The 69,965-nt window shown below is 43.6% G+C and overlaps 5 protein-coding genes across 6 annotated transcripts in view; 3 read left to right on the top strand and 2 right to left on the bottom strand.

The window, feature by feature from the left end:
- BPIFC (BPI fold containing family C) overlaps positions 1–985 on the top strand; it is a 16,365-nt gene extending 15,380 nt beyond the window's left edge. For both annotated transcript variants that reach the window (XM_063395766.1, XM_063395767.1), the window contains one exon: positions 1–985. This exon is cut by the window's left edge and continues 326 nt beyond it. The gene's annotated coding sequence lies outside the window, so the exon portion shown is untranslated.
- Positions 986–1,116: 131 nt separating this feature from the next.
- On the top strand, positions 1,117–11,635 carry RTCB (RNA 2',3'-cyclic phosphate and 5'-OH ligase). Its single transcript, XM_063395765.1, has 12 exons — positions 1,117–1,274; positions 1,384–1,462; positions 2,424–2,491; positions 3,634–3,733; positions 4,799–4,955; positions 5,556–5,712; positions 6,817–6,976; positions 7,301–7,476; positions 7,964–8,152; positions 8,630–8,740; positions 9,414–9,533; positions 10,564–11,635. Exons 1-12 carry the CDS (start codon positions 1,182–1,184, stop codon positions 10,669–10,671), a joined length of 1,518 nt encoding a protein of 505 aa, XP_063251835.1. The 5' UTR covers positions 1,117–1,181; the 3' UTR covers positions 10,672–11,635.
- A 4,238-nt stretch (positions 11,636–15,873) lies between these two features.
- ASCL4 (achaete-scute family bHLH transcription factor 4) lies at positions 15,874–26,526 on the bottom strand. Its single transcript, XM_063394884.1, has 3 exons — positions 24,926–26,526; positions 21,582–21,712; positions 15,874–16,066 (listed from the first exon to the last, which is right to left on the bottom strand). Exon 1 carries the CDS (start codon positions 25,949–25,951, stop codon positions 25,385–25,387), a length of 567 nt encoding a protein of 188 aa, XP_063250954.1. The 5' UTR covers positions 25,952–26,526; the 3' UTR covers positions 15,874–16,066; positions 21,582–21,712; positions 24,926–25,384.
- Positions 26,527–32,020: 5,494 nt separating this feature from the next.
- On the top strand, positions 32,021–48,273 carry PRDM4 (PR/SET domain 4). The gene is made up of 11 exons (XM_063395763.1): positions 32,021–32,209; positions 33,741–33,874; positions 34,515–34,700; positions 36,700–37,494; positions 40,605–40,754; positions 41,907–42,025; positions 42,752–42,837; positions 43,792–43,919; positions 44,379–44,693; positions 45,847–46,015; positions 47,096–48,273. The coding sequence occupies exons 1-11, from the start codon at positions 32,199–32,201 to the stop codon at positions 47,403–47,405; spliced, it is 2,403 nt and encodes an 800-aa protein (XP_063251833.1). The 5' UTR covers positions 32,021–32,198; the 3' UTR covers positions 47,406–48,273.
- A 521-nt stretch (positions 48,274–48,794) lies between these two features.
- Positions 48,795–66,170, bottom strand: PWP1 (PWP1 homolog, endonuclein). The gene is made up of 15 exons (XM_063395764.1): positions 66,019–66,170; positions 65,879–65,937; positions 63,833–63,990; positions 63,311–63,396; positions 61,734–61,830; positions 60,110–60,220; positions 59,218–59,348; positions 58,575–58,648; positions 56,352–56,448; positions 55,426–55,487; positions 53,596–53,707; positions 52,210–52,300; positions 51,719–51,840; positions 51,171–51,276; positions 48,795–50,467 (listed from the first exon to the last, which is right to left on the bottom strand). Exons 1-15 carry the CDS (start codon positions 66,082–66,084, stop codon positions 50,352–50,354), a joined length of 1,488 nt encoding a protein of 495 aa, XP_063251834.1. The 5' UTR covers positions 66,085–66,170; the 3' UTR covers positions 48,795–50,351.
- Positions 66,171–69,965: the final 3,795 nt, after the last annotated feature.

The following is a 69,965-nucleotide window of genomic DNA, read 5'->3' as shown; positions in this document are numbered from 1 at the left end:
CTCTTTCGAAATACAGTTTCAAAATACAATACATCCAGAAGAATGCTGCAATCTCTTAAAATTAGGAGAAGCACATTGTCAAAATGCTGCTAGGGCAGATACACCTGCTAATATGTTTCTACTTTAACAACCTTAAACACTTCCCTTCTGCACACCATGCATGAAGTAGGGAGCGAGCTCTCTCCAGAAATGTGGAACTGTCAGATTGGGAACTGTCCCAGTTACAATGGGAACTAAAATCTTTGCAGTGTCTCAACATAAATCTGAAGATGCAGAAGCAGGACATGAATCAGTGGCACTACTACTCTCCATCTCTCCCTGCGATTGTTCAAATCCTTGTGCCTGTCATGTGCCCTGTTTAATGATGTTTAGCCAGGTTAAATACATTTAACTCCATCAGTGTTTCTGGGTAAGTCCTCAAAAATCTAATTCTCTGACATCTTTGTCTGAATTGAAGGTTAGATAGTTTTCTTATTTTGTTTGGGTAGTTACCTCACCCTCTTTCTTCCTCCTCTTTTTTCCCAGTGCTTTATTAGTGTGCAAAGTGAACACAGTTCTGCAGAGGGCCGTACCTGCCCTGCAATGCATGGGTGGTTGCGCTTTGGCCAAACCCGGACGGGGAGCGGGCTCTGGCCTCCCCAACACCTGTTTGTTTCCCTCGTGCTGAGAAACACCAGCAGTGATGCGCTGCAGGCAGCTTTTGCCTGTCCGGAGCTGAGCGAGCTCATCCCACCAGCTACAGGGCGGTACCTAAATACCCCACGGGCCAAAGCTGCTCTGCCCCGGGGGTCAACACGTACACACATTTTTAAAAAATTCTCGGGTTTTTTCCACATAAAGTAGCCCAGAAGCCGTACGTGGTGCGAGGGAGGGGGCAGTCAGGTACAACCCAGCCCCCTGCGCTCCCTCTCACACCCCGGCCCGCGGGTACCGAGGGCCTGCCGCGGGCTGCCCGGCATCGTGGGAGGTTGGTCTGGCATGGGCTTCGCTGGGAGGGGGGCCAGCCCTCGGCACGGGTGGGGGACGGACGGACGGACGGACGGAGGCGGCAGGAGGCAGGGCTGAGGGAGGAGGTTTGAGCCTCCGCTGCTCCTGTCCGCTGCTCCTGCCGTGGGCGCGCGTCAGTTCCTGCCGCCGGCCGGCGCTGCCATCGGGATCCGCCGAGCGGGAGCGCCGCCGCCATGAGCCGCAGCTACAACGATGAGCTGCAGTACCTGGACAAGATTGATAAGAACTGCTGGCGGATCAAGAAGGGCTTCGTGCCGAACATGCGTGTGCGTGGGAGGGGGCCTGGGTGCCCGGGGCGGGGGTCGGGGGAAGGGGCCCGAATTCGGGGTCGGGTCAGCCCGGGCGGAGCCGGGCGGCTGACGGCTCTTCCCGCAGGTGGAGGGCGTTTTCTACGTGAACGATCCGCTGGAGAAGCTGATGTTCGAGGAGCTGCGCAATGCCTGCCGCGGCGGAGGTGGGTCCGGCGGGGAGCGGGGTGCGGACCCCCTGACCCGAGGGGTGACACAGAATCAGTCGGTTTGGAGGAGCCCTCTGCGATCATCGAGTCCAGCCTGGGACCGAACACCACCATGCCAGCCAGACCACGGCACTGGGTGCCGCGTCCATCCTTTCCCTGAACGCTTTCAGGGACGGGGACTCCAACACCTCCCTTAGGCAGCCCATTCCAATGTGTAATCATCCTTTCCGTGAGGAAATTCCTCCTAATGTCCAACCTAAACCTCTCCTGGTACAGCTTAAGACTGTCCCCTTGTCCTGTCCCCTCTTGCCTGGGGGAAGAGGCCGTGTGATGTGCCCCAGGGCTGTCCCCGCACGTCCCTCCCGACCCCGGGGTGCAGCAGGCAGCGGGGCAGGCCCGGCGCGTCCCGGCGGGTGCCTCTGGAGCGGCGGCACACGGGAGCGAGTTATCCCGGGAGCAGCACGGGCGGGCACCGGCAGTGTGGGATGCCCTGTGCCCAGCTCTGGCGGGCGGCACCGGCAGTGTGGGATGCCCTGTGCCCAGCTCTGGCGGGCGGGCCCGCACTGCCGGCCGCGCTGTGCGCTCAGGAGTGTTCCCGGAATGCCGCTCTCAGAGTTCACTGTGCGGGTACCGCCTGGGCCTGTTCTCTCTGGAGCTGGGGTGCAGGGCTGCATCCGAGCTGCCAGCTGGGCCAGAAGGAGCACGCTGCTGTTGTTAGCACAGACCCCACACTATTGATACAAACACACCAGAAGTTGGTCTTCAGTGAAATAAACAGCGCATTTAATGAAACTGCAGATTGTGCACAGTGCCAGGCTCTTTATAACAGATTAGAACCTCTCGTCGGTGGCTGACTTTTTTTTTGCCAGAGTTCTAAACAGCGTATTTAGAAAGTGTTTCATTGTGTTTATCATGGTAAATTATTAGATTACTTTTTTTTTTTTTTAATCTTCTTCAGGTGCAGGTGGCTTCTTGCCTGCTATGAAACAGATTGGAAATGTGGCTGCATTGCCTGGAATTGTTCATGTGAGTATCCGCTGTGAAAATCTGCTCTTTTTCTGTTCCCATTTGCCTGAGAGGATTGCATTCCAAATGGGAACTCTCTCATGAGAAGAGGTATGGACCAAAGTTCTCAAGGCAGTTTGTGTGTTAGGAACCTGTGTCTGAGTAAGGAGTGCTTGCAAGGGCATGCTGCAAAACTAAGTTGTCGGAAAGGGAAGTAACCACTTGCTTCATTGCTTGTCTTTTGAGATGCAGCTTTTCATGCTGTTTCAGCTTCTTGAGCCACCTTTCCCTGCTGTTCATACTAACTGCTTATTGGTTTTGAATTGCCTCTGCTCTGGAACACATACAGAAGTGTGGAGAGAGCAGGAGGTAGTACTGTTGTCTGTGTTATTGTTACTGGCCTCATGTGAGTGGGGAGCCTTCACATGCACTCAACACTGCTTTCCCTCATCCTGTGCCTTTTTGGAAGCAAAGCATCAGATATAATGATACAGGAAAAAAATACTTACCTCTTTTCAAGAAGTGCAAAGTATGATGTGGAAATGATCCTCTTCAATATTGCGTATATTAATAAGTAACAAATAACAGATTTTTTAAAATTGTCTGTTTTGGCAGAAGTTTTGAATTCATGGGTGCAGTAAAAGGCAGACCATCATGCTGTTAAATGCCTTAGGGGTCATGCCGAAATGGAGTGGGGTAGAATAGTAACAACCCACTAAAATGGGAATTTTGGCTGGTAGTTTGTAGAAGTGATGCTACAATCATGTGCATATTCGAATCTTCACTTTTTATTTACAAATCAATGATTTCTTGGTGATGGCAAGGATAGGTAGAAAAAGCAAATAATTCCATTCAAAAGTACTGTTCACTTCAGTATGTGGTAGCACTTTAATAGATATTGAAAAATTCCAATTTCTGACAGCTTTCTGGGTGTCACGGGGTGTTTGCTTCAGAAATCTGATCTCTGCTTTTTTTGACTGTCTTGTAAGTACAGGAGATTAGATCCTCACCTGAGCTGATGTGTTCACTCCACCCACATCTGAACATCCATTTTCTGTTTGGTATATTTTTTTGCAAGTGTCACAAGCACTGCCACAAGGCAAAGTATAACCAAGGCAACTCTGCAGCACTGAGTTTCCTAAAGCTTTAAAATTGCCTTTCAGAGATCAATAGGCCTTCCAGATGTCCATTCTGGCTATGGATTTGCTATTGGCAATATGGCTGCCTTTGATATGAGTGATCCTGAAGCAGTGGTTTCACCAGGTAAGGATGACTGACTCAACCTGCTCTGAGAAATATCTGGGATGGCATAAAAATACTTTTCAGAAATGGCAGGACTTTACAGTACTTTACATTCAGAAACAAAGCCAAAAATATGAGAATTATAAAGAGTTAAGGGGTACTTAATTCTTGCACTTAGAATCTTTATTCTTTATGGAGCAGATAGTTACACTGAGAACAGCTAAACAGTACAGGTAGAATTGTCCTTGTGTTTGCAGCTTGGACTGCAACCCTCAGTTTTGAAGTTTTTGACCTTGGGGTTTCACCAGATCGATGAAGAACTGACTAGTTTCTTCGAGTAGTTTGAAAACATCTTTTCAGAATATTTCTAAAATGTGAGCTAACAGTATGTCTGTCTTTTTAGTAAAGACTTAGTTACTGATAGATTGAAGCTTGTGTGGTTGTCATGATACATGATACTCATGTTTCAGTTTTGCTTTGATCAGTTGAACTGTTCCTGGTTGACTCAGACCCAAGGTCTCTTAGTCTCTAACACTGGTAATACCAGAACCTTCATACTAAAGGTGGCATGATTATCTTTCACATTTGGCATTGCCTTATAGAATTTATTATTATAAATAGTAAGAGTTAAGCAAAGCACCAAGAGCTGGAGTTTAATATTCCATGTAAGTATTAATTACTTCTTATAACTATTTATTATTTATTCCAGTGAAGATTCAAAAACAAACTTATTTTTGGTGATTGCTTTCAAGAACATTTTACATTAGGGAGCCATTCTGAGATCTGTCACTTTTCTTCTGACCTTAGGCAGCAGAACAGGAACTCTTTCTGCTTCCTATGAGCAGTGTGTTTTATAATTGTGTCCACTTCTCCTTGTCAACTTGCTGGAGTAACTTTGTAAACAGAGAGCTCTGTAGGCAATCCTACAGCTATGTCTTAAAGTCTGAGGCTTCATGTACATCTGTTAAAACGAAGCTTAATGCAGTTTTGCTTTTTTTTTCCCCGCCAGCATTGTGTCACAAGAAAAGGAGTGAGATTACAGCCTTCAGTACATGCTCCCTGACAAGGCTTTTTCTCCACTTGTAGGTGGTGTTGGTTTTGACATCAACTGTGGTGTTCGCCTGCTGCGGACAAATCTGGATGAAAGTGATGTGCAGCCTGTGAAAGAACAGCTTGCCCAGGCTATGTTTGACCATATTCCTGTTGGTGTCGGCTCCAAAGGCGTCATCCCCATGAATGCCAAGTAAGAGAATGACTCTGTGCACACATCACTAGAGGGGACATCTCTGTTGTTAGTTTTGATGCAAGATTCGTCAGCAGGAGACTTAAGAAAGGAAAAGTAATTCTAAAATGCTTTCCATTCTTTCTGCGTATGTGCTTTACCAGGACTGACATAATCATCAATGCAGTCAGCTGTGTCTTCCCCCATTTAAACCTCTTAAAGTTTCTTGCTGGGTTCTCATCTGACAGAAAACTTCCATGAACATAAAAGTCTCTTTTGAAAGGAATGAGAGATAGGATTATAGATAGAAAATAGGATATTTCCTACCCAGCAAAGAGGAAAAATTGATGATGTATAAAAAGCTAATATATTTGTAGGGCTTGATTTTCATGAAGTATTAAGATGCTGGACGTGTTTGGAGAGCTGGGGGCTGAGCATAACAGAATAATTTAGATAGGATGGGATCTTTTGAGGTAATCTCATCCAACTCCTTGCAGGAAGGATCTAAATCTAAAGACAAGTCTTAAAAAAAAATTGCATCAAGTTGCTCGAGGCCATATCCAGTGGAGTGTTGAGTATATCCAAGGGTAATCATCTTATGTAGGTGTTTGATAATTGTAGGGATTTGGAAGAGGCACTGGAGATGGGTGTGGACTGGTCTCTCCGAGAGGGCTATGCCTGGGCAGAGGACAAGGAGCACTGTGAGGAGTATGGAAGAATGCTACAGGCCGACCCCAACAAAGTCTCTTCAAGGGCAAAGAAAAGGGGCCTGCCTCAGGTAATGTTATGTTTCAGGAAGGCTGTGCATACTCCCAGGGTTCAGATGTAAAGGTTAGAGAGTAGTTCTCTAATTCAGTGTCTTTTCTTGAAACTGTCTAGCATTTCTGGGCAGGGGGTAAGGTGAAATGGTGAGGTCAGGTCTGAATAATTCTAGACAGAACTGCAGCAGAGGAGACTAATACTGGGTGTACCCAAGGTCCTTGGGGCCATTAGGTTTTCATCTGTTAACACTGGGTACTGGAAGTTATATTAGGTGGCATTTCCACATACAGATGCATTTTGTTTTGGAGAGACAGGCAAGTTAGAGTTCAACTTTCGTCAGTGTTTGCTCAGCAAGTTAATAGCAGGGCAAGAAAAGATACAATAATAAATGGAACTAGCTCATAACTGAATCACAGTTTCATTTCTATAGATGGTGTCTCACTGCTCTGCGTGGAATAATTTGAGATGCCTATACTAATGGTACATTTGTAAAGCTTTCTTGTATATTCTTGATATTAATTGATAGTATTATTTGTTATTTGGGGTGGGGCAAAATTACAGCATTTTAATCTCAAAGTAACATTATGTCCCCAGTCTTCACATTTGCGTTACAAATAAGAGATCACCTGTTACAGAGTTGAAAAAATTTGGGTTTGGAAATGGAATATCTTGTTTTAATCTAGTGAAAAGTTTTAAGTACCTAATTAACAAGATGTTGTAACTTCTTTGTGGGGTTATAACCAAGTATAAGACTGTCTGCTTTGTCTGTACAAACTGAAGGTGAAGTCTCAACACTCGATACTCTTCCCATCCAGGCCAAAGTAGGTTGGAAAAAAGTGGCAGCACAGTCTGTATGTAGATCCTGATCTCCTTTTGTTTAATCACAGTCTTGTTCCAACAGCACAGGTAGTTACAAATTTGAACAAAAAGGAAAGCGGTGATGATGCTGTGCTTGAGTTCCTTCCAGTTCACATGGGGATATTTTTTCCCCAGGAAAGCCTTTTCCAAACCCCAAACCTTGCTGTAGCAATGTGCCCTGTCACCTGTTGCCGTAGCTCTCCCCTGTGCTCCCAGAGGCTGCTTTCCCTGCCCTGTCTGATCGGTGTCTTGTGATTGGCAGCTGGGGACCCTGGGAGCTGGAAATCATTATGCCGAGATCCAGGTGGTGGATGAGATTTACAACGAGTATGCTGCCAAGAAAATGGGCATTGACCACAAAGGGCAGGTGTGCGTGATGATCCACAGTGGAAGCAGAGGGCTGGGCCACCAGGTTGCCACAGGTATGGTCTGACTGGTGTAGCTACCTGGAGTGAGGCAAACTCTTCAGCATGGTCTTGTCACTGCCAGCAAACTCCAGCACCAAAGAGCATTTCTTACAGTGCAGTTGATGAGAGCATCCTAAATTGCCTGGTTAGGTGTTATCCGTTTGCAAACAAGTGATAACGTTCTGCCACAGATTTGTTTTTGCATTTGAGAAATAGCCTTGGGCTTGACCATTGGGCAGATGGGTTCAGTTTTAGAATATAAATTACAGACACCCGTGTTAACCTCAAAGATTGCAGCAAAATTAAGAAGTCACTTTGACTCCTGTGTTTATTTCCCAGATGCACTGGTGGCTATGGAAAAAGCTATGAAACGGGACAAAATCATAGTGAATGATCGTCAGTTGGCCTGTGCCAGGATTGCCTCTGCAGAGGGACAGGATTACCTGAAGGGAATGGCAGCTGCTGGCAACTATGCCTGGGTTAACCGCTCTTCCATGACTTTCCTAACACGACAGGTAGGAGCAGAGTTGTCTCTGATGCAAATGTTTTTGCTGCTTCATCCCAGACATAGAGAGCAAAGAGTAGTTGCACTATTTAACTTAATTTCATTTTTATGTTTCTTGAACTGTTTTTTTCTGGAGAGACTTGCACAAAGCTGCAGTCATGACAATCTGTCTAAAACTTCTCAAAATCACTTGATTGTATGTGGCAGAAGTCACTTAAGTGGTGTTTTTGAAAATGCCTTGAGCTGGAAAAAGAGGATACAAGAAAACTGGGGGATTTGTTGCTAAAATTGGGGGGTTTTGTTGCTGAGACCAGATTTCAGAGTTGCACAAATTTGCCTAATTGATATCTGACTTAATTACAACAGGAAGCTGCCAGTGGGCAGAGAAGCAATCTATGCAGTCCAATGCTGTTATTCTCAGCATTGTTGTATTGGGTTTCACTGTGGCTGAATTATGCTGATCTTGTACCTCACATCCTGATTTGCTCCCTTTTTAGGCCTTCGCCAAAGTCTTCAACACAACCCCAGATGACCTTGACATGCACGTTATCTATGATGTGTCTCACAACATTGCCAAAGTGGAACAGCACGTTGTGGATGGAAAGGAGAGGACTCTGCTGGTGCACAGGAAGGGATCAACCAGGGCCTTCCCCCCTCACCATCCTCTTATTGCTGTTGATTATCAAGTAAGTTTAGCTTTGGGAGAAGGAAATAGAGAGTTCTGGATTAATCAGACAATTTTAGGGTCCCTAACAGATACCTAAATGCTGCGAGTTCATTTTGTAAGGTAACAGCACTGGAACCCTGGTGGGATGGCAATATTCAGCCTCTGTGTGTGTTAGATCCTTGGAACACTGAGCTCCTCCGTCTGCTCCACACCCGAAATGGTTGGAAGAACATGAAAGGAAAGAAGTCCTTTATGCCAAGGGCAGGATTCAGTGGTTTGCCTTGTCTGTCTGTTGGACACAAGGCCTTTGATCTACTGGTCTGCATCTTTCAGTGCACTTAGTTTTCTAGAATCCTTGAGGCACCTGAGACAACCAGAGATTCTCTCAAGGACTGTTAATCTGACCTCCTTTTCTGGAGATAGAATTCCTCTCAGACTTTTATTAAGAATGAGTTTTTTCAGCTTTTTCTTACAAATGAATGCTTTGCATCCACAGCTGACTGGACAGCCCGTTTTGATCGGTGGCACAATGGGCACCTGTAGCTATGTCCTCACTGGCACAGAGCAAGGCATGACTGAGACCTTTGGAACTACTTGCCACGGAGCTGTAAGTCCAGAAGTTATTTCTGGGTGGGTTTGGGATGAGACTGTCATCCAGAGAACAAAGTTGTTGGAGGGTCATCCAATGTTTGATTCATCTGTTGGTCATACAAGTAGAGAGGTAGCCTTGCTAGTGGTCCCTGCCCAGAAGAACTGCAAGGTAGAAGTCTTTGTCCCTTGCTGAGTAGTTGTGACTGCTTTTGCTGAAAATCTAGGGGATACTGCTTTCTATAAGGCAGATGTTAGGATGAAGATGTAGAGAATAAGCTCCTTTTACCAAATTCTGATATCTCTGAGCTAATGGGTGGGATTAACTGTGCTTAGGTGGTCTATATAAAACTCCTCAGTAGTTAAAATAAAGTATTTCCTCCCCTGTTATTCATAGTGTGAGAGTCAAGAAGGAAGAGAAGTATCTTCCAGTAAATTCCAACTCCTAAACACTGTTTGATTTGGGTAAAAAGACACTTGCAGACAAGTGTGTTATACAAATGAAACTTCCCTAGCCATCATATCAGAGGGGTGATTTTGCAGGAGCCTGTGACCTGAAGGCAGAATTAATTTCCTGTATTGAGGTTCACTGTGATCTGTGCTCATAATGCAATAATGGGCTTTTTTTATAAGAAAGTTTTGTTTTTCCAAACTGCTACAAAAAAATAGAACTAACAAAACTGTTTGCCTAGGGTCGTGCACTGTCTCGAGCCAAATCTCGACGTAACTTGGACTTCCAGGATGTACTGGACAAGCTGGCTGACATGGGCATTGCCATCCGTGTTGCTTCTCCCAAACTGGTCATGGAAGAAGTGAGTTTGGTACTTCGTTATCTTAGAAGGAAATGAGATCTTGCTTCCTGGCTGAATGACCCTCCCTGGCCTCATTTTTTTGCAGTGCTAAGCAATTGCCAGTACTCTAAGTACGCAGCCAGTGTAATTTTTGATAGAGCTGTCAAATGTTTTGGAAAATGATATGAGGTGTTCTCAACCCTAAAAGCATGCTGAAAGGGGAGATGCCTGATTGACAGGTTTTGGAGAGTATGTTTTTTCCTCTTCTGCCTGGTGGATAGGGATAATTGCTATCTTTGTGCAAGCATCTACAAAAGTAGCTATGTTTTATGGATTTTCTTCTTGAATGATGTTCTCCCTGCTTTAAATTTACCTTACACTGCAGCTTTCATGTAGACTAGTAGCAGCTTGAAAGATCCTCTTTTAAGATTAACTCCGTTATTTGCTCAAGAAGAGAACTCTGAATAGTCAGAAAACTTTGCATATTATGACTTCTAGTTCCTCTGCATTAACATGAGCCTGCCTTTTCTGTTCACAGCCTCACTCATAAAAGTGTTTATCCTTTGGCACTATACTTTTCTGGGTGTTGGTGTTATATGAACATGTTGATCACATTAAAGTCTATTTAAGAGCAGCTTCCTTGTCAGAATAGGGGATAGAGAGGGAAGCTCTAGAGTTAAACCTTGACTACTGTCACTAACGGGCAGTGAAGATAAAACTTAAAGGCTACGTGTAAAGAAGAAGTTGGAGTCACTTCCTACAAGATAATGAGGCTCGACATTCTCACATGCTGGGGCACTGATTATCTGAAAAACTGGATTAAAACAGCTAATGTTTTATCTGAAATATGATGAGAGCTTATTTGGAAAGCTAGGTATCTTACAGATTTCTTAGATACATAAGGTGTACAGATTCTCAATATGTTCACCTACTTCTATACCCTACATTCATTTATATGGTTATTTTTGTGAAGAGTGGATTTCAAAAGCCTACACCTGACTTCCTGTGACTATGGGTTGTTTACAGTTTTGTCTTTTTTTTTGCCCTCCAGGCACCGGAGTCTTACAAGAACGTGACTGATGTGGTTAACACCTGCCACGAAGCTGGCATCAGCAAGAAAGCCATTAAACTGAGACCTATTGCTGTTATAAAAGGCTAGGAGCCAACAACGCACCAATGTCTCCAGGCCTGACACAAAACTGACTAGAATGATCATCTTCCCACACCTCTTGGACTCTGTAGGATGCTCAAATATCACATTCCTGTTCTGGAAACACAACAGCTAAGGATACACCTATTTTTAACCACTCCTAGCCATAATTAATGCCTCTCCTCCTTGTTATATGGCATATGTTATATGTTTCTTGTGAGGACAGGGCAAAGAAGTAAGTCAGTCTTGGTTTTTATATGCAGTCCTTTCTCCATTTCCCTGCTCAGGCAGGACTTCAGACTTGCCCGAGTTGTCACTAAGTGCTGTGCTGCAAGACCACCTCCATCAGGGAAGGTGGTGTATGAACCAGACCTGCTGTCACCACACCTGAGTGCCTGGAGCTTTTTCTGCACATGGAAATACTCTCATAGACAGGGTATTGCACCTGTGGGCAGGGAGAGGCTGTCCTGTTTGCAGGTACCTTTATGCATAGTCTGTACTGTTGCATGTTCTGTGGCAATTGGCTAAGAAATCTGGAACTGGGAGCAGTCTCCTGCTCAGGTTGAGCGGGGCTAGCTGACCTTGGGACAGTCTCACCCCAGCCTCTCCCATTTAACACAGCACCCAGTGGACTTGGCTCAGGACAAGCAGGCATTCCACACTCTTTTGGATAGCTGAGTAGGACTGAGTGTATGTTGCCTTTAGAGGTTTTGTTTGCCTAGTAAAAGTTGCAACTTAACTTAAAGATGTGCTAATCCAACATTCTAAAAAGCTCTAAGCATGTGAAAGTTGGGTTGGGTGATGCTGCTCACTGTGTCCCACAGCTAGGATTTAAGGGAGTCCGATTTCAGGGTCAGGCCCAATGCAATGGGACTTAGAATGTTTCTTTTACATTCATTAACCAAGACTGCAGGGGAGGCTGACCATCCCCACTGGATCATTTTGGGGGATTACAATAAAATGGGAAGATGGACGTGGCAGTGTATCTGTGTCATGTTTATTCTGTGTACTTAAAAGCAGACAACAGACGTTTTAGCCATATACGAGCTTGAAACGCAGTGCTTTTTGTGACTTCAGATGATGGATCTTGCCAAGAATGTGCAGCTGGCAGGACTCCTGCAGGATACAAGGAAGGGCAGTGCAGTGCTGTTTTCCCAGCTCGGCTGTGACAGGAGTGTGATGGCTGTGACTTGTCCTTGCCGGCTGAGCCCACTTGGCCGGACGGGGACCGCGCCTGCCTGCAAGGCTGGGTGCCGGCACAAGAGGGCGGCTGCAGGGAAACAACACCCCGAGCACGAGTGGAGCCCTGCCAAGGGCTTGTGTAAGGGGAGCAGGTAGTGATTGATGGGCTGCAGTGCCCTTTGATGAAACATCCCTTTAAGTGCAGGATCTTAGAAGGCATAATGGTATTTCACTGTCGTAATCACTTTGTTCCTACACCCGGGGTTTCTTAGGTTCAAATGTTGTGTTTGTGCAGGTTCGGAAGCAGCACCTACATACTTACAGGCACTGCTGTGAGTTCCTGTGAGTCTGAACCTACAGCTTTTTGTTTTCCTCTCCTTTCTTCAGTGGAGCAGCTCCAGATTGCCATTTCAGAGGTCTGAGACACACTTGCTGAATTTAAAACAAAAATCCTTTCACCTAGAAATGTGAATTACCCTCCAGTGACTGAAAGAAAAATTGGTCTTAAATCTGCAGAAGTCTGTGTTCCTTGCAGAAGATTCTGTCTGTAAATACTTCAGCTTATTTGATGTGGAATGTAAGGGAACCTTTAAAAAATTCACATTTAAAAATAAGCATTTCACAAACACAGTTCTCCGTTCAACTTCTACTTACCCTTACCATTAAGGGACAAATTTAAGTTTTTTACAAGCAGAAATCATGATTACCGTGGAGGTGCTGTCATATGGATGGGATGTATGCCTTAAGTCCTCTGATCATCAGTGTTTATGCATTCACATTCAAGACTGCAAGAAGAGCTGTCAATTTTGATTTCCTGTTACAAAGCTACTATTAGTATGGGTTATATGTTGTGCTGATTGAAGTCAACTGCTGGTTTCCTAACCACCTAAAAAAGTAAGGAAAAATGTAGGATGTCTCCCAGTTTTTGATTTTTTTTTTCCAATCCATGTCTGTCTTTTTTCTGCAAATAGGGTTGTCCACCAACTTTTTTTATTCTGCATTTTAAAAACTATATTATAAGAAGTGTTAGGTAAAGAAGGCATGCTGAAATACAGGTGGATCTGCAGGAGCACTTTGGCGATGCCAAAGAACCAGTGTGATTATTGAACCATCTCTGCTTCCATGGAAGATTACTGAGAACCCTGAAATACTTGTTCATCATGAACTTTCCTCCCCAAAAGACTGAAAAAGCCTTGGGGAATGAGTGTTAGGGCCTTTTTTTCCTTGAGATACCACAGTCAGGAGAGGTGGTCTACATCTACCCTTGGGGCTGCTGCACACTTCTGTCCAGCCAGAAGCACTCACCTGTTCCCTGCCCAAGTTCAGTAGATTCACGGGTTTGCTGGCTTGCAGCAGGTTTGCTGGCTTGCAGCAGGTCTGTTGGCTTGCACAGGGTGTCTGCATTAAGTCTGCACCGCAGGCTCTGGTTGCCTTTTGGTGACTCTTTCAGAGTTGCACCTCGGACTGCACCCCTAGCTGGGCGTGCTGTTTGTGGGGGGCATTGCCAGGTGGAAGGGGCAGCACCCAGCCCCGGGGCTGTGTGAGACCCTGGGGAATGGGTTCCTCCCAGCAGTGCTGCAAATGGACCATCTGTGTTTCATTTGTTGTAACATGGCAAAGCTGGGGTGCAGTTGATGGCCTCCCTTGACTTGGTCACACTTTGTGTTCTCCAGGTGCCTAACTCCCCTAATTCAGTCTCTCCCAAGGGAAACCAGGCCTCAGCAAGGTAAGCTGCTGTGGTATATTTGCACCATACTGCACACCTCACAGGTTGGGAGTCTGGTGTCATGTTTGTCACCATCCTAAGTCTCTTGGGATTTCTGTTCCCTCTTTGCTGACTTTCCTCTCCCTGCTTTAAATACATCTCTGCACACACTGCTTCCTCCTACGCTGGTGGTCTGGCCCAGGAGGAACAAGTGATCTCTGACACATCTCTGGCACAGGCACCCCCACTCTGTCCTCCACTCTCCTTTGTTCCTCTCAAACATAAACACACTTAACTGGCCTCTTCTCCTCTCCCTCCACCGCCCCAGCCTTCAAAGTGATCAGATGGAGCAATATCCCTCCTGCAGCGTGTGCCAGCACGCTCCCTGCTTGCAGGAAAGCGTCAGGGAAGCAGCAGGCCCTGCCTCTACCTGGCATTTGCTTTGCTCTCTTGAGCCCTGTCCTAGCCCGAGGGGTTTTGATCACCAGCACTTGTGGTTTTCTGTCTGGAAAGGTGGCAGTGGTAGGTGTACAGTGGAAAAGCAGGAGCTCTGTAGCCTCCAGCCAGGGAGATACTGGGTACAGCTGCTTTGTCCCCCACACCATGGGATAAACTTTCTGACACTCACAAACAGCAATAATTATGTGGTTTCTGGTGGGGTTTTTGTTTGCAATGTGTAGCAGGAGGGTGGGGATCAAGCTGAGAGATGTGTGAAGTGGAAGAGCACAGGGTACAGAAATGCCTCTGGGTCTCCCATGGCAGCTTGGTCTCCTCAGGCAACCAACCATCCCCAGCCTGAGCTGCTGCTGCTGGGGTTCATAGTGCTGAGCACTATCTTGCTGCACCCTTGTTCCCAAACCCCGGGAGACTGCTTTGGGTCATGTTGAATATATAAAGAAACCAAAATAATCACTAGTCTGAATTGCAGAGATTATGACCAGGAAAGGGAAATGGAATCATCTGCCAGCACTTAATTTAACATTTACTAGCTTAGTAAAAGACACACAGGGGCTGGGCTGCCCTCACATGCTGAGGTGTTTGAGTCAGCCTTGTATTGGAGCCTATTCCAAGAAATCACCTGGTTACCTAGCTCTCAGCTCTTAAGAACTGTAACCTCTTTGTGCTCTTAATCTTTAAAAAAACCAAACCGAAATCTTGGTTGTTTTATTTTTGACTAACACTTGTTATTGTGGTGCTTTAAATTTGTCTAATTCACAGACAAGTTATCAACCTTTAAAACCATAGATAGGCTTCTGAGTTCCTCCACTGTTTTCCTGCCAAATGTTTAACCGCTTCTTGGATGAGGACTAAAAAGGAATCATCATAAATTATTCTTTCCCTCAAAGGTATTTAAGCTGTAGCTGTGGCTAAAGGGATTTTCTCCATCTTTCATAGGAGTGTTTTTGTCAGGCAGATACATAAAGGGCCCTAACAAGCACTTTCTCCTCCATTTTGAGTATTTTGAGTATCTGTATATTTTGAATCTAGCCCAGAAAGGACTTTGTCCATCTTCCTGACACAGGCTATGCATGTCTGCAGGGCTGGAGCCTTTTCATGGTGGAAGAACCAAGCCCTGCAGAGGAGGAGAAAACTCTCCATCCAGGGAGCCCCCTTTGGCCAGCCCACCCCACCGCCCGTGGGGCTGTGCTGGCGGGAGGGTGCCCATGGGTGCAGGCAGCACTGGGTGCTCTCCTACCCCAGCAGCCCCAGTGGGCACCTCCATGACACAGAATCCCTCCCCAGGGAAGGGATTTCAGGGGTATCATGGGGTAGCTGTCAGGCCTCAGAGCAGGGAGGGAGAACGCTGCTCACAGGCGTGGTGTGCCAGGAGCTATGCACTGCTCCTGTCCCCCACCTCAGTGCCAGGGCTGTGGGGTGACCTAGGCAAGGCCTTCACAAATCCCATTAGTTCAGGAGAGGTGCAGGCTGCTGGCTGCTCTGCCAGACCCCACGAGCTCTTCCATTAATGGGCAGTGCATGAGGCAGAAATTTTACCTTGATAGAGAAACACAAAGCCTTGCTTGTGCCAATAGTCCCTTTCTTGTCTCTCAGGCAGAAATTCCAACAATCTGATGATTATCAATAGCAGCAGAGAGCACCATTGCTGTCTCCTTTCCCCCTGCTTCTCTGGAGGAAAGTGAATCCTCTATCACAGACTGGTCCTGGAAAGAAAAGTTCAGCTTAAGGCTCAGAGATTTGAGTCAATCGTGGACTTTTCCAGCCTGTACCAAGTCACTTCATCTTCCTATGCCTTGGTGCCCTATTTGCAAATAATAATAGAATTAAAAAATAGGAATAAAAATCACTTTCTTTAATCTCACTTTTTATTGGTCTTTCCTATTTAAGCACAAATCTGTGATTCAGGGACCAGATCCTTCTGCTCCTCTGAGTGCTGCTGATTGTAGTGGTACCCCTCTGTGGAGCATGGCTGAAGATGTGCCATGCTCAGTGCATGCTCTCTTCTCCTGAGGCTTCAGTGCTGCTGGAGGGATGGGTTCATTCCTGTCACAGTCCAAACTGGAAGTAGGAGAGAGAATGTAAGATGTTCAGAGTTTTAACTAGTCACTGCAAAATTCAGAATTTTTCATAGACTTCTGGTTAGAACACAGAGCGTCTGAGCCAGACCTTCATCTTGACTTCAGTGTTAGTGAGTGCCTAAATTCCTCTGTGCCCATGTGAAATGCTGAACATGCCACCTTGCTTTTGCATCTTTGTGTGCCAGGGGACAGAAGCTGAGAGAGCATTGGGTTGCTCTCTCAGGGTGGACCAAGGAAAGGGATGGTGTTAGACTGATGCTTTCAGCCAGGAAACATTCAGCAGTGCATGTCAGTACAGGGGGTTTCATTCCATTTTATTTCACACTAAAGAACTTTGAAAATCTGAAGATCAAACCAAAATACTGCACGTCATGGAAGAAAACATTTAAGGGAGGCCTTTGGTTCCAATGGGAAAACAAAACCAAACAAAACCCGGATGGATCAACTGTAAATAATTTTGTTCTTCAGCTACTCATGTTTGCCATGGGAACAAACCCTTAGTGTTGTGACATAAGAAGTGAAGAGGCCCCAGCCCTGAGTCAGTGCCAGAGTCCATCTCCCAAGCACACAGGACCCCTCATGACAGTGTCCCCTCTGCTCTGCCTTTGCCACCTGCATCTGCCAGCCTCCATGGCACCACCAGGTATGAAAGGCTGGATTCACTTTGGTTTGTGTTCAACCCACCTTTCAGATCACCTGGTGGACCCATCTCCCCCCTCCCCATCTTTGGTGACTCAGCCAAAGAATTTTAATCTCCATGATTTCTCTGTAGTTGTAAAATATAATACCGATGGAGTTGGGCTTTTTTATCCTGAAGCCATGAAACTGTTGTCAGGAGAAACTGATACATGCTAGTGAGGGGAACAAAGTGCTGCTGGGGAGGATTTGACTCAAGACAGCACTTCAAATGGAAATTTCCCTGTTTGAAGTGGATACATCCCTCATTCCTACACCTTTCATTTCTGTTAGGCTGTGGGAGCGAGGGCTCAGAGGGTCTGTTCACAGGAGGGCCAGCTCCTGCTCTGGCTCTTGTCTGCAGAAGGTTCCCATCACCTGGCTGTGGGTGTCCTCCCTGCTCATGGCAGCCCTGGGGAAATGGGTTTTGGGATGAAGGGGCTCCTGCAGCCCAGCTCAGGAAGCGCCTCAGCCACTGCCCTGCTGCCCCAGGGCTGCAAGCTGGGAGCTCTCCACACCTGACCAGCGCAGGGCATGTAAACACTGAGCCTATCCCAGGCACTTCAGAGCAAATCACAGGGTCTTCCCCTTCCTTCAACACATCTGAAGCCCAAAGGAAATAGATCAAACACGTGAATTTCAACTGAGATTAATTATACATTTGCAACTAGAGGGGGAAGGGAAAAAAAAGCCATTAAGGTTTGTCTGCATTAACTACGCCTGTGGGGGTGTTTCTTTGTCTTTGCATGTGATGATACTCCACAAGATACCAGGTCTGGTTCCACCAGAGTCTGGAAAAGCCTTAGAGGCTTCAGGAGACTCTATGTGAAATGTGTTTCAGCAGGAGGCAGACAAGGAGAAGGGAAGTGTCGGCACTGCCTCCTCAGAGCACTGGAGGAGCCTTTGTTGAGTGGCTGGAGGCTACTTCTCAGCTCCCTGAGTTCAAACAAGTGTAATTATCAGTTGGATAGGGTTCAGGACACCAAGGGAGCTGCCAGATCTTTCATGAAGAGGTGAGTTTGTTCCACCAAATCTAGGATTTAAAAAAAATCAGGAAAGAGGGATATAATTTAACCATATAAGTGTTGTCTTACATCCATAATGTACCAGGTGGAATATACTCCTATCTGGTAGCCTGGTTTATACACCCTTTCCCTTTGGAGCATTTGTATTGTAATATTCTTATCTAAAACCTGGCTGATATGAAGAGGCATTGGAAATTCACTATAAAGCCTATTCTTCAAAGAGCTGCATCCCAATGAGTCTCATTAAAAATCAGCAAATTATCTTCTAGAAATCTCAACAACTCTTCAAACCTTTTGAACTTTTTTTACTCTGCCCTACAAACTGCCTTTTCTGAAACCTCTCCAAGTAAATTTTAAATAAGTCCAATGAGTTTCCATTCACACATTTCATAGTGTGGAAGCCTTAAACCTTCAGATATGTTAAGTCACTTTCCTAATTGTTGCAATGAAGTCACTGTCAATATTTGAGCATACACTTGTGACCTTTGTTCTCAGTATTAAAAGTTAGGGCTAGCTGAAAAAAGGGGATGTTTGCAGAAAATAAAAATAAAACAAAAACTGCCTCTATTTTGTGGTCATGGCTCAATACAAATATATTTTTTACATGATTTCCACTTATATTCTTCCAAGCTGAAAACTGCCTCATTTACAGATTGACAGAATAAAATTTTTCTTATCCATAAAACTTAACCTCAGGTATAAAATAAAACACATCATGCTGATGATTCCTGGACATGGTTTGCTGCTGCCACTGTCACACCTGGGTCACAGGTTATACCAAGGACACCTGCCCCACACTCCAAGCCTGCTCTCCAGACCCTGGTGCCTGCTGCTGCAGCTGCTCTGTGGCATTTGCCCCACACGTATCTGTGCCTACACCTGCATGCCAGGCTTCATTGCTGCACTCTTACTTCATCTCTTGCAATCAAGAACAATGTGGGAAACTCACCAGTGGCTTTCTCAGAGATGCTCTTCTTACCCCCTGCTTCAGCCACTGAAGGTCTGGCCAGAGACCCCACCAGACTTTGTTATTGGGGAAAAAAAATAATCCTGAGACTGTAAATGTGCCCGTTAAGCCAATGACCTCAGTGAAATTCCAGTAAAGTTTGCAGAAACTAACAAATGCTCAAATAGGTTTTGACAAAAGTAAATTTAATAATGTTTAAATGCAACATGTTTTTTAATCACAGAGCAAATTAATTTCATTCACCTCTGAAGGCACTGACCACTTGTACTGCAGAGCAATTCAGCTATTTCGTGGTGGAGGCATTGCTGCTGTTTTGTCTTTTCAAAGCAAGCTCCCCCAACACATGCAGCTTCAACTCAGCACCCTCATGAAACTTGCTTTTAGTAAAAATCAAACCAGCTGGTGACTGAATGGGCTTCTCAGACAGGATAATATAAACACCACTTAATAACCTTTTGCTTTATGGGCTTGTAAATGGAAATGGAAATTTTAAAGCTTTCATAGTGCTGCAAAATGCAAAGCTACGGAGCACGCTGCACATAAACAGAGGCAAATTCCTTGCATTTGTACTGCTTGTCATCCTGACAGCTTTGATCTGTCCTAACAGGGCCCTCGGGATCTGCACCACCACTTGCAACTGGGCATTGCCCCTGCAAACCAGGGCTGCGGCATCACCCGGGCATGGTGGGAGCAAACTGCTGGGGCTGGGGGGCTGAAGGAGGCAAGAGGGAACAGGGCAGAGCTTTCATGGCTTTTTGCCTGGCTTCAGCAGTGCGCTGCATTAGTCAGCAGTGGAATGCTCGTGGCAAGGAGGATGCTAGTGGCATCGTTGTCATGACAGCCTGGAAGAGAGATTTATTTGTCCCCACCACCCTCACTGTAACTGTAACTGTAACGGAACGGAACGGAACGGAACGGAACGGAACGGAACGGAACAGAACAGAATAGAATAGAATAGAATAGAATGGAATAGAATGGAATAGAATGGAATAGAATGGAATAGAATGGAATAGAATAGAATAGAATAGAATAGAATAGAATAGAATAGAATAGAATAGAATAGAATAGAATAGAATAGAATAGAATAGAATAGAATAGAATAGAATAGAATAGAATAGAATAGAATAGAATAGAATAGCTGCAGCTGCCAGCTCTGCAATACCAGAACTGAGTAACTTGCAAGGGGAGGTTTATCTACAAGCACAGGGGCCCTGACTGCTTACACACACACAGGGGACAAGAAACCCATGCAACCAGCTCCTGGTAAAGCATTACAGGGGCAGTCTGATGATGTTTTCCAGTGGGGCAGGATCTACTGGTGTTCCCAACACAGAGGCAAGAGGTGGGCCATGCTGTTGTTGAAACAGAGGCAAAGCCCAGGGCTGAGGTAATCTGGGTTTCTCACTTGGCTCCTGACAGCAGGTGGGCTGAGTACTGCAATCTTCCCCTCGCTCCCCAGATAGAGCACATCCTGCTCACAACAGCTCAGCACTTTGATAAAAAATACACTTAGAGGTATTTTGCAATGATGAACAGGAAAAGGTGATCAAGAAGTGATGATAGGTAAATAAATATGGTGTGTCTGAGGTGCAGGAGAATATATTAAGGTGAGGGCGTGGTTTGGTTTTATTTTCCCAGAATTAATCCTCCCCAAAGCTGTCATATCTGATTTGTTCCTGTTTCCCTTGTTTCAGCTGATATGGTATCAGTCAGTGTGCTGCACCTCAAAACCACTTTCTTGTCTCCCTCCCCTCTTCCATGCTTCTGCCTTTTCCCATGCACAAACACCACAACACACACTCCTGTGTTTGTACCTCTGGCTTATTTCATGTATACATGACACAGTTTATTATCAGTTTCATTGGTGAAGCCCCAGTGTGCTTTAACGCCTCTGGGTGTGGAGATGCACACATCACCTCTGCATGAGTGATCCCTTGGGATAATGTGTCTGCAGCTGAGCCTGGAACTTCTTCAGTGCTTTTTACATTTAAAAAGCTACATCAGAGAGCAGCCTTGCACAACAAAATGCTGCAGTAAAATGCATACATGAAAAGATGTGAAAATTCCATTTATTTGTAACTCCTTTTTCTCTGTGATCTCAATGCAGGTGGAAGACGCTGGTTAGGATTCAGGGCTGACTGACATCTTATAGCCCTGGAACACAAAAATCTGTTGTGTATGCCCAGAACCACACCACATCAAAACAAAATCATGGAGACAAACAAGCTGCTTTGTGAGCAGCACAGTAAATGCAGCTTGGCTCAGCTCCGTGCTGTATAACTCCACGGCTTCACTGCCCACTACCTTCCTCACACTTTCAACTTTTCAGCCTCCCACAGACCATTTGTGTAGCTTTCCCCTCCCCCCCAAAAAAAACCCCAAAAACCCACCTTAAAAATACTTATTTTTTCTAACTAGCCCCGGGTGAACAGGCAAGAGGTGACACAGAGCACATGTGCCTGCTCACAGCTGGCTGGTGCCCCTGGGCTGGCTGACCATCACGTGGGGCAGTGACAGCTTTTCCCTCTCTAAGGACTCTACATTGGTACATTTTTCCACTCTGGTGCCACCAGTACTCGTGGACCCTGTAGGAATTTTATGTCTTTGACACCTCAATCTCCAGTCATATCAAAAGTGAGCTGAGGGTGTCTCCAAAATTGTCAAGGGGGTCTTCACTCCTCTAACTTGTTCTCTCAGCAAGCAAAGGCAACTTGGAGAACTTTTCCACTGCTCTGTTAGTGGATCTAGTCACAATATGGTAGAAAGGAATTGTATAAAAATCATGTGTGAAGTATACAAGTGAGCCTTTATAGTGGATTTTTACTTACAAGCACACCCTCAGGGTGATGGGGAATGCTGTTCCTCTTGAGTTTTCAGAGCTTCCAGGTGTGTATCAGGACAGCCTCAGGGAAGATCTGGGTGCAGCCGCAGTCTTGCCATTCTGCTGCTCCCCATTTGCCTAGAATAAATTTATTTCTTCTCTGTAGCCATCTCTCTATATTCTGAGGGTTACTAGTGAGAAGCACATGCTGAAGTTGTATTTGTTTAGACTGTTTTGGAAAGGCTTAGTAAGGCCTTACTCAGCTATTGCACTTAGCTTACTTCAGCAGGGCTCTCCTGTTGGTACCTCTTCAGAGTCTCTCTTCAAAATGTTTTGGATCTTGTTTTGACTCCTGCCTAAGTATGCTGGAGACAAATGTTTTCAAAGATACTCTGTGTCTGTATGGGTGTGTGTGGCCATTCCCTACTCATTTATTCCAGTGACATAAATTGGCCCTGATTGCTTTACTGCCTGAACATGACTCTTCTACAGTGCCTTCTGGTTTTCTTTGGCCACATTATTGACACTGGGTAATATAACATGAAAGGATTGTGAATGGGCTTTTACAAAGATATCAGCTAAATAGTTATTAGAGGATTAAAAGCAATCCCACGGCCGGGATAACACATCTTTAAAATGTTGATAATATCAAGAAGCAAATGGATTTGTAATTTAATGGCAGCAGAGGGAAGACTTCAGATGTCAGTTTTTTCCAGATTTGAGAGAAAGATTAAAGTGTCTGCTTTTGGTGTGCAAGGGTTGGATACAGCTGTAGCATGGTTGCCTATAGATAGCAGCATTCACCTTTGTTGTAAATAGTAATTGTCCCATGTGGAGAGAATTCTTCAGGTCAACATTTTTATTAAAACTTTAATTTTCATGGTGACAAGTTGGATCATTGTCTGCTTTAAAACTCTGATAATGATACCCTTTAGAAGCTTTGCAAATCCCTTTGGCTAGACAGAAACAGCTTAATAAAGCTTTTAAAATGTGGCATTCACTTTAAACCTTTGCTGATGCCTGGACAAAAGCACCAATCCATATTTAGGAAATCTTGTTTTCTACTTGCTTGTGCTAAAATTGTGCAAGAGGTTTGCGTAACAACAGGAGCTGTGAGAAATAAAAATGTACAACATTCCTCAAGAGAGGGGTTCAATGTGTGATAGATTTTTCCCACAGAAAGAATTTCCTTCTCATCCAGATTTTTTTTTAAATAAAATTAAATTAAAATACATGTGGCATTCTGGTTTTTGCATCTTCAGCATTGAGGTTGGATTGTGAGGTATTTTAAGGACATCTCCAGAGCTGTTAAAGATGTATAGTCTAAAAAAACGTAGCTAGACAGCCTAAAGCAGTGATGGCCAAGCACAGGCCCAGGGTGGGGCCACTCCATTAGATGGGAACACTGAGGAACATTCCACATGAAAGATGAAAAGGGGCAGAGTCACAGCCCAGTCCCCTTCTCCAGCCAGCTGCTCACGGAGAAGGTGGCACAGTGCACCATCTCTCTGAGGTTTAGGAATCAAGGATTGAGCCTCATGGATATTTATCTGTCAGGGTCAGACTTCTTGATAGAAGTGGCCTGTGGCCTTATCTGGCATGTCCTGCCCAGGAAGTAATGGTCACTGGCAATTTTTTATTTTTAATGGTTTGGTTTGATACAGCTATTTATTGTCATTATATCATGAAGATGCTTTTCATCTTCCGAGTGCTGTCCACAGGAGTATGTCTCACAGAATTTGCCTCTGGTACTCTGAGGGAGTGTGTTTTTTATAGATAACAAAGATTTCATCTCTGTTTTGAGGGAGAAATGCAGTTCAGGCTTACTTGCAGAATTACCAGCAGCAATACCACATTTCCAGAAATCTCAAAACTCAGTCAAAGGGAAAGAAAGGTTGGATCTCTTGCCAGAGAAACATGAAGGAAACAAGAAAAGCCAAGAAACAATGGAACACAATCAGACATTTGGACCTCTACTTCTTTGTCCTCTCCTTTCTTGGGTAAGAAATACAAACACTGCACAGGCAGAAACGAGTGCATTGGCTCTGGATCTGAACTGTCCAGGCAACTAAAGCTCAATTTTTGAGTCTGGCAAACAGCCTCTGCAAAAGTAACAGCCCTCAGAGAAACAAAATAATCATTGGAAAATGGAGCTATCTCCCATGTAAACGGTAAAGAACAAGACCTGTGACTGCCATGGACACAAGAGCTAAAAATATACAAATGTTGAGAAGAGGCTTCTAGAAAGCAGCCGAGTATTTTTATACCAAGTAATTTTTATTAGATGCCCAAAACACAAAGCTGTTCTTTATCTAAATTTTAAAATCTAGATTAGAAAGTCAGTTTTATAGGTGGCAGTTCATATTTACTTCCTTTCCATTTTCTTTATTTTTTCCTGAAAAGTTACTACTCCTGCAATCAGAGAACTCCTGTTTGTTATCAATTAAGAGTGAAAAAAGACACAGGCAGGATTAATCACATTTTTTATTTGAAGGAAATTTATGGACACATTTTGAGGTATTTGATCAGTATTTGTTCTTATTTATACATGAGTATTTTTTCAGATGTTTAGTCATGACATAAAGGAAAGAAAAAAAGATACAAAACCATTTCATCAACACAAGGCCAAAGAAGCAAAAGTTTGAAAGGTGTGTGGAAAGTAGATGGGTAAGAAGTTTACCCCATATTCAGAATGGGATTTAAGCCTTGGAGAAAGGCAGATTTTAAAACAAATTGGAAAGAAATTATAATTTTAATATAATTTGGATTCAATCCAAATTAAAGGTATTCCATAGATTCTGAGGTATTAATTTGAAAAGCTGTGTCCTTTGAAAAAGTAATGCAATACTCTAAACAAAAGAAGAAATACCTACATTTTCATGCAGATGTAAACCACTATATTCAACATTTCCCCTTCTGTACACACCAGTGTCTAACCACTACAGTTATATTTCTAAGCATATAATTTCTGACCTGCCAAAGCCACAATCAAGACTATTTTATCCATGAACTCATATTTCAGAAAAGTAGGGAAAAGGCTTTCATTTTTCCAGTATCTTGACTGAAGCTTTGCTTTTGAAGGCACAGTTTTACAGAGTTCTGTTTCCCTCTTCCTAGCATTGATTGGAATGAGTGTCCAGCTTTATTTTCCTGAAAATTATCCTTAGAATAATCACAAAATAGCCAGTGTACAGTGTATGAGCTGATTCTTTCACTTTAGAAGATGCTTTAAAAGAAATTAATTTCCAAATGTAGCCTTGTTTTTATTCAAAAAATTGTTATTTCAGAAATAGAAATATTTCTGTGAGTTTTCTGAAATATTTAGGGAAAGATATTTTATCTAAATCTTACCTTCCCCACTCCAAGTGTTTGCAGTGCAGTGCATCTCAGGATAGCAGTTGAGAAAAACAGACAGTAATACTCACTGGACAAAGCAGGATAAAGGGGAGGGGAATTTCCTGAAATGGATTTATCTGGTTTTACTTTCTCCAGTGAAAGGCAAAAAAAATAGAACAGAACAAAAGCTGAATGCAAAGTAGAATGCAAATGTTGCTCCAGTTTAGCAGTCCAAAGGAAGCTTAGTAACACACAGCTGAAGCAGCCTGAAAGATATCTGTTTGTTTACAAATCACATTTAAGTTTTATACAGCAAACATTTAAAGTCCTTTGAAAGAGTGAAAATACCTTTTTTTTTGCCTTCCCTATCTGCTTTTCCTTTCCCCAATATTAATTTTCATCTGTAGAAAATTTCCCAGGGTTTGAAATAGTTTTTCAGCCAGACTCGAAGTTTTGTGTTTCCAGAGAGGAGACCTAGCTGCCCGTCTCCTCAAATTCACTGTAGGGGGATGATGCTGAAGACGTTTTGGACTCTCCATCGCTGTTGCACTCCCGCAGGGAAGCCGGACTGGGAGTTCCTGGGCACTCCTTGGCAGAGAGCGTTTCCTTGCTGGTAGAGCCCAAGGGATGGCAGTCCAGCAAGCTCTGCAGGTATTTGATGTAGCTTATTGCAGCTCTCAGGGTCTCCACTTTGCTGAGGCGCTTGTCAGCGAATTCTTTGGGCAGGTGCTCCCGCAGGCGCGTGTAGCCCTCGTTCACGCAGCGCACCCGCTGCCTCTCCCGCTCGTTCCTCTTCCGAACGAAGGCAGGCTCGAAGGAATAGTCATAGATGCCCATGTAGCCAGGAAATGGGATGTAGGAGATGCGACCTGTGTGCCCACTATAGGCTTGCTCCCAGTAAGATGGGTTCAGGTGGAAGGGAACCCCAAAGGGCTCTCTCAGGGGTACCCCATGGGGGTGCATGTGGCTGTTAGCCAGGGACACAGCTCCTGGAAATGCAATCCTCTTCAACAGTCTATCATCATCTTTAGTGCTGTCCATGCTTCTCTTTTTCTTCACCAGTGGAGTGTTAGTTCCTGAATTTGGCTTCCAATGTATTAATCCAACATTTGTATAGGTACCCTGCCCCACAGTCTGCAGTTTCCTCCTGTGGTGTATAAAAACTCAGATCTCAAAGCAAGGCTAACAATTCATGAGGTCCACACCGTGCCTGGAAAGCCTTGTTGTTTTCATAGTGTAGGATGCCAGTTAATGCACAGACAGGTTTTGAGGACCATCACTCCACAATTTAAGCCCTTCTTTTCCTGTGATCTTCATATTTCAAAAGAGAATAAGAGGGTTCCTGTGTATTCCTTTCCTCTCCACTTGAAATTATGACCATAAGAGTTAATGCCAAACATAAATAATCTTCCAGGCTCTAAACACTTCTCATGTATTGTAATCCATGATATCATTTGATATAATTGTCTCCAAAAGATGGGTAATTTGCAAAGTTTACAGGGATCTTCAAAGTTTTGGCAGAACTCCTCACTTCCAGAGAAGGATCTTCTGTCATCTAAAAACTACCCAAAGGCTTTTCACAATGAAATCCAAAAGACAACTTCAAGCTTTGTTGTTTCGGCTGCTCTGGTCTAACTGAACCAGCTCACAAGCAGTTTGCAAAACTTATATGGCATATCTGTAGCTTTCTGGGGAAGCTGAGACATCTTCAAAGGAAAGAGTGCTCTCTTGTGGTTGCAAGTCTTGTCAGATCAAGAATGTACTACGTGCAAGCATAAGAGAAAAACTGCCTTCTTTGCCCTAAGAGATGTTTTTTCAAGAAGTGTGAGTTTCACAAATGAAACATGAGCGTTTTGGCATTTTCAAACAGTTTGCAATGATTTGTGTATTTCTGTTCATTGTAGGAATGTTCTGGTCATCCTTTTGGAGAAATTGCCGCACATAAACAAACACAAAGGTGATGCCCTGATAGCCCCATGTGTAGCTATTATCAGATGTTTACATGGATATTGGCTTACCTGATGGACCCCACACATTGCTTTAATGGGAGAGTTGAAAGTCCCTCTTGACCATGCCCCACGTCTGTGCTGTCTCCTCCAGTTTGCCTGCAGCTTGCCAAAGCAAAGAGGTGGACAAAAGACAAGGACTTTTTGCAGTATAAAGTCCTAATGTCCTTGTCTGTGCCTTTCTTCTGAGACACCCTGCTGTGCTAGGATCTTCCTCTGCAGCAACTCGGCCATTTTTGACTTTTCCCATATTGTTGTTCAAGAGCTCCGTAGTGACAGTTTTTTGTTGAAAGCACATTTTCACAGTCAACTGAATCTCCTTTTTGGTCATCATCAGAATATTTGGTCTGGGAGAGCTGTGGGAAGGGACAGACATGAAAAGGTACAGGTATGTAGGCTCTATTAAAATTGTTCTTTTGTTCAAAGTAAAAGTTTCCGCCCTGTTCAGTGTTTCATGCAAAACTGCCTCAGAAGTATCAGTAACTGAAACATTCTCCACTCTGAGAAACACATCTATGCCTCTTCTGAGTTAGAAACTAGCAGCAATGATGTGAGTAGCATTTTCAAGTCCCTTTGTGTCTCTGCTGGCCTATTCTGCAGCTTCAAAAAAAGTGGTAATCTTCAAAGTACAATGAACATACAGGCAGACCATTCCAGACAGACATGAGTGAGAACAGCCCTGGACTCTGGTTTATGTCAGGGGTACAATCAGCACCAAAATGGCTCAAAAGCCTGAGGAAAATTACTGGGGAATACCCTATGGCATGTACAGCTCATTTCAGATCAAATAAATTAGAATCTTTCTGCCTTTTAAAAAAATAATTGGAAACAGTTGATCAGGGTGGACTTTTCAATATTACTCGCACTCTAAACTTCATTGTCCAGAAATGTTTTCAGAAATGAATGCTTAAAGGAAAAGAGCTCCTTTGCTATAGCACCAGGCTAGGCCGGGACTTCTAGTTTTCTTAAAACAAAGAGGATGTTGACCTCTAACCAGATACCTGAAGCAGGCAAAGGGCATTTGATCTGTGTTATTATTAGATTTAAAACACTGCTCTCTGGCAGTATTCCTGTAAGGAAATGGAAGCATGCCTCTTGAGGGGCTCAGCTGCCAGATCATTTCACAGCTCTCCATGACCCTGCCAGCAGCCTGGCCATGTTCAAAAGGCAGGGTTACCTTTCAGTTCTGTCATGCAAATGCACTGTGCGCTGCTACCAGACCTCTTTTCTGTGTTTACTGTAAATGCAGGCCACCAGCACTTCCCAGAGTTGTCAGAATTGCACCTGTGCTAAAGACCTCTTCTGACAGAAAAATCTACATTGCTAATCCTTTAGAGAAATACATGAAGAAAAATTACAGGTAAATGTTAATTGTTGACCTGAATTATTGAAGGTGATCTCATATCAAATAGACTCTGAAGTCTGAATTTGTTTGTGTGCAAAAGAAATAAGAAAATATGCCACAGGCTTTTGATGAATGTGGTATCTTGTTGACAATCTGATGTCACTTGCTCGGAAAGGGATTTGCCCCTGGGCAGAGAGCCAGAGCAAGGCCAACACATCTTACATCCCACTGCAGGTCCTTGTTGAGAGCGTGTGCAGGATTAAAGCAATTTACCCTTCCTGTACTGACTTCTGCACAAAGTCTCAACATGTCTGCACATGCAGACAGTGAAAGTAGCAGGACTGGACCACCAAAGGGAATGGCTAATACACATTCTTTTCAATTTTAAGAGTAGATTAAGACTACATGAATAATGCTCCTCTTTTAAGATAAGCCTTTGATCTTCTTTCTTACACTGTTTCTCCAAATAAGTCCTCTTCACACCTTTGTCTGGATGAAGCTTTGACTCCACAATGCAGTATCTGCCATGCTGATACAAAGATGGCCTGGTTTGCCTTTCAGACAGTAAAAATCAGGTGTTCACTGCTCTGCAATGGCAGAGCTCATGTTCTTTATATACATAGAGTATGTTTATCTTTTGCTTAGATTTTTGGTTTTGGCTTCATTGCTGTTTTGTTTTGTTTTGTTTGTAAATACAAAGTCTAAATGGGGATCCTGGGAGATTCCTTACACACGCCATCATCTGCAGTATTCAAACAGGTTCTTTTCCTTTTCTTATACTTTACTATAAGCCATTAATTACCCAGCCAAAACCAACAGAAAATACTCTTGACATATCTAAAAATAAAACATTTAGGCATCTTCCTTCCAGTTATAACTTAGTTGTGGTTTTAATTGCATATATCCTAACACAGTATCTATGTAATTTTTGTCCTAAAGAACCCTCAACATGTTCCTGCTCCCACAGGAACCATAACCATTAAGAATACTACTGACATTACACAGTGATTTGAATTACTTTGAATTATTCAAAGAAAAAGTTACTCCTTGACGCTGTCCCTCTGTGTGTGAAAAGAAAGTCATTGGTGGAAATATTGTAGTAGAAACACAAGAGTCAGCTGAACACATGCAAGTCCACTAACTTCCCAACAGAAGATGTCCTGGCTGTTTTATCTGTGAACACGTTACTGAGAAGGAATAAGAGAATACACAGGGAATTTAAGAAGAAACTATCACAACACTGTGCATTTCTTATATTGAAACTCTCATAATACTGTGCATTTCTTGTGTTTTACTGTGCTGTAATTATGTCAAATTCTACTATCTATTATACACCTAGGTATATAGGTTGTCTAGGCTGCTGCAATTTATTAACAGATACAAAAATATGTAATTAACAGATTCTCTTGTTAATCGCTCTCACAGAATTATAGTAATGACTTTGCTTGAGGGTGAGGCACAGGAATATAGGATTGAGTAGGTTTGTGTCTGTCTTGTCCTGTTTTATCCTTAAGCATGGGTCATCTCTTTCCAACCCTACCTCTAGAAGTGAAAGCTGCACATAGAGTACCTAGACTTCATACTGTGACTGTCACCAAAATACTGACCTGCAAAGTGCTGACAAGCCAATAAAAGGTGATGAGAAAATTGGATTTTGATGGTAAATGGCTTTTTGCCTAATCTTCATTCCAGTGTTATTCTGCTTGGTGTGAGAAAGAACCCAAGGGACGGTTTGCAATTGCAGAAGAGAACTAATAGTACTGAGACATGGGCATGGTCCAGAAGGGACTTTGGCTCACACTGCAGGGAAGGACAGAAGCATGTTTACTGCATCTCTTTCCCCTGTGGTTTCAGAGTCTCCCTCATCTTTCTGTATGTCTCCAGGGTTTGAAGACAACTTGAAAAATAACTCAGCAATTTGTTCCTCACACAGCAAGTACCGCTATAAATGTCAATAAACCAGACTTTCAGGAGACACAGTGCAGTGTCTTATCAAAACACTTCACATATAATGAAAGCATTTGGTATATTAAAAAAATATCTTTCCTTGCAGAAGAAACAGTTCCCAAATGTGTTTTATCACAATACCTTGGGCATGCAGCATACATCTCTGTAGACAGAGATTAATTTCTCATTCAGTGACACTTCATATTATCACTGGCTTCCTTTGATACTTCTGCTTTAAACTGGTAGTTAAGATATCACTAGTTCAAGGGAGTAAAGTGACTACAAAAAAAGCTGGAATCTCAGAGGACTCATGCTTGACAGTGGGAAAAAATACTCTTATCTACGTATGACTACATCCAATCTGGCTCATAGGCTCAAAGTATTACTTTCAGCTCAGACAGCTGAAATAGCGCAAAGATTTCTGTGCCAGGACACTTCTACTGTAGAATTGCAGTATCATAATTGGAATTAAGACAAGCTGAAGACTTGGGATGACCCAGCATTTCAGGACTGAGATGTACTGAGTATGACCATGACGTTTTAAGGATGATAACTGAAAATGGAAGGTCACCTGTCATCTCCTATTAGGGGATGCAAAGTGAAGAGAGAGACTTTTGGGCTTGTAGTCATTCACTGTAGGTTCTAAGAAAGATGTGACATATTAACACCAATATGAGGGACTACACACATGAGGTTGTGGGATATGTGGTAAAGTAAATATGGTCAGTTATTCTTTTGGTCATGAATGACAGAGACCTGGACTTACTTTGCCTTAATGTATTCCTTTAGATGTTAGATATTCACATTAGACGAATGTGAATTAGATGTCAGATGTACTCCTTTAGATGTTAGACTAAACCCATTATGCAGGTCCCAGTTTCAGGCCATAGACACAGAAAGGCAGCTCCAAAGGGAATTCCCACACATCTCCAACATGTACTTCAGGATGGGACAAAGCACTCTCTGCAGCAAACTATTTCTCTCCTTCAGCTACAGAGAGCTGAGTTGAAAAAGAAGTATATACAAGCTGTTTCACTTCCTGACAAAGCCAAGGGAGGAGAGTATGTTTCCACCCCCATAAGAATTGATAGGTTTGTGCTGAACAACCTCTACATTTAGGTTCTTAGGTCATGGAATGATCCTTACAGATCCTACATTTAGGTTCTTTAGATCAAGAGAGAGCAGACAGGAAAACACTTTGAATTTCCTCCTGTGCAGACATCCTATCGAGGGACTGTTCATTTAATGAGGCATCACCCAAGTGTCAGGCACAAGCAGATCACCAAACCCCAGTGCAGTGTTCCAGAACAGCTGCTCGCCGCGGCACTGGAAGAACGTGGCCATTGATTTGAGCAGCGTATATGACAACTATCCACGTGTCGCAGGCGAAAGCGACCTGCAAACCTGCTTCCACACATCAAGAGATTCCTGTGCTATGTCATCTCACCCAGAACTGCACATATGATCAACCATAACTGAATGACGATGTCCAGAAGGCACCCGGGCACGTACGTGCTGATGGTACCGCAGGACACAAACCGCAACCCTCTAATGACAGCAGATACGAGGGTGTAACGAGAAAGCAGTGAGATAGCTGGGAACATTGTGTGGGAATACTGTGTGGAAAACCGGAGTGGCCATCGCACCCTCCTGGAGGAGGCGGCACGGGAAGCCCCGGGCAGGGTTTCGCGCCAGGCGATGCGGGGCGGGCGGGGAGCAGCGAAGCCCGGGGCGGCGGCGCCGCTTCCTGGCTCCGGCCCTCGGCGGCGGAAGCGGCCGCGGCCCCCTCCCTCCGCCATCCCCGCCATCCCCTCCTCCCTCCGCCTCCCCGCCCGCGCCGGGCCCGCGCCGCCCGGGTCCCGCCCATGAGGCGGCGGCGGCGGCGGCGGCGGTGGGGGGTTGCGGCCGGGCCGGAGCCGGGGCCGGGGGCAGGCGGCGGGCCGGGGCGCAGGGCCCTGATGCGGCTGCGGGCGCTCCGCCGGCGGGCCCCATGCACCCCAGGTGAGCGCCGCGGGGCACCGGGCGAGGCGGGCGCGGCCGCGGGGGACACCCGGCCTCGGGGGCGAGCAGGGAACGGGGTCCCTCGAGCGTTCGGCGCCTCCCGCAGGCCCCAAGGCGAGGCGGGGCGAGGGTGGCGGTTCCCTCCCTCGGGCATCGCCATCCTCAGCAGCCGCCTGGGCCGGGGAGGCAATGCCCTGCCCCGCCGGGCAGGCTGAGCCCTCGGCCCGTCCCTGCGGAGCCGGCGGCAGGCGGGGCGGCAGGCAGCCGTGGGAGAGTGCGCGGTGCCCAAGGTGCGCAGAGCCGCGGTGGAGGTGCCGACTCCGTTTGCGGCTCAGCCCTCCGGGCGGCAGGTGGTCTGCGAGGAGCTGCGAGTGCGCTCCATGTTCCTTAAGGGCCCCTTTCCAAGCTGAGCTCTTGTGCTGTGCTGTTAACTTGCGTGAGTTTGGGGGATTCGGCCGCTTTTCCTGGGTGAGTGGTACCTTTCCTAAGCGGAGTGGCAGCCCAGGCTCCAGCTCTCCATCAGTACTGCAGAGGTCGGGCCTGCTGCTGGCAGAGGCCATGTGGGAGGCCTGGGTCAGCCTGGAGGGTGTTGCGTGTGTGGCTGCGGTGGGGACAGCAGGTCTGGCTGGCCCTAAGAGCTGCTGGTTAGACCTGGTGTGTGGGTGGGAGGGCCGGGGTGGGCACAGCGTAGGTCAGGCACGGCTTGCAAAATTGTGACAAGTGTGACTAGACCGTGTCTTCGTGGTGTCCCCAACCCTAGGACTGATTTGGGCTGCATGTGCAGCTTGAGACCCAAAGCATGTATGTGCTCCAGGTTGACATGGTTTCTACCAAGGCTGAGGGTTTGGGTTGTTGGATGGTTCCTGGAGCTACTGGTGTGGTGTGTGCCCGCTTGAGCGGTGCAGATGATCACTGAAATAACGTGGCATCCGTGGTGTCCATTTTTGATGTGATAGGAGCATGTAGAACCAGACTGAGGCAGTCTGTTAAACTGTGCTATGGCTGTTTTGTAGTGGTAGCTCTTGTCACTATTGGCCTGGTTCAGACTGATGGGGTACTAGAGGTTGCGTGTCTGTTACTAGTTTGAAGTGATCTTTCCCCCAGAGTCAGGGTTTTGAATGTGGATGTGGTGTCCAGAAGTCATGAAATATAAATCAGATGCTGTTGTCTGAGGATTTCTGACATTCAGCTTGTAAATGGATCAGTGTTCACAATAGTTTAATCACAGTGGCTTTTACTACTAGGAGTAAGACTTTGTTTTCTGAATGGCAAGGAAGAAGCTATGGTCTGATTTGTCTTTCTGAGCTGTTTTTTAATCCTGATTATTGCTATCTAATATGATCAATATGTGATGACCATGTGAGTGGCTGATGTGTTTTATGCATAGCTTTTTAAGGCAGAGTTTTTGTACATCAATATCAGATTTTGAGTTTGTTTGCTCAACCTTTCCTCACCACGGTACAGTCAGTAATCCGGAATGCTTTTGCATCTGTTTCTTTTTCCTGCTCCCCTCTCTGTTCCCTGTCTCCAGAATGAATGAAATGAACCTGAGTCCTGTAGGGATGGACCAGCTGACCTCTTCCTCTGTGAGCAATGCCCTGCCAGTCTCAGGAGGTCACTTGGGCTTGGCAGCATCACCCACTCACAGCGCCATACCAGCACCAGGTAACACAGGAGGGTTCCACACAGGCTATTGCAGCCTCTGCTCTGTGTTCTGCTGTCACAGCAGTGGTCATAACTGGGCAGGAGTGCCTGCTCTGAGAGCAAGTCATGCCGTCAGTAGTGAAATGATGCACAGTTGGGAAAGGGGAAGCCATAAATTGTTGCTTATGTGGGCAAAGAAAAAGGCACAAGTGCTTGTCAGGCTTAAACTTTAGTTGGAGCCTCGTTTTGTTTTAATGGGGTGATTTGCACTGTGAGTGAGTAGTATCAGAATCTTTTGAAATAAGAGCTGTAGACGAAAATCTGTCTTCATCTATGTCTAATTTCTCTCAGGTGAAAAATCACTTGTAAAGCAAAACTGTTTTCATAGCTCTTCTTCCCAGGGGGCAGCACAGGCAGAAGTCCATTACAGTTGTCGAATAGAAGCAAGCCCTACAAAACATACCAAAAAAGATTTAGTCATATTCAGGCATACCTCTCGGTGCTATGATAAGTAATCCTGATCCTTTTTTTGATGCCTGGCACCTTACTTGGACAGTCCTATGCTGTATTTCCTTAGGGCAAGAGCTCCTGGGGAATTAGTAACCTCTTTGTTAGGACATGTGGTGTTCTATTGAATTTTAACGGGCATTTTCTCTTGCAGGCTTGCCTGTTGCAATTCCAAACCTGGGCCCCTCCTTGAGTTCCTTGCCCTCTGCTCTATCTCTGATGCTCCCAATGGGTATTGGAGATCGAGGAGTGATGTGTGGTCTACCAGAGAGAAACTACACTCTACCTCCACCACCATACCCTCACCTGGAGAGCAGCTATTTCAGACACATTCTACCTGGTAAGTGCTTTGGTGCTGATGGATGGGAACAGAAAGAGAAACTGTTTCAAGAGCTGTCTGTTTCTGTCCTGAAGCAGGCATGACTGACAGTGTGGCAGAGCTGTTGTTTCCCTGAGTTTGTCTGGAGAGTGTTGTGTCATTTACACACCTTTCTTTTCAGGTATCTGTTTCTATATTTGTGTATGATAAGAATTGCAGGGCATTATCTATTTAAATCCAACCTTTGATTGCTCCTCCTGCTTTGACATTAGCATTAACAGAAGTCAAAGCATGCCTGGTTTCTGTCTCCAATGGCTCGTAGCTTGGAAGTTGCTTCTGTTTTTCTTCTCCTGTAGTCTGAAGAAATATTTAATATGTGCATAATGGGAGGTCACAGTAGTTCAAAGCTCGAAGAGGGCAAGACATCAGCTGTGGTGTTGGGCGCTTTCCCACCTATTTAACGCATGGCACATTTTTTCCTCATTTTTCTTCAAGGTTGACTTCCAAAGGCCCAACGGACTGACTTCTATCTTGATTCCTGTCTCACAAATGCTTTGGAGTATAAATGTAAAATTTTACATGTTAGTGTATGAAAACACAGAAATTGGAACTTTAAATGCAGTCCTGGTTTGTTTGGTAGCTAAGAATAAAAGGGTGGAAGGGGTAGTTAGACTTCTTCAAGGTGACTCACTGAGTGTTGTAGGTTCAGCATGGGTTAGGAATAAACTGTAGCAGCCCAGGTCTCGTGCAGCTACCTGTTGACTGATGGCTGAACTTTCCAGCTGCTTAGGAATAACCTTTCCTACTGCATTGCATGCCTGCCTGTTTAGTTGCCAAAGAGTAGACAAGGAGACTGTGCACTACGACAAAAGGCATTTGCCATTCTTCAGAGCTGGAATAATCTTCCTGTGATGTTTCATAGGGTTCTTATGTCAGTCATCTTGCTGCCATCAAGGATCCTCTGTGCTCAAGCCACAAGACAGCATTGCATGCAGAAATATTTGATGCAGCTGATTAAATTAAACTGTTTATTTCTTGGCTTGTTGTGCTGCAGAATGTCTGTGCTTGCATCCTTGTAGTAACAAACATATTTGAATGGAAAACTCTTACAGAACAAGAGGCTCCTAGGACTGAAGGCTAAAAAGAAACCTGCTGAATCAGATCTTGCAGAATCTGCAAAATCTGCCACTGTCTCTGCTGGAAATAATGTTTACTTGAATGTGCTGTTGTATTTCTTCCAAGAATTTTTTGTTTGTTTTTAGTATGTAAACACAGTTTAGTGTTTCTTCATATCTTAGTTTCAAGGTTGTTTGATGTTGAGAAGCTTCCCAGAACTACCAGAAAAGATGGTAGGGTTTCTGATTTAAATTCAACCTAACTATTGTTTTAGGAGAAACAACATGCTTTCATGCAAGGAAAGAGAGCAAATGATTCATGAAATCTGTGAGAGAATTTGTCTTTGTCCTTCAGAATTGCAGTTGATGACCTCTGTGATGGACAGTTATGTCACTTAGTCTTAGAGGAAGGAAGTAGTCATTGTTAAAATTTGAATACCTAATAAAAAACTAGGTGTCCTGGAGAATTGTTTCTGCTTCTAGCAAAGATGACCCAGGAATTACCAAATTATAGACTCCACTAGCAGTCCTTCATTCTTTGTGGGCTGTTTCTTGGGAATGAAATATTAAGCCTAAAATGTGATGAACCTCTTTCTCATTAGATCTTTGTACTGAGTAGCCTAGGTGGAATTCTGCTATTAGCTTGGCTGTTCAGAGCTTGAGAAATAACTAGAGACTTGCTCTGTTGGTGGAAACTTGGAATTAGTTGTTAAGTGGTACTTTGATAAGAGTGTTAGGCTTGCATATGTTTGTGAGCCACATTTTAGAATTAGTGGATTTTAATTGGAAATAATGTAGAGAACGTGATCTGTGTCTCAGTGTATTATGCTTCAAATGATTTTTATTCAAGATTTGAAAACTGACGTAATCTCACTCCCTTCTTTTTCTCCCTCTTTTCCTATCAGGTATCTTATCTTACTTGGCTGACAGACCACCACCTCAGTACATCCATCCCAACACTATAAATGTTGACAGCAATCCAGCATTGTCAGTGTCCAACAATCCCTCAGCCCTGGATCCCTACCAGCCCAGTGGGACCGTGGGGCTGGAACCGGGGATTGTCTCCATGGACTCCCGCACAGTGAACACACATGGTCCTCAAAATCTGCATCCTAGTGACAGCCACGAGGTAGCACTGGACACTGCAATCACCATGGAGAGCGTTTCGAGGGTAACCAGCCCCATCTCCACAGAAGGGATGGCAGAGGAGCTGACAATGGATGATGTAGCTGGGGATCACACGCAGATCCCGAACGGCTCCCGGAGCCACGAATCTTTAGCCGTAGACGCAGTGGGGAGTAACTTAACATCAGACACTGTGGGACACGGCGGTGTCATTCCCATTCACGGTAGCACTTTGGAACTCCCTGTTGTCATGGAGCCCGACCACATTGCTGGGCGGGTGACAGGGATATCGGACAGCACACTAAATGACCCCATTCATACTGTGGCCATGAGCACCAACTCTGTGAGTGTGGCGCTCCCTACCTCACACAACCTCGCTTCTCTGGACTCAGTAGCCTTGCATGAAGTGGGTCTCAGCCTGGAGCCCGTGGCAGTGTCTTCCATAAGTCAGGAAGTAGCCATGGGGCCAAGCCATGTCGATGTGTCTGCAGACAATCTTGCCTTTGTACCGTCATCTCTGCAAATGGAAGACTCCAATTCCAACAAGGAGAACATGGCAACCTTGTTTACCATATGTGAGTGGACATTTCCTGCTTTTGTGGGGTAGAGTTTGTCATGTAGCCATTGTCTGGTGTGGCAGGACTCTGGTTGCTAGTCTTACAGATTTATGATCAAAAAACCAGGTATTTAACAAGTCCAAAATTTGAAACACCTGCAGTGCCAGATTAGGTGTTCTGAAATAACAGTAGTTGGAGGTAGTAGAAGTCATTGTAGGATGTTTTAGCATAATTCTCTTTGTATCCATTTCCCATACTGCCATGAGGCTGGAAGCTGAGTCTTGATGAAGTTCTTGATTTTGTGGATATGCTTGATATCCTTTCCAATGAGACTTCTGTTTTTATAAAGTCACATCACCAGTGACTCTTCTCGCTCCATTAAAAATACACAACAAGCACCACCACAAGCCATACTTTTCATCAAATGGGTGTAATTGTTGAGTATGACATTGTGTGCTTTTGCAGAATTTATATTAAACCATGAACAATCATCATGAAAGTGCTCTAAACAGGAAAAAAGAGCAGAGAGGGAAGGAACTTTATAATATTTCTAATTATTCTCATCAAAGTACTTTAGTCCCGAGGTTAGTGGATCTCATAGGAAGAGAGGAACACTGGGTATTGTATTGCCAGTCCTGTTACCGTTCAAGGAGAGGTGTTAGGGGACTGAGAAGGTCTCATTTGCTGGGAGAGAGATTTGAACTTTCACCTGCAGATGTCTGGCTTCCTGCCACTGAAACATAAGGCCGCTTTTATATTAATTTTTATTATCTGTGGTAGCATTGCTGAGTGCTGCTCTTCATCCTGTCTGGCCCTACAACTGCCAGAACCTAATGGCTTGCTTTGCTTGTGGAACATATTGTAAGAAATTGAATGATACAGTGCCTTGGTTACGAGGGGAGAGGTGCAGTTTAGTGTAGTGTCTAGTCAGTCAGACATTTGGATTAATTTATTAAGATTTCATTCTGTGGGATAAAATACAACTTCAAATCAGGTGGGCATAGAACTATGATGAATTCACAGCTCCCAGAGGAAGAGTTTTATAGTCGATGCACTCAGAGGTTCCTACAAGCATGTGTTGCATGTTAGACAATGATCCAAACGTTTGTGGTGAAATCAGTTCTCTTTCTCTCTTTAAAAGTGAGATTTGATGTGCCAGCTTTTTGTTGTTATACTTAACATAGTTCTAAGCTGTTTTCCAGACAATTCTCCCCTTTGGTAGGACGTTAAAATGACTGCTGCATGCCTTGTGCTTGCATGTGATTAGCAAAACAGATTCTTGACGTGGGGAGGTTTAAATTTTAACTTTTTGTTGATGTTTTTAAACTTCACCTGAATAAACAGGAATTTATGTCCAGACAGGTGACAGCAAGGACAGGGAGATTTTTTAGAGCCCCTTAGTAGTTTTTCCTCACTGAGATGGCAGAAGTCAGGGCCTTTTTCAGAAAACTCTTTACTGGTCCCAAGCAGGAAATAAAAAGTGTGCCTTTGCTAGTCTTGAATGTTTGCAAAACTTTTAAGAAACGGGTTTTTTTTGTCATCTTTGTTGACAGTTCTAGGTATCCAAATCAGAGAAGTAATCACTGATTTTCTTTTTTTAATGATTTGGCAAGGACAATAATGGAAATTATATTTCATTTTCTGCAGAATGTGAGAATTTTTTTTCCCAACATCTTAAAAATGTATGAATGGTTGAACTTCTCCAAGTGGAAATGTGCCATGCCTAGAACTCCTCTTCCTCTGCCTCTCCTTGGAGCTGGTCTGCAGACCCATAGTGTGTGTCTGCCAGGCAATGCTTAAATGCAGCTGTTCCACCCAGTGGTTCTCATTACTCAGGTCTGCCTGATGTTGCTTTACTCCTACATGTCATCTGTGCACATGAAATAATGCTTACATAGGCTCTACCTGATAATTTTTGGAGTACTTTCCTATCTGTTAATGTGTAGTTGCTCAAACTGTATTTTATATGAGGTCAGATTCTGGTACCCTGGTATATCAAGGAAGTATCTGAAAAATATCTTTAAGCACATAAGGATGGAGCTGCTGTTCAGGCCTGCAGAAGGCTACTTCTGCGATAGCTCTTTTATACTGGACCTGGGTCATCAAGAGGCCAAAGAAGGTCTTTGTGGAGATCCTGATTAATTATTTGGACATCTTGCTTCTTCGGAAGAATAATTATTTATCGGGAGAGTGGTTGCTGAGTAGGTGTTGGTTGCTCCATCTGCAGAGAATTGAAATGACATCATTTCTCTAGATGAAATTGTAAGGCTTTAGAGAGCATTTTTAATGCTGTATTTTCCCTCAGATTTATTAGACTGACTGAAGACTTTCATTGGTTTCTTTTATAACAATATTTCTGATGAATGATGGATTGGGAAAAGTGATGCTACTGATTCTTCTTGGGTTTTTGTTTTTGTTGCATTCATTCAGTGGCATACTCACACTGCATGAGTTTACTGCAGTGAGACTTTCAAAAACAGCAGAGAGGTCAGGTTTTTGCTGCTGTGATTTACACATTGTCTGAATTTAAATGGAGGTAAGGGGATTTGTGGTTCATGTTTGAAAAATTTTAGAAGGATGACCTGACTGCTCCATTTGCATGGATAACCTTGAGGTTCTACATGTAAGAAGTGTTTCTGATTAATTCCAAAAATGTAACCAGTTAGAAGGTGTTTGGTTTTGTTTGTCTTAGATTTTTCTGCCAGTAGAGTTTATTTCACTTGTGATCAGAGTGAAATTGTGAAGCTCTTCCATCACCAGCATTACCACCAGCACCGGGGAGGCTGTCATCCATTTTGTGGTAGCTTTGATGCAGAGTGGGCTCTGTCCCATTGCTAGATGCCCCTGTAGGGATAGTCTGGAGTCTAGGTCATCAATTTACCACGAGGAAGGTAGATGGAGATCTGCTCATTTGACCTAAATTGATATAAACTGACATGTATGCCAGTGCCCACCTGACAGTCACAATATGATCCATATTCTTCTGAGTAAAAGCTGGTAAGTGGACGAGTTGATCATGATAGAAGCAGCCCTTGGCAGGAGCTGAGCTGAAGGGGTTGGTAGGGAGTGATTGCACTGTAGAGCTGCTGTATGTTTTCAATGCCTGCTGTCCCCTCCTGTCTCTGCAGGGTGCACGCTGTGTGACAAGGCGTATCCCTCAGACTGCCCGGACCACGGGCCCGTCACCTTTGTCCCCGATAGCCCCATCGAGAGCCGAGCCAGGCTGTCCCTGCCGAAGCAGCTGCTCCTGCGGCAGTCCATAATGGGAGCTGAGGCGGGTAAGATCGCATTACTGTGCACCTCCCTGCAGCACTGTGAAATACACTCACTGCCTGAAATCCAAAACCATAGGGAGATTAATGTGGGAAAGAAACACTGCAAGAGAGAGGCTTCCTTCTTCTGTAATCACCCTGACTTGTATTATCCAAGAGCTCCTTGTAGTCTGGTTACTGCATAGACTTCAGCTATACTGTAGGGCTGCTTCCACAGAGTGACACTTCTTAAGGTCAGGCAAGGTACGTGCTAAACAGCTCAGGCACAACTTTGATAAGAAAACAATGCGGCAATTGCAGTTTGGGGGAAGGTGACAATTAGGAGTAATAGAGGAGAATTATGTCTTCTTGTTCATTGCTACCTCTGGGTGCTCTCATTGGAGTATTGATCACAAGTGCCTCTGTTTTTTTCACATTTGGCGTGTAGACTGTGACCTTGTCACTGGATGTGGACCTTGTTACTATATTTCACGTCACTGTCACCTGGAAATCGTGGAGTGCAGTGCAGTACCCTAAGGATCTGAAGGCTAGAGAAGAATGTCATTATTGGCTTGCTTAGTGATGCTGCTTGTTCAGAGTAGATTACTTTTCAAGCTGCACTAGTTTCCAGTTTATTCCTAAGAGCTATTCAGTGTATTCATGTAGACCTATATATGTATATATATAAAAATGTTTAATAATAAATAATATACATGCAGGAATCCCTCTGCCCATGACAGAAATACAGCTGGCTCTGGGGAGAAATGCAGAAGCTGCTTAACAATGCCCAGCAACAATTCTGGAAATTCCTGGGGATTAGGTAGGCAAAATGTAGTTACTGAAACTAGTATTTTCTGCTTCTGCAGAAAGTGCCATGAGAACTTTAATTGGTACAAGTGGCTAGGATATTAGTTTTATAGCTTACTGAAAAGTAAATTACTTGCTTTTGACCAAATAAACATTTGTAATTACACCAAAGCGGCTCCCATTAGTGTCATGTGGTGGTGGTGGTTCTTGTCTCTGCCATAGGTGTGTTTCACATGTGAAGTAGAAGCTTTGATGATCTTATGCATAGATAGTACCTCTGGAGCATTACCTCATAAACCTCCCACTTGCTTATTATGCATGATTAGTTGTTTAAATAATTGACTTCTTCAGAGTTTGGTCCTCTAATGATAGGTGTGTGGACACGAGAAACCATTCCTGTGAGGACTTGTTTCGGACCTTTGATCGGGCAGCAGAGCCATTCTCTGGAGGTGGCCGACTGGACAGACAAAGCAGCCAGTCACATCTGGAAGGTCAGTGGTGTTACAGCTCACAGAGCCTGCCAGCATGCCTCCATCTGGTGAAAGCTACCACGACAGCAACTTTAACGTCATTCTTGCCAAAAGTCAAAAGTAATGCAGTTTGTTTAATTCTTAGTATCAGCACAGCAGAGCTGTACACCTTGCAGTATGCTGGTAGTCAGTCCTGAAATACAAAAAGCTTCTTTAATACCTTCTCTTTTAAAGGGCTATATGTGGTTTCAGTGTCTGTGTGAAGTTGTAGCAGATATTGTATATGAATTACTAGGCAGCAGTTGTTTGTTTTGTATCTCTGTTCATTGAAAGTTCCACCAGGTGAATAATTATTTGTTTTTGGAAAGCCAATTTAAAGCTTTCTTTTCCCCATCATTTTGTTTTCAGAAAGTAAATCTGACTTGTATAAATAAAACATGTACTGTTTGCCCAGATTTTGTTATTCACAAGACTTGGTTTTTAAGAAAAGCAGCCAAATGCATTTCTGCTGGGAGGTAAAGGGGAGAAAGATGCTGATAAACAGGTTTTCTGGCCTCCTGGGTAGCAGAGGTCAAGGTGTCTGTGTGAAGAGGAAAGTAAGGAATGAAAACAGGACTGTGGTGTTGGCAGTGGCAGTGGAAATATACTTGTTGTAGATAAACATATCCTCTCCTAAAGAAAGAGGCTGGCTTTCACTGCATTTATTGCTGTGTTTTGTCCTAAGGTTGCATTTGTTTTTCCTGGTAGATCTATCACAACGGTGTCCTGGAGTTCTGCATCATCACAGCTGATGAAAATGAATGTAACTGGATGATGTTTGTACACAAAGCCAGGTGAGAGCCACTTTGTACTGTGCTAAGTAGCTTTGAGTCTGAGCTGTGGGCGCATAGGAAGCTGTACTGGAGGATGAAGATTGACCTTCATTCAACTGAAGTTGACCTTGACTGTCCTTTTGATTTTAATACTTTATTATCAAAGTGTCCCTGAGTTCTTCTGGCCAAGTTCCAAGCCCCTACAGCTTGGGAGATGTATCCTTTTCAGTCTTTCTGGAATCTGTGATGAAAAATATCCAGGCTGGCCTAAGTATTGGTCCATCCATGGTCCACTGAGAGAGCTGAACCTTTCTTATTTCTCTGTGACACAAAGTAAGTGTCCCTGCAGTTCATTTCATTGTTCTCATATGCAGGAGTCAAGAAGTGTAATGCTTAATTGATCTCCCATTGCAGTGGTGCAGAACTTTTGCTGGTTTCAGATAGTGGAAACAAACATACTGCTTCAATAGATGAATGACCACGTCTTGAGGAAATGATCCTCAAGAGGACTTTTTAAAGATAATTTTGCTTTAAGACATTACTGATATTTTTTCCATCATGCATTCTCTATTTCTTAAGGGATATATCTATGTAAATGAATCTATGTATATGAAGAATCTATGTGTATGAAAAATACATAGATTTTTGTAGTTTTTTAGGAGATCATAAACTCACTTTTCTCAGCCCACTTGAATGTCTATTAATAATTTTCTCAGAAGTAGTGTAAGAAATGCATCATTGGGTAGAGGAGATTGGTTCTGAAGGTCTAGTTTTTCTTTCCTTTAATAAATAAGGACAGAAGTGACAGATGTGAAAGTTTTTATAATATGCTGTCAAGTACTGAGGTTCTTACTACCTTTTTATAGGAATTTTTCCTTTTTCCTTCTCCCTCTTCCCTTTTATTTTTTCCTTCTCCTCCCCCTCCAGTCATTACTTCTGAAGGGCTTTTATTCCTAACTGTTGTTATTGCTGCAGGAACCGGGAGGAGCAGAACCTGGTAGCTTATCCTCATGATGGAAAAATTTACTTCTGCACCTCTCGGGACATCCCCCCTGAACACGAGCTTCTCTTCTATTACAGTCGGGACTATGCACAACAGCTTGGTGAGTAAGAGGTCATTTTTGTTGGCTTTGCAGGGACTACCCAGCTTGAATTCCCTTTCAGTGCCATCTCTGCGCTCTGTGACTTGAGAGTGCATTCTGTTCTTCTCAGTTCCCATTGGTGAGTGTCATAATCTTTTACATTTCATGACTACAGAGTACCACCATTTAAAAGAAACATTTCCCTACTTAATTCTACTGATTAGTAGTAAAAGATCACAGTTTTGAAGAAAAATCGTTTTAGTGGAGCTGTGCTCAAAACTGTTCCAAAGTTCGGCCCCTCAAAATATTTCAAATGACCTACCTGAAACAGCTGGAAAGCAACACAGGAGCTGAAAAGAACAGAGGTGAAAATCTCTGCACCTGGCTTTGCTACCACAGACTAAATGTTAGTGTGGTCCTTGCTCAAGCTCTGTTAGGCCTTACTGTGCCTCATTACAAGTGATGCTTTTGTGCCCAAAGGTGTCCCTGAGCATCCAGACGTGCATGTCTGCCACTGCGGGAAGGAATGCGCTTCCTACGCGGACTTCAAGGCCCATTTGAGCAGCCATATTCACAACCACCTCCCCACTCAGGGGCACAGCAGCAACCACGGGCCAGGCCATGGCAAGGAAAGGAAGTGGAAGTGCTCCATGTGCCCCCAGGCTTTCATCTCCCCTTCCAAGCTGCACGTGCACTTCATGGGGCACATGGGCATGAAGCCGCACAAGTGCGATTTCTGTAGCAAAGCCTTCAGCGATCCAAGCAACTTACGGACACACCTCAAGATCCATACAGGTGAGGGCTGATGCCTGTGTGAGGACAGGGGAGAGGGTGAAGGTCAAGGTACAGGCCAGCAGTAGATAGGAGACAGTGTGGGTATTTTTGCCTGGGGGTTTTTTTCAGTATTCCTTATTGGGAAATCACAAAATTCACATTACAAAGCTGGAGTTCAGTGCTCTCAAGTCAAGCATAAGAAGTTGTAGGCTCAGCAGTCAGGAGTTCTAATGGACTGATCAAATACTAATGTGATGGTTAACATACACGACTACAGAATACTCAGTGGGGTGGGATTCAAGTGGTATTCAAACTTAGTCTGAACTCAGTAGCATGCTGGGGTTTTGAACTATTTCTGGCAAAGAACAACAGAAGTACTGATAAGTTGAAGAATGGGATAAAACACAGAAGTTATCAAAGGGCCAGTGAGGTTTGTACCTGTGTGTTTGTTAGATGAGAGAACTTGTTTTTGCAGACAAAGACAGTGCATTGCATCAAATGTGGTTGGGCTCCAGTAAGGCATCAGATAAAATTCCTGTGGGAAATCAGTGAGGATAGGGATGTAATAATGTACAGTAACTAGATGGTTACCATGGTAACTGTTACAAAAGAAGCTGCCATTGTTTTTACTGAAGAATTCATTTTGGATAAGTCTAGTCTTTTTAAGTGCTTGCCTGAATCTCTTGATGGAAAAATGTACAGAGCTGCTGGGGTTGTTTTGATGTCCAGAACAGGGAGGCACAGTTGGTGTGGACAAGAAGCATAAACCCTGCCTCACAAGAAAGGCTGGCTGACCATGAGCACTGGAGAAACAACAAGCAGCAGTGCTCAGAAGGACTAAGTGCAGACAGGTGCATCCCACTAGGCCACCAGTAGTTTGAAAGAGTATTGTGACATTGTTTTCTTTGCTTGAGGGCATGGAGTACAGGATGAAAAGCTTTGGGAATGATGAAGTCAGCTGCCTGGTTTTTTGCATAGCTAAATATAGACTGGAACTAAGTAGGCCTTTATGCTGAGTCTGAAGGAACTGAAGGAGAAAACAAGTGATGTTCACAAAGAATCTGCCTTTTCTTCATGGTAAAATTTAATTTTTCAGCAATGGTCAGGCTTGTTTGCTTACTGCATTTCGTGGGACACTGAGTGCCAATCTGTGGGTGTCCCTGTGTACTCCTAGGTCAGAAGAATTACCGCTGCACCCTCTGTGACAAATCGTTCACGCAGAAGGCTCACCTGGAGTCGCACATGGTGATCCACACCGGCGAGAAGAACCTCAAGTGTGATTACTGTGAGAAGCTCTTCATGCGGAGGCAGGACCTCAAGCAGCACGTCCTCACTCACACACAGTAAGTGACCTCACAGGAACTGTTGGAGTGGCCAGTGCAAGAAATAACAAAGATGAACAGCCTGTAACAATCTCCAGTTTGCAAATAGTTTGGCCTAGGGAGCATAGGTAGTTTCATCCTCTGAAATGACCAAGAAGTCACTCTAGACAAAGTCCTCGCTTTACTGGCTGCAGTTGTGGAGTTTTAGTGTTTGTAATATCTCAGTAACACTCTCATATCTTAGTGACAATATCTTAGTAAATTCCAAGCATGCTCCTTCTGTTGTGAAATAGCAGTCCAGAGTGTTCATCCTTTTCAAGAGGAAGGGGGTTGTTTGATTTACATTTCATTCTTTGCTAAGAACTGTTTCCACGTCCCAACATGACCACGAAAGACAAACTTTTCCGTGCTATTGTCACAAGTACCTTGTTAGTGAACTCTGCCTGTTTGCTGTAGGGGTGTGGTGCAGCCATTCCCAGCCCTTTTTCTCCCTGCAGGTCTCATTCAATTGCTTGCTCTCTTGCTCCTCCTGTAGAGCAGATTCCTACCCACAGCCCTCTGCCAGGTCAGGTCTTTTGCTCTGAGAATCTCTCCAACCTGTACATTTATTCCCAATGCAAGGTCCTCCTTAAAAGCTGCTTGCTCAAAGGTAGTCCTTTGCTTATTTCATTTTCAGCATCTGATTTTTATACTTAGTTGGAATCCACTGCTGCTTCTGTCATGCTGGCTAGGACCCAGTGTAGTGCAGCCAGCATGAGTGAGAGAGAGGCAGACAGAAGCACAGACTAGCTTTGCTGCTCGTTCCTACAGCCCAAGCCAGGAGCACTACTGCTGGGAGGTATTATGCAGTGTCATTATAGAATTTGTTGCACTCTGGTAAGCTCCTCTGCGTAGCATTTACAGACTGAGGGTTGTTAACATGCTTGTTTCCTTACTTGTTCTTCCCTGCCTCCTCCCCACCCCCCTTTATTCAGGGTGGGAAGGAAACTGACCTTTCCATCAAGGGCTGTATCTCTGTCCTTGCTAGAACATGCACCTTAATCAGCATTTTAATACCAGCTGCCTTGTGGCAGGAGTAAACTCATTTTTTGTGTCTTGCAGAGAACGGCAGATCAAGTGCCCCAAGTGTGACAAGCTGTTTCTGAGGACAAATCACTTGAAGAAGCATCTCAATTCACATGAAGGAAAGAGGGACTATGTCTGTGAAAAATGCTCCAAGGCTTATCTAACCAAATATCACCTCACTCGACACTTAAAAATATGTAAAGGACCCACATCCAGTCTGTCAGCCCCAGAGGAGGAAGAGGAAGAGGATTCAGAGGAGGAATTGATAGACTCTATGAGGACTGAAGACTGTAGGATTAACAGTGGAGTCTATTCAACAGGTGATGTTCTCTCTGGACACAAATAAAGAAGAGAGGGAAACTTTCTTGCATATTATAAGTAGGGAATGAAAAGACCCTCTTCCTTGTTTCCCCAGTCACCAGTGTACATCAGGTGAGGAGCTTTCCATCTGTTTTTGTCTCCACACTACCACCACTTACTATAATCTGTAGCCAGAACACTGAACAAGACTGGATCATGCACGTACAAGTGAAGAGTCGCTAAGAAGGAAATGTGAAGCAAGATTTCTTTCACAGACGCTGTGCATAATTCTTCTCCAAAACACTGAGATGAATCCATCCAGTGCCAGGACATGTGACACACCTCGCATAGCCCTTCGAGCAAAGAGCCACAGACCAGAAATGTAGCTGAGGGATTGCAGTGACCTGTAAGCCAACTGTCCTTAACTGCCCCAGGTGTGACATGAAGAGAAACAAGGAAAAATGGTGGTGGCTGTTGATGTATTTTAAAACATTTTAACTGAAGGATGTGGTTTGGCATAAAGCAAAGACTTCTCAATGCTCAGGTTTCCTTCTTGAAACAAAACCTTTTGGTTTGGAAAAAAAAAGGCCAGTAAAATCAGGACTTGCATACAAAGTAATTACCCCACTACAGAAAATCAAACATTGGTTTTTGGAGGACAGTTATCCCCTCTTCTCCCTCAAGTTCACAGCCCACAGAAGCAGGTGAAGAGATAAAGACTGTATGGACTCAGTAAGGAAGGGGCTTACAGATGATCAGGCAGTGTTTACAGTATATGTTACTCCTTGTGCTGTAAACCTTTTACCACCTAGAATGATGGGAGGGTTTGCTGCTAATATTATTTATGGAATGAAGATTATTACTTCTTTTGAAATCATTAAAAATGTGGCTCTTCTCTGTTATTTTTTAATATTTACATATGCTGAAAAAAAAAGTTCCTATTTCTGATAATAATGAGAGAAATAACACCACTTTTTAATCATCTGCCTCTCCCAAGCTTTCCTGGGACATGGTATGTGTAGGAGCACCTCCATGAACTGGGGCAGCTAAAGAACTCTAGAATTGCTGTGTCACTCCTCTGGCTGTGCAGCAAAAGAAGATTCAGCTGTGCTCTCTTCTCTGACAAGGTAATGGGAGGTTCCCTTGGGAAAGAGGCTCTGCTTCGGGCCCTAAATGGCCCAAGCTTAGCTGTACCTCTCCCTGTACACTGTAGCTCTTAAAGAGCGCCCAGGGCTCTTAAAACCTGAAAACACTTGCCTCAGATAAGTATCTGACCAAAAAGCTCCAGAGGACAGATGCTGGGATCTTGCTAAGTCTAGGGAAAGATGTGTTGCTTCCAGTAATGCAATTTCTTCCAAAAACAAAAGCAACGTTGAGAGCTACAGTGCCAATTACATTAGGCATAGAGGTAAGAGAAATCACTTACCCTCAAAGATCTTAACACAAAGCATTTATTTAAAATTAAAGCTTGGAAAAACTTGGAAGTTTTCAGTGGAGAGCAGTTGAACAGAGGTGGTTCTGGTACTTACACCTTCCTAAGTTTCACAAAAGCAGTTGTTTATTTGTGTTCCACACATCATTCACTGCTTGGCAGAGACAGGATGGAGGCAGGAATCCCAAAACATCTAGAGTATTCTTGGTGCCTGCTAAGCCATGCTGAACACCTTCACCAGACCAGAAACAGAAACAGGTGAAGTAGCTTTAGAAGCAGCCAGTTACCTCAGGGGATAGGAAGGAAAGTTACAGACCTGCCTTTTCCCCAGCTGCAGTTTGTAGGGACGCAATTTACCTGCTTCACTTCTTTACTTCAGAAAGAACTGCAGTGAGTTAGGGTGGAAAGCAGTGGGAAGAGCGTGGCAGCTCTCAGTATGATCCTACAGCTGCTTTGGCATCAGTGGATTTAATACTCATGTTGTTTTTGCAGCAGGAACACTCTAAGGCACCTTCAGTGTGTACAAAGAGCACATGCTCAATGGAGGGTAAGAGCATCAATGAAGTTCCTGAGGTAAAGCACGTGGGTGTTATGTTATAAATGAAAGGACATTCTTTGAGTCACATCCCTTGATTAGCTTCCTGGTTCTGTGAACAAGCAGCTTAAGCTGGTGGTTAAACTGATGCCTGAAACTTTCCTCTGTGCCTTCAGGTGTCAGGCAGAAATGCCTGGGCAGAGTTAAGAACACGGCTTTTCACCAGTAACAGTGACCAGCTAGGATCCCAACCCTCACTGTGTCCTAAAAGCCTCTCATCCTCCTTGAGTAGCAGCTCCTTATTTCAGTTCAAATTCTCTTGAAATACATCTGGAGTGTGAAGAAAAACCCAATACTATGTGCAACATTGCTAAACTTCAGGTGCTGTGGAACCTGGAAAAAGAAAACCCCAATTTTGGTGGGATAGAGCTGGGTTATTTCTGCTTCAATGTTGGTGATATCAGTGTTAGAAATACATTCCAGGATTCTGCTTGGAGACTCCAACATATTGCCTGAGAACTCCTAAAATTTAAAAAGTTACATGGAAGATCTTCTAAAATCTGTAAACCTAGCCTCAAATTAAGGATAAATTATCTATTTACACTTGTTATTTAATTTAATTAATCTTTTGTTTATTTATTACATAACTGTTGTGTGAAATATTTTTCCTTATGCCCTTAGAAGGCAAGATAAAAACTGTCTTTTCAATATTCAACAAACTTCTGTAGGCACAGAATACTTTTCTAGTGACTGTTACACTTCATCTGTATCAACTTTACCTAGGGTAGCCCCTGTTTCAGGGATCATTATCTCAGGCTAAAGTGAGTGATTTAATCTTTCAGAGCTGGTAAGAGAGGCAGGTGCTCAGAGTTTAACCACACCACCATCTTTGTGTGACATGAAGAAGCCTGCAGATTGCAAGACACCAGAGTCATTTCCATGAACTCTCACCAAACAGAGGCATTTGTAGAATACACACTCATAGTAGTCCCATTAATTATTCTGATTTTTTGATCTTTGGTCCATCATGATTCCATTGCTGTCTCCAAATCATTGCTGCTACTGCTGGGCGTGGAGCTGGAAGCCGCAGAGTTGGCACTAGCCAGGATGAGCCTCTCTCTGTTTCCAAAAACTTCATTCACTGCAACACAAACAGGGCATTGCTTATATGTTATTCTCCCAGAGGAAAGAGGAGTACAGCAGGGACAGCCTGGTGAGCACCATGGAATGGAAATCCCAACCTGCTGTGGTTTTAAAGCTCTTCCCCTTACCCCAAGTACAGAGTTGAAGCTAAAGGTCAGAACAATTGCCTGCATATGATACTTCAATTACAAGTCCTGTTATTTTTCCTCCAGAGCATCTAGGCGTTTCCTCTGCATAATTACTGTACCTAAGTACTGTAAAATTGATGAGGTTTGAAGAGCACATCATTAAGTTTAAATAATTTATTTCTGGTTTTAGTCTCTGGCTCCCAAAAGGCTCTTAAAAGCCTTCTCCAAAAAAATCATGCTGTTTAGTTACACACAGCTACAAGTGATCAGTCCTTACTTTTCTTCCTATAAGTACTCAAAAATGTGATACCAAATCACATCAGGAACATGAGGGAAAAAAATAAAACATAGGTGTAATAAAAAATAAGGTATTACACTTCAGCTGCAAGAAAATAAATCTTGTCAAGCAGTTCTCCAGAACACATTTCTGCAGAAAATGTGACCACGCATGCAGTGGAGTATTTAAAAATACTAACCTATGGTTTTCTGTCAGAGTCACAATACAGTACTGAATACAAATGTCCTCTGCAAGCAAGAGGAGAACCACAACATCCAAAGAAATGAGAACACTACCTGCAGAGATCTTGCTTATATCCCAAACACGTAGCCCTTCCCGTTCTCCTCCAAAGGCAAAGACAAACGGGAAGTCAGGGCAGCAGGCTGCACAAAACAGAACTCCCTGGCAGGGTGGGAGAAGAAGAGAATTTTTATTTTAATCTTAAAATGAATTTGTCATCTGAAAATACTTTAACCAAGCAAGTTTTAACAGATGTAATTAAGTTTCTGAAACTTCGTTTGTAAAGACAAAATGAACATCAAGGGCTGTTAATTATAAACAGTCAAATCACATCTTTGTCTTGAATGTAGCAGATGCAAGCTGGAGCACCCATAGTTCTACTCAGAACATTGTATCTGGAATTTGGGTCTGAGGCTTTGAAGCAGTTTGCCAGTTCCATGTGGAATACTGCACTGTGATGAGAATGATTTACCCAGCACATATTACATATTTTTTTCCCTATGAGACCTTAGGTAAAACAAGATTCCAACTAGACAGAAAAAGAATAAGCAGACATAGCTTATATATAAAACTTAATAGAATCAAGAAATAAATATTACTATACCATTTTCATATCCCTGGAATGAACTAAACTTGGTCTATCTCCCAGGATATCCCAAATTTTCACGTATTTGTCAGCAGATGATGTCACGAGGCACCCTTTGATTTGACTGCTTAGTTGTAGCCCTGGAAGATGAAGAGTGCAGCAGTGTGAGAACAACAGGCAATCCCCATTTCACAGAGATGAGGATACATTTTGAAGTGAAGACATGAGAACAACCTTAATATTCTCCTCACACTAAATTCCATTCCAGAACAAAGGAACAGAACACGAATGAAAGCTCCATGCTGCCACTGGTCCCTGCAGTGAGAAGCAAGGGACCCATGCAGGCCTATTTGCCTCCCAATCCCCTCAGCAGAGATTTGTTTCACACAGCATGCACAACTTATTTGTTAAACAAGGAATCACTACCACCTCAGTGCTGCGGATTAAAGGCATCTTCCAGATGTGCCTTGCCCACTTGGGACAGACAGGACACACAAAAGGCAATTTACCTGAGACCTCTTCATTGTGAGCTTTCAGGGTGAACAGGGGCTTATCAGTGCGAGCATCCAGACAGTACACAAAGCCATCATCTGTGCTTGCCTAAAGAAAGCACAGCATTTAAAAAACCATCACTCATCCGGGAAAAAACTTCCAGTGAAATAACACCCACCCTCTGGTAAACCCCTCTGATCAGAGGCAGACACTTCCCCCCAGGACGTTACACTGCTCCCAGGCCTGCACCCCCAAAGTCAGGCTCCCCCCAGCTGGTGCCCGAGCTATTCTAGGAACCTCAATTACGCTGCACTGATGACACAAAGTCTTAATCCCACGCGAATTTCCTAAAGTGTATTTTGAAGAGAGCTGCCCCACTCAGTCTGGCCCTCACGCCAGGCAATGAAATGCAGAGCCTTCAGTCTCCTGACTGTCAATTCAAATCCTTTGGAGCCCTCAGTGGCTGAACAGTAATCCTGTGCAAAACTAAGTGTGAGTACACCAGGAGAGATCCACATCATAAATCCAACAGAGCTGAGCAGCCACTTCTGTTGGCTGTATACACAAAGCAAAAGAGAACTACACAGCCATTGAGATAATAAGTAAGATTTGTTTTTTGAAATTCTGTTGCAAAGTTTTATGATAAAAAACTCAACCAAGATATTTTCCCTTTATACTCGAGGTGCCTTCTCCCAGGTAATAAGCAATAGAACTACAGAAAATGGCCTCAAGTTGCACCGGGGGTGGTTTAGATTGGACATCAGCAAAAATATCTTTACTGCAAGGGTTGTCAAGCACTGGCACAGGCTGTCCAGGGAAGTGGTGGAATCCACACCCCTGGCGGTATTTAAAAGCCATGTCAATGAGGCACTTATGGACCTTTAGTGGTGGACTTGACAGTGCTGGGACCTTTAAACTTGATCTCAGAGCACTTTTCCACCCTGAAGGAGTGGATCACTCCGTACCAGCCAGGAGGACAGTGCCCTCTAGCGCTGACTTGAAACGCTGCTTTTAATATTCAGGATCTTAGTTCTAATTGGCTATTTCTCAGCTGCAATTGCTTCACTGCATGAAACACAGCAGCAACTGTGCAAAGGAAAATATATCACAGCCATAAAACACGGCAACAATATGACCAAGATTGTCACCCCTGGAGTGAAAAAGCACCGGAATCAATAGCTTTTCTACTGTCACAGTGAAGATACCAAGTAAGTAGCTGGTCTAGAGATACTTATTGAAAAAACTACCTAAAAACATCCTCCCCCAGACTGCATTTTTATAATAAGCAGCACAAACCATCCAAATGGCCATTGGCTCCATTCTGATTCAGAAACATTATTAACACTAAATACAGATTAAATGACATGGCAGCAACCAACCAGAACAGAAAACCACGTACTCACCAAGAAATGGCAAGGTGAAAAATGATTCCAAATTACTCTCTCAACCTGACCACTAAACCGCCACACTCGATGGCTGTCCTGGGGGTTTCTGCAGTCGTACAGCACTGCTGATCTAGGGGACAAAGGGACAGGAAATAAAATGAAAAAAAAAATTTAAAATCAGGGCAGAACACTTCATGGCATAGTTTGCTTTCCCACTGACATCTACAGAAGCTCCATGTAAATGATAATTTAAAAATTAAATGGAAACAACTTCACTACTTAGTCTTCTAATTCAGCAACAGATTAAAATCTTGCAGATACGCATGAGATTTTTCCATGTGCTTCAAAGTTTCATCTTGGTTACCAACAGCCACTCTATTGAAACTAAGCAGAGCTTGAATTTACTCAATACATAACATACTTATCACACAGCAGACCATAATTATGCAAATATATTACTTAATTATGAACAGTCTTCAGTAAAGTCAAGTAATGATGCACTAATTAGGAGATCATTTTGTTATACATATTGCATACATTTTCAAATATGCTTAACAAAAAATTAATTTCTAAAAACCCAACAATCTTAACAAATAGTTAGGGAAACACTACTCCACAAAGGAGAAAGAGTGGATGGCAGTTAGTGGGTCTTCTGGGATTCCTTACAGGCATGTGCTCAGCTGAGTGGCTGCAGAATCTGTCCCAGCTCAAAAAGCTCCTGGGTGCAAATGCAAGGGAGGAGTGGTCACATCACTCCAGCATCATCCCACCACTATCAACATCCTCAGTGTAACCCACCCCCACTCTATCGTATAATTAAAGAAGTGTGATGTAGGTGTCCCAGGCCTTTTACCAGGCATTTTACACACAACAGTTTCTTTAACAGTCTGATTTTCAGGCTATGAAGGCATCTCCCAATGCTCACTGAATTGCCTGTGGTCCTGCAAGGCTTTGCAGGAAAAATCCACAAGGGCAGTCTGTTAGTTCGTGGATAGCACAGTGGTTTAGAGGTGTCCATGGTACCAAAGGAGCAGCTAAAAAGGGATCAGCAGCTGGCCACTGCTTGGACTTAATGCTTCCTTTTATTAAAGGAAGTCAACAGGGAGGAAAAAGACACAAGCAGCATCCTCCTTCAGCAGATGCAGCAAGAACATAACAGAAGCCAGAGAACTCAAAGGCTTGGCTAAAGACTGGCAAATCTATACAATATTTCAACATAAGGACAAAGTCTTGAAAGCTGAATAAAAAGATCAATGTAAGAAAATCATGGTGATAGAATAAAATTTACCCCATTGAGATGGGAGAACAGAGAGGGAGTTTTTTGGCTGGCAGGACTTACAAGAACTGGCAGCTACAGAGTAGTCCAAGTGTGCAGACACAAACCATTTCCCAGCATCTCCAGGCTGCAATCACAGGAGACAGCCCATTACACTTTGGCTGTGCCTACAGAGGCTGGTGGGAAAGAACTGGGATTTTAAAGTCCCTCATGCCTCCACCCTGGCCTTACTGGCTGGGAAAACCTGGGCAAATGTTCCAAGGAATGAACAGTGACACATTCCCAGTGAAGACAATGCCACTAGGCCAAATTAGGAAATAAATTTGGTTTGGAGCAGGCAGACACCTGGCACAGAAAATGTCAGTCCAGATGGTTAAAGTATTTGCTACCCCTGAAAAAGAGGTAAGGAAAACTACATCCTGGCCATATGCAAACCTGGCTTCCTTGCTGGAAAAAAATAACAGCATTACTCAAATTGGCACAGTTATAGAAAAATGAAAGAAAACACAAGGCTTAATTGAAAAGGAATCCCCTCCCCAGATGCAACATGTGAAAACATTACCCTGACATACTTATCAAATGATCCAGAAATGAGAGTCTGAGTTTCAAACGGATGAAACTGCAATGTCTGGACCTAGATGATGGAAGATTTTATGTAACACACATATACAAGAACTTTCTTGGAACAAAGCACACCCATCCCAATCCCAAGCCAGCACAGTCCTCCCAGAAAACCCTCCTATTAAGTTGGTTCATCCTCAGATTGCTCAAAAACAGTGCAAGAGATGTGCATTACATCAAATACCCCTACCTAGTGAAAAAAAGATATTTTCCAATGTAATTTGATTGAACGGAATCCCACGCCCCCTTTCTGTGCTAGATATTACTTGAAAAAAAAAAAGCTGGAGGTAAAAGAATATCTGCTTCCAGTTGAGGGGGGAAAAGTAGATGTTAAAAAAATGAAAATCAGGGCTTTGTCAAGGGCAGTGACTTTGTTAGCAGCAAAATAAGGTTACAGCTATTAATAACTAGCTTTTACATTTTAATTACTATGAGATTAATTCATTTCTGAAGTACCCATCACTATGGTATTTTAGTATCATTTATTTCAAACCTTTTTACCTACAACAAACTGTAACTGACACTCATTGTTCCCTTAAGAGAGTTACAGTTTGACCTATGTTCAGGCATCTATTTTTGTAGCTTATACCAGCACTATTTTATTCCCCACCATTAGGGCCACTACACAAAAGGTATTTTAAAAACTGTTACAAATCTTTATTAGCTTTCTAAAAGTCAGGTTAAATAATATTTTTAAAAGCAAACACAGTGCTGTTTGCAAAAGCAACTATTTCCTAAATTTAAACAATTTTGCACAGATGTTAGAAAATTAGAGAATTATTGTTCTGAGGGTTCACTACCAAGCAGCTAATGAAAAGCTGCGGTCACATTTTTCTCTGTATTCTACAGTGGAAGAAACATAGCAATTATTTCATACCTTGTCTGTATGTAGTGTCAGGCTGGCTGCTGGCTTACCCACAGCCATGTCCCACAAAATCACTGTGTTGTCAGCAGAGGCACTTGCTAAAACATTCCTGATAATGGATTGAAAATCAGTTTTAGAACCGTTTATACAGATAAAAACAAATAATGGTCAAAACCCCAAAACACACAGAGAGCCCAGTTCTGAGAACAAGTACACTGTGGTCTATAGATTATTTTTCTCAAGCCTGAGGGATAACTCCCTGAAGGCAATTCTAAGTTACAAGTAAAGATTATAAATAGGCTATATTACATTACATTAGCAGAACACTTATAACAATGACAGTTCTGCTTCTATTTGCCCTGACATTACTTACAACACTATTTACTCAAAGATTTCTCGAACAGAACAAAGTAATAAGGGCTTTGAAGCGCATTCTTTCCTTTGACATTGAATAGTATTTTTAAACATTACCTATGCTACTTCATTCTGTTTGCATATGCATGCAGCAAGAGCCTGACAAACCAGTTCGTGAAATATTTTGCTCTCTAATAACTGTTTATGCACCTACTGAAGACATAACACTATACCATTTGTAGACTGCTGAAAGTAATCACTAAAATTTCAATTAAGTTTTCAACTTAAGTTTTACCACATTTCAACTTAAGTTTTACCAACTGTGTTACGAGCAATAAACACAGCTTCAAAATTTCATCAGAAAAAACAAATCCAAACATCCCCAAATGCCTGTCAAACACACATTACAATTCATATAACTGCTTCATTGCTCTTAAAATTAGATTTATTACCTCAACATGTTGTTTCTGATTGAAACTGCTCCCCCTCCCAGTTTTATATTAATCTATTGTTTCTGATGGAAAGAAACATTTGGTTCATCAAAGAAACATATCCATTCTGTTTCCCCAAGCAATGTTACAAGGAGGAGTTAAGAAAATGCATAGTGAAGGTTGTAAGAACATTTTACAATACCACCACTATGACCTACAGGCAGAAAGTTATTTGTAGAGAGCTGTCACAACATGCCTTGTTTTAAAGAAAGAAACAACAATGAAACATTTTATATATAAGCTGCTCCAAGGAGTTCCTTGTTTTGTCCATAAGCTGCCCACTTCAGGGCTGGTTTTATTTCCTGAAAGATCTACTGGTATCAATGAATTTGTAACTCAGCACATTAAAGAATTATGCATTTCAGATTTAACTACTGAAGCTATAATTTTTTTATCCTTGTCTATATTATCACCAGACCATTCCTAGGTACCCAAAAGTTCCTCTTTTGTAAGAGCGATGGACTGATCACTGCCACACTCTGTGCATATGTGTGTAATTTAAGAACAACAGACTGTAAATTAAGAGTGCAATTTATACCCATTTACTGAGGTGTGTGTGGGTGTTTTCTTCATCAGTATCTAGACAAGAAAGCAGTACAAGTGAAGGCTCACACCTGCTCATCAGAATATGCAGAGTTGACTGTGTACATCATCAAAGGCAAAGACATTTATGACAGCAGAAAAATAAAATTTAAAGAAGAAATCAGCCTGTGTCCGACTGAAGCAGTTTGAAGACCCCTGCTAAGGATTCTCTGACAGATGAACTGTTAACAACCACCTAAGTGATAAAAAACCAGCAGCATCTTTACTTCAGTCAGCACATTGTCCTTGACCTCTGCCCCAAGATGGGCCAGTTCTGTGTTGCTTCAATAGCAGCACTTCATTTCTAGTTCATTCAGGCAACAGGGAATTTTCTCTGACTAGAGGCCAGAGGCATTTCTATAACTGAGCTATTAGGGCTTTTACACTCTCTTTTCTGTTCACAGCTTTGGGGCAAAAGCCAGAAGAAAACAAAACAAAACAACAGAATAGCAAGGACTTTCTTCCATAGATCTACTTGTCTCTCTTGAAATGGAGGTTTGGGCCACTGGCAGAACAGCACAGCTCAGGACAGCCCTTCTGCTTCTCCAGTCTGAACAAGTCTTGCACCCACCTTTGCCCTGCCTTCATCTGGACAACCTGCAAATCAAAAGTGACCTGCAGCAATACACAGGTATTTCAAAAAAATTAAAAATCAAGAGCTCTAGCTAAAAGAAAAAAGCAGGAGTGTATTTTAAAGAATGCATTCATTTTAGCAGTGCTTTCAAGTTTTTGGATTTTGTGTGAAAACTGTATGCCTAATTAGGACCGCAATTTTCTAACATCCATTGTTATTCAAGGATCCTTTTACCTGCTTTGTTTATTCCATGAAAGATCAAGCACAGCATCAGTATGTCCTTCCACAGTCCCTTCTGAAGATAAACTCTGTGTACACACACATGACATAAACAGACTTTTGGAAATTACAGGTTCAGTGCAAATCAAGCATTACTCCATATCAGTATTAATTCCCTAAAGCCTTCACAAACTACTTCATACTAAATTACTCTCACTTGCTGCAACACAGCTTTTGAGAGAACTGTGTCTGCACCACCTGCACCCTGCCTCCCACCCCAGATCACAGACTGCTCCAGCTGCTGGGTTTACAGAACTGGTTACTCCCTTCAGGCTAGTAAAAGAAACCTCATTATTTCCAGCTAATGTGCAAGTTCTTCAGCTTCTTTCTAAGCACTCCTGGCAGTTCCCTCTCTCTCCTCCCAATTAACTGAGCTTTGGGTCCTTGAAACTGCCAGTTCCTGCAACTTCCAATTTTAAATAGTTAAGATTCAAAGTTTACTGGGACACCACCCCATTCCTGTTCTCCTCTTAATTCCAGGCTTTAGTTATTTAGAGAACAATTAGCATTTCAAACGTTGTAGGGGGGAAAAAAGAAGGCATTATCCCTGCTCTAAATTTCCTCCATCCAACCAGGTAAATCATTTTGCAACACTTACTTTCTTTCCTTTCTTTTTCTTCTTTTTCTGTTTGTTGCCTCCAAGAGAAAAGACAGGTTCCAAGGATTCTACTACATCAAGGTCCCAAATGTCAATGACTGGGGTCATGTTACCCACTGCAACATAATTTCCTACAAACAAGAAAACAAATGCAACCACATTTATTTAGTTATGAAACAGCAAATTTGACAATCCAGCTATTCTTAATTTCTTTAGTTAAGTAAAACTTATGTGCCACAATCTTCTATTTGAACATATTTGTTTGTAACTGGCACAGAGCAATTTAAAAATATCAGCTGACAGCAGATGTTGCCAGAAAAAATTCACTGGGTCTCCTTCCCCTTCAGTACAAGTAACTGTTCAAACAAGCTGTATAAAGTTGCATGTTTTGTTTGTTTTTGAAAGAAAAAAACAAACCAAAACTAAACCACATCCTCTGTACTATGAAAGAAAAAAAAATCTGTGAAACACAAGAAAAAGGGCTATTAAATACATAAATACAAAAAAATATATAATTTTTGCTGTGTTTTACATTTAATTAACTACATTGGACATAAAGAGATTGAACATAAGCAACCTTTCATCTGCAAACAGAAAATAAAGCAGGTTTTAGAGACTGCTCTGGTCTGCTGACAATAACTTCATTGTTTACAATAAAATCAGTATTTTAGTAAAATCATTTGTTCCAGCAGCATCACTAAGATGACTGTATCACCAAGCAAAAATACCTGATATTCACATCTTGGTTATCTCGAGTCAATATTATCTCAATATAACATTGATTTTATTTCTTTGTATTACAGAAAGAAATTATTTAGTGACAACATTACACTTACATGCTTTTCAAGCAAAAATTCTTAACTGGACACTGACAGTATCCTTTGTACTTTACCTGTTGATTCATCTGGGCTAGGATCAAAATTCAACCACTCCAGACTCAGAGGGTAAGCAGGCAAGATAATGTCATGATGCACATAAAATGACTCCTCTTCATGATTATAAACTGAAAAATAATTAAAGTTATGCAAGACATCAGCCAAGAGGGAAAGCAAACAACTATGAACAGGTCACTTCTACAAAAGGCAGTTGTGGCAAAAACTAAATTCTCAAGGAGATGCAGAAGGTAAATTCACAGAATCCTCAGTTTTACTGTAGAGACCAGACCCTCTACCAATGTTGTACCTCATGGAAGTACACAAAATAAACATTCTCCTGTGTACTTTAGATAAAGAAGTGACAAGTTCAATCAAGGTTTGATATTTTTACTTAGTTTGTAAGATCTCTTCATAATACATGCTCCATATCCAGCACTTTCTATATCAGGATACATTCATTTTATAGGATTAGCAATTAAAAAAAATTATTCCAAATGAGATTGAAAGGGAAATTAAGGTAAAAAGACAAACCAGAGGAAGGTAAGAAGACAGAAGGACAGAAGACCTTTAGCAGATGGTAACTGACATACAGGAAAAATTTTGGTAAAGCAGGCATATACTAAACACAAATTCTCTGCAGCCAGGTATTTTTTCCTTATAAAATAACTTACCAATTGGACAGCAGAGAATTAATTATTTTATTAACATCACACACAATCACAATGCCATTTTTAAGTGCATGTGACAGATGTTCAGATACTAACTGAAGTCTCCAGTTAACTAAGTTATCTTAGTAGTCAACTGAGACAAGGTTGCTCAATTTTAGAAACTGCAGAAGTCTTTTCTATTGTTTTTAAGTTTATATTTGGTATAAACTTGCAGTTAATAAAATTTGTAAACACCTCCAGACACAGAAAATGCCACAATCTGGTACCTAAAGAGATGCGTTCACACATTTTGGTCATGTTGGTGGCTTAAAATGAAATACTTTGCCTACAGAAACATGGACCACAGCACAAGCAGCCAGAAACATTCCCAAAAAGAACCACAGTAAGCAAAGAGGATAATTTCAGCACGTTCAGTAGTAATCATTTGCTGAAAAAGAAAAATCTTTTACACAGCACAATTAAACCTAGTTCTAGAACAAGCAGTATTCAAGCCCTACTAAGGCTTATCTCTTCTAAACCATGCTGATAAAGGTACTGGTGCTTCTAATCCTAGCAGTAGAAAGCCCCCTTAAAGAAGCAAGGAGAAAGAGAAAGAAAAAAACCCAAAACAAAACAACAAACCACTAGAGGATGCTTGCAGGATATGGAAAGTAAGACTGGAATGAAGAGCATATATTCAGAGAACAAAAATGCCATAGTATATTTTCTAACAGTTATAAGAAATTAAATAAGGAAAGGAATTGCTATACAGCCTGAAAGAGGCAAGCTATCCTTTAAATAACTCCACAGGAAATACTCTAGTCCTGAAAAGCAGCTAAAGCACTATGACATGGAAAAGGACAAAACACAAGGCAGAAGGGGAGAAAAATCCTTCCCCAAACCAACCCACTCCCTCTTCAACACAGCCACATGGCACATGCTAGGCAAGACATTCCCTGTGTTCAGTGTAAAGAACAAACCCTATTTTACTCACCATGGATCTCCAAACTACAGCAGTCTTTATCAACTCTGCCACAAAGCACAAGATTGTCACTGGGTTTAATCAAAAAGTCCTCCTGTTCATATTGCTCCTAAACAGCAAAAAGGAGAGGACAAGGGCCATTGAGCAAAGCATAAAAAAGCATGAAACTACACATTTTCAAAAGGTGGAATCGGTAATTCTGAACTATAACTGAAAATACTCAAAATCCAACACCCTAATGCCCACCTACCTAAAACCACATAATGGTGCTAAATGGAGAAAGCAAGAACCAGACCCAATCCTGGGGACAGTGAATAGTCATTAAATTAGATTGAAGGACTTTTATGTGAACCTAGGTGGATTTGTAGAGGTGTTTAATTATCAAATATGAAACCATATTTCAAGGTTATCCTGATGCAGCTGATTGCTGAAAAGAAATTACCACCAGGAGTCCACCAAGAAAGGTGATTTCCCTTGTGCTCCTGTACCTTGACCACTTGTATTATATAACAGCATTTTACCCAGTAACGATGCTGCAGCTGCTCCTCACATCCAGGAAATACTTCCACTGTCTACTTCCTGGAAAATATTTCCCAAGAAGTACTGCCTGCAGCACCACCAGCATTCAGCTGTACCAGAAGAGATGTAACCTCTCATCTGATTTCATTGTTACTGAGGAATGGAAGGAACTTGGGAATTTTTGTTGTGAAAAACTAAGAACTGTACGGAAGTCAATAATCTTACAGAGAGTACCATCCTTCCTATTTTCAACACCTACAAGACATTTTGGACTTCTCATTGCAAGCTTTTAATTATTTTTTTTTAATTCACTTCAAGCATACTTCAATATTTGAATTCTATCAAGTCCTGCAATTCTTTCAATTAAGGTTACACAATACTTAGTCTTCAACAGTTCCAGTAGTAAATATGAAATGACAACAGAAAATGCACATTGAAGAACTTTCAGAATCTGGGGGAAAAATTTAAGCATAGGAAGAAGAGCTTGAGAAAAAGATGATCATTTTCTGTATATCTACAAACCCAGCTTCTGCAACTTCTGCAAAGGTGTTTCCCATCTGACAGTGGAAACTAATACAGCCAGAACCAGCCAATAACACAGTATTTTTAGAGATATATAGATATATATATACAGAACATTGATATATTTATGTATCAGACACATTGCCTGAGTCCACCTCAGCCTGATTTCTTACACAAACTGGTGGAAGTTACAAGAGTCTTGCAATCTGTGAAATTTTCTAATTTTGGCCACTAGTGGCCCGAGATTTGTTATTTCTTCAGGTGTTTTCTGTGTCCTACTAGGCAGGTGCAAAAACCACTCCATGTACAGAAGTGCATGGTTTATGTAAGGAGTCAGTTCATCTTAACCTTCTATTTAAATGCAAAAGGTATTTAAGAAGGGAACTGCACAAAGCAACCTTAAAAGAAAAGAACACCATCCAATCAAAAATCTGGCACACCTTTGAAGAAGAACTGCAAACACTTACATGCCCCATGGCAGAGTGGAAAATTTAACTGATTCTGAAGTTTATGCTGTTTAAGACATTTAACATTCTTTAAGTACTCACAGTGGTTTTTAGAGTGATGTAAGGATCGTTTTCATTGCTCCCATATACTGCCAGAGTAGCCAAAGAGTCTCCAAGTTTTAAATCACCTGGATGGGAATTTCAGAACACTTGTACACATGTCTGTAACAGCCAAAGTTAGAAACTCCTGTACCAATACCTGCATGACCTATACAGGAAAATATCAGGAGTGGGCTAAATGAACTTCCAAGTTCCAAACATAAGCACCTCGGTAAGATAAACTGCTTAGTGCTTTCAGGGACTTCTGCTGCTCTGCTCCACCACTACAGGAGCCAGAACAACCTTTCCAACATGCTCTTGGTCCTAGTGTCAGCGAGGCGGACACTGAACTGTTTCCCTCACTAAATGACTTCCCAAGATGGGACAAACAATCATTAGAACTGTGAATTTCCAGCATCTGAAACTTAAGTTAGGGCAGCCTTAGGATATTACAGTCTTGAGTACAACAAGAGGTGGAAAGGTTCTTCCCTTACACTGCATATCTGACACACAGATTTTTCTTACCCGTGTATCCCTCTTCATCGTAATTGTCCAAATCGTATTCATCCAGTTCGTGATCAGACAGCTCCTCATTGTTTTGGGAAGACTTCCTGCTGCTGCCAGGCATGGGGGCACTCCTGTCACCTGCTGTCTGTCCTTCATCACTGCCACCAGCACCATCGCTGTGGGAAGACACAGCCCTGAGAAACTGTGGCAGACACTTGGAACACTTCCAGGGGGCTGCTGGAGAGATTTCAGCACACAATCCCAGCTGCTCACACGGCTTTCAAGTCTTTATGCCAATAATTTTGAAATCCATTCACTCCTTCTAGACCCTTTCCTAAAATACAAGGCACCTACAATTCTCAGGCTTTCAGAGAAAGTTTTTCCATGAAAGTTTTCGTGACACAACGTGGCATAAATTTTCCTCAACAGGGTAAACTGTGTGTCCAAGTCCCTTTCTCTTACACATTTTTTGTGGATACAATGCTCTTAAACCTCACTTCTGTGCATTCACATGTGTCCATGTCATTCCTTCCTTTCTTTTCCCCACTCAGAGGTATGGTCATGTGTGAGAATTCCCACATTTTTTTAAGCTTTTTAAGACTTCATTTCCTCATATTTCCCATACTTAAGCTAAGTAAAATTAACATAGAATTCATTATGTAGGGTCACACTGTGGATTTTTCTTATGGGGTAAACTATGCAACATCTAGAAAATTCAGAACTTTGTGGCATCAATTCTGTATGCAAGGAATTCAGGAGAAGGAAATGCACATTAAACACTGGCTGAGAAGATAACAGACACCCAAGGTGTCCCAATGGAGCATGCTCCAAAGAAAGAGAAATGAGGAATCCCTGCTCCACACACTGTATTTCTGTCTTTCTGCATGCAAAATTCCCAAGCAACAATGAGCCAAGGTGGTTCTCAGATACAGTTTCTAAATTAAATATCAGAAACCTAATTTTCCTGATTTGTTCAGTAAAATAAACACTTCACATTAACAGCATGAGACAAGTAACAAGGTAATTAAATAAAATAATTAAATCCGAGTTTGATTTGTGATCCTTGCACAGGGAAAAAAGTGAGGTGTTGCAACAATTTGTACAAAGTACAACAAATTATAAATAGATCAGCTGTTTCAGACAGTCTTCATACTTCCATCTTGAAGTTTTATAGAATTCATAAAAACCAGCACCTCAAATCTTTCCATGCTTTTGGTATGTGTTCAGCCACACACACCGTGGCACAACCACACACCCTACACAGCTGAGACACTCAGAAGCCTACATCTATGAAGAGATCTAACAGAAAATGGCCAGAAAATGGAATAAGACCTCAATCCCCCATATTTTCTAGACAAAAAAGACTTTTTTCTTGTCTTCTATTGTGTTTCCTAAATACATTTTTCTTAAAAGCAGAGCAACAAAACACAACCACATAACTAAGGGCTCTCAGTGCTGAGAAAAGTTGTGGTGTCTCCAGTTTCACTGTGAACCATAGATACACCCCTGAATGATGTTTTGCCTTTTTTACCAAAGCATGAACATCACGCCCACTCTGATCTCCACTGTGCCCCCCAGACCTGGACTGTCCCGTCCCACCCTCGGCATCTCTTCTCCCCAGTCAGTTCGGGACTCCCCTCTCGGTTTGCCACATGTCCAAAGCAGCCGCAGTCACAAACCCAGCGCCTTCATTCTCGCTGCCGGCGGGAACAGAGCTCCAGGGAGCGCCAGGCCCCGCAATGCCCGTCCAGCCCGACAGCCGCAGTGACAACTGAGGAACCACACGGGAACGCGGCCGCGTTGTCACGTCCGCGCCGGCAGCAGCATCTACTCCATCCGATGTTCCTCCGGCCGCCCTCCGGACAGCCTGGGCACGGTGTCTCCAGGAGGAACTCGCGCTGCTGCTGCCGCTCCCCGGGCCGGCCCCGCAGCTCCCGGGCTGCGCTTCCCCCGTGCCCGGGACGGCCCCTGCCCGGCTCCCTGGCGGCCGGGCCCGGCGGGCTGCGGCCGCGTCCCGACCACAGCCCGGAGCCGCGGCGAGTCCCTCCCGCTGCCCCGGCTCACCCCAGCCTGTCCTGCGCCTCCTCGATGAGACCCTTCAGCTCCTCCTCGCTGAGCTGCACCTGCGGGGCGGACACAGAGGGGTGAGGGCGGCGGCGAGGGCGGGCGGGGGTCCCTCAGCGCGATCCCCGCTCCGGCCCCACCTTGTCGGGCGTCTCCTTGGCCACGCCGCGCCGCACCCAGGCGGCGCAGGGCACGGGGCAGCTCATGGCGGCACCGCCACTGCACCGCCACACGTGCGAGCGGCCCGGCGCGCCGCAGTGACGTCACGGCAGGAGCGGGCCGCCCGCGACGGCGAGGACCAGGAGGGGGAGGAGACTGCCCTGTGATGTCATCCCTGCGCGCCGGGGCAGGGGCGTGGCCACGCGGGATGGGCAGGGCCCGAAGGGGCGGGGCAGGGCCCGAAGGGGCGGGGCAGGGCCCGAAGGGGCGGGGCAGGGCCCGAAGGGGCGGGGCAGGGCCCGAAGGGGCGGGGCAGGGCCCGAAGGGGCGGGGCAGGGCCCGAAGGGGCGGGGCAGGGCCCGAAGGGGCGGGGCAGGGCCCGAAGGGGCGGGGCAGGGCCCGAAGGGGCGGGGCAGGGCCCGAAGGGGCGGGGCAGGGCCCGAAGGGGCGGGGCAGGGCCCGAAGGGGCGGGGCAGGGCCCGAAGGGGCGGGGCGGGGCGGGCGCCGTCGCCTCACGGGGACACGCGCTCCGGCAGTGCCCCGCCGCCCGGATTTGTGCAGAGTCCCGGGATCAATGAAGTTGGAGTAGACCCTCTGAGGTCACCGAGTCCAACCTTCAAGTGCTCCGCGCCCCACACTGGGTCACGGTCTCCCCCACGCGGTGGGAGAGACCTGCCCTGCCACTGAAAAATCCCGGCAACACTCCAGCGAAATTAGAAGTTTAGAAAGGCCTTTTTTGGTTTTGGTCCCTTCATTTTATCCAAGGAAAAGACACCAGTGCAAAGAGTCAATGGCAACAGGGAGGTGCAGGGAGTTGTGAGGGTCTGGTGTCGCCACAAGAGCATCTGCTTTCTGCTCTCCTACACGAGCTAACTCATTAAATCAGAGGAAATGGATTAAATGCCAGCTGGAATGTACAGGAAGGTACTCTCTTACTAATATGCAGAAATCACTGCTGTTCCCGTCACTGGAATCTTAATTCAGTGCAAAGTACAGGGATGGGGAGCTAAGGAAAGGGAATGAGCTTTTCTCACCTCTAACAGAACTGCATCTTGGCAGATAAAATGGCCTCGTTATTCCATCCACAACATTACTGTGGCATTTTCGTTATTTTTTATCCTGATTCTTCTGTGGTTCTGGTGTGAGAGAGAAATAATATTACTACCTCTTCACTTACCCCTTCATTTCACCAAAATGCTGTGTGTTGTCTTAATGCAGACATAAACAAACCAAGGCAGAAGTCGGACCCTTCTAGCTTCTCCTTGTAGTAACCTGTGACATGGACATCCTAGTCCTACCTGTAATCCTGCATTTTGGAATGCTTGCCGTTTTGCTGGGCTGTATTTGCTTTGCTGGCCATCTTCTCTTAACAATGTTCAAGAAATCCTTCTTGTCCTTCCATGCATGAATGAACAGTTTGACCTTCAGTCTTCCTCCAGATTCTGAGGGAAGTTTTGTGAAAGTGGCTGCTGTTCTCAAAGGACAGGCAGAGGAGAGTGTTAGGCAGCCAAGAGTAAGAAAGCCAGGTTACTTTGCCGTGACTGTGGTTCCTGGATATTTGGAGGACATTTTTCAGATGTATACATTTACAGTGTGGAGGTTTGCAGAACAAAGTGGAGCCAGACTTGTTTTTACTGAAGCCATACTCAGAGGGGGCACACAAGCTCTACCTTCTGCCCCACCGTGTACATAATCACAAGATAGCAGAGCACTGTGGGGAGGCTCAGCAGCAGAAGTACCAAAGACAAGACAGCTGGAAAAGGAGGAAGGAAGGAAAATAGGTAGCAGTTGTGCACAACAGATATTATCGCTTAGAGAGCTGCAGTCTGTAGTAATGGTTTTTCTTCTGAGACCCAGTCCACAAATGATGGGTGATTCCAGTACCTCTCTCTCATATACTTGCTGGGGATGTCCAATTGGGGTTTTTTTACAAAAGAAAGGCCATTCTGTTAAAATAGTAGTGTTCCACAGTGCCTTGACAATCACAGAAATGTGTCTGAAAGAGTGGTGCCCCAGGCAGGAAGCTCCCTGCAGACAGAAGCTGCACATCCACACCAAGGAATCCCCTGGGATGATTTGTGGGACATTACACACAAATAAAATATGGTCTTCTTGGTATTCAGTGTCCAAAGATGGCTCAGCCACAGAGCTGGGAAGATTAGCAAATAAAGCAGATGTTAATTTCTTAATTTGGATGGAATTTTGGGACAAGCCCAAAGAGCTGTCCTAATTGGGAATGAGGCTGTATAGCTGACAGAAGTGTCTGAATCTTTGCTAGATGGAAGAAACGGCCATGAAGAAAGGTATGTGCAACATCATGGATGCTAATGGCTGTCTCAGGAAGGGTGTGAGGACCATGCTCAGATCCTGTGGAAATAAAAGAATTGTCATCAGACATTTTCATGACACAGCCTGTTCTGGACTGGCCTTGGGCCTTTCCTAAAAATGATCTCCTGAATGGAGATGAAAGGATTCAACTCCATTCCCCTGGCCCCAGGTCAGACACAGTCAGAGGTCAGACACAACAGTGCCTGAATCTCTTAGACCCATTTCTTAACCTCTGATGAGGAGAGCTGAGATTCTTTTTATCCCCATGAACATGCATAAAGGAAGGCAAGACTTCACAATAGCAATTTTCATTTTCAGTTTAGTCACTGATTCTGGTGTCAGAAACTTCTGCCTGTCTGAAGTGAAAAGCACTAAAACATTGTCCCTGTTTCTGGATCTGTATCTGACCTCCCCCTACTGCTTTTCACCTGAGGATGCAAATGCTGGATAAAAAGCAAACTTCTGTTCTGGAGTGGGTATACCAGGTAAAGAAAGGGAATCAGTGGGAAAAGAATCAATGACTCCTTGAAAGGGAAGGTTCAGCTTTTTTTTTAGGGGACATGTCAAAGTGCCCAGAGAGCAACCAGCGTATTCTTCTTCACATGAAGTCAGATGGAAGAGAGGAGAGCTGGTTGATGAAGTGATGCTGAAGTAGACGGTTCCAGCAGGCTCTCCAATAACTACTGAAAAACTTAAAGAGCTCCAGTGTCCAAGACTCTGCAGAGACCTTGATATACCTTGAGTCATGAAACTCTCAGAGACACTGTAAACATCTCTAGTATACAGCTACTACAGGTAGTACAAGGTACTACAAGGCCAGGAAAATATTCATTGTGCAAATCATACAGGCTGTCGGCAAGAAAACAAAGCAGATTTTATGTGTTTCAGAAGTTGTGCTGTATGTTTACAGCTGTGGTTAAGTTGACCTCTTCAGATGAAAAAAAAGGGGAAAGTGATCAATACAGTGGTATCTCAGATTATTTATTTTTATATTTTATCAAATAATCTGCAAAATACCAGTGCTGCAGTCCCAGGAATACTAAACAACTAAAAGCAGTCACATAATCAAGAAATCCTCTAACTTAGGAAAGAAAGAAAGGAGTACTCTAGGAGTGACTTTGAAATGCCAATGGCAGCCATCTAAGTCCTCAAGGTTACCTTTTGATTTTCTGTTTGCATTCCTTGTGTGTTTCTGTGAAACACAGAGCACGAATAGTGGCAGGAAACCAAAGAAGTATCAGCTCTCAGTAGGGCAGCATCTCCTCGAGGGAGATGACAAGCCCCGTTTGCACACTGCTGCATAGCCTGGGGGGAAGAACTCTTGAAGTGATAGCTAGGCAGAAAGTTAAGTTTTCAGGTCGTTAAAACAAGGCTGCTTTGGTTTTCTTTCATCCAGGATCTCCTTAAAGAGTTCCCCAGGAGAGCACAAACCTCCTCACTTTGAAAGATAAAATATGCCTCTGCCAAGGCTTATTCTCCCAGATCTTCCTTATTGCTTTTGGTAGTCTTTGTTTAACTTTATGGACTAAATGAGGTCTATCACTTATCGTTTAGCCACATCTACTAATTGTGATCTCAATGTGAACCAGATATGTGTGAA

Source organism: Prinia subflava, chromosome 4, assembly GCF_021018805.1.
Source record: "Prinia subflava isolate CZ2003 ecotype Zambia chromosome 4, Cam_Psub_1.2, whole genome shotgun sequence".
NCBI classification, from domain to species: domain Eukaryota; kingdom Metazoa; phylum Chordata; class Aves; order Passeriformes; family Cisticolidae; genus Prinia; species Prinia subflava.
The sequence above is the reverse complement of the archived record's forward strand: the minus strand, read 5'-3'. Positions and strand labels throughout refer to the sequence as shown.

Bases quoted from the DNA above. Each gene is read 5' to 3' on its own strand.
- ASCL4 (XM_063394884.1), bottom strand. From the start codon at position 25,951: ATGGACAGCACTAAAGATGATGATAGACTGTTGAAGAGGATTGCATTT.
- PWP1 (XM_063395764.1), bottom strand. From the start codon at position 66,084: ATGAGCTGCCCCGTGCCCTGCGCCGCCTGGGTGCGGCGCGGCGTGGCC. The intron at 60,221-61,733 runs GTGAGTAAAATA...ATTATTTTTCAG, and splicing joins CTGTAGTTTGGAGATCCATG to TTTATAATCATGAAGAGGAG. The intron at 56,449-58,574 runs GTAAAAGGATCC...ATCCATTATCAG, and splicing joins TCATGGAATAAACAAAGCAG to GAATGTTTTAGCAAGTGCCT.
- PRDM4 (XM_063395763.1), top strand. The intron at 33,875-34,514 runs GTAACACAGGAG...TTTCTCTTGCAG, and splicing joins CAGCGCCATACCAGCACCAG to GCTTGCCTGTTGCAATTCCA. The intron at 42,026-42,751 runs GTCAGTGGTGTT...TTTTCCTGGTAG, and splicing joins CAGCCAGTCACATCTGGAAG to ATCTATCACAACGGTGTCCT.
- RTCB (XM_063395765.1), top strand. From the start codon at position 1,182: ATGAGCCGCAGCTACAACGATGAGCTGCAGTACCTGGACAAGATTGAT. The intron at 8,741-9,413 runs GTAAGTCCAGAA...CTGTTTGCCTAG, and splicing joins GAACTACTTGCCACGGAGCT to GGTCGTGCACTGTCTCGAGC. The intron at 9,534-10,563 runs GTGAGTTTGGTA...TTTGCCCTCCAG, and splicing joins CCAAACTGGTCATGGAAGAA to GCACCGGAGTCTTACAAGAA.